The sequence below is a fragment of the Ovis aries genome, chromosome 15, assembly GCF_016772045.2.
Source record: "Ovis aries strain OAR_USU_Benz2616 breed Rambouillet chromosome 15, ARS-UI_Ramb_v3.0, whole genome shotgun sequence".
Taxonomy (NCBI): Eukaryota; Metazoa; Chordata; class Mammalia; order Artiodactyla; family Bovidae; genus Ovis; species Ovis aries.
Window position 1 is genome coordinate 53708668 of NC_056068.1, and position 68355 is coordinate 53777022.

Here is a 68355-nt window from a genome sequence, read left to right on the forward strand (position 1 = left end):
ATAGCTGGGAGGTGGCCAATACAGGACTGGTCTCAGCTCTCATCAGGGCTCTTCCAACCGGTCTTGAGGGAGGACCCTGGAAATGACTGTTAGATACACCTTCAAGAAGGAGGGGTGGTCCCAGCTGCAGAGTTGCCTGCACAGGGGCACTTGATCCTAAGAGAGACCCAGGTAGAATGTCAGCTTTAGCCCCTGTAGTACAATTCAGGACTTCTCTGAGGACCTGTTTTGGTTCAACTTCTCCATCTGCCTAATTTCACTGTCTTCTTTGCTCAAAATTTTCCAATAGGAGGAATGCAATGAATAAAGTCATGTTCACGATTCATGACAAGGAAATGGAAATCAATACCATGACCTGATATCACTCTCAGTTCAGTTCAGTTCAATTGCTCAGTAGTGTTCAACTCTTTCCAACCCCATGGACTACAGTACACCAGGCTTCCCTGTTCATCACCAGCTCCTGGAGTTGACTCAAACTCATGTGCATAGAGTTGGTGATGGCATTCAATATCTCATTCTCTGTTGTCTCCTTCTCCTCCTGTCTTCAATCTTTCCCAGCATCAGAGTCTTTTCCAATAAGTCAGTTCTTCGCATTAGGTGGCCAGAGTATTGGAGTTTCAGTTTCAGCATCAGTCTTTCCAATGAATATTCAGGATTGATTACCTTTAGGATGGAATGATTTGTATCTCCTTCAGTCCAAGGGACTTTCAAAAGTCTTCTCCAACACCACAGTTCAAAAGCATCCATTCTTTGGTGCTCAGCTCTCTTAACAGTCCAACTCTCACATCCATGCATGACTACTGGAAAAACTATAGCTTTGACTAGACAGACTCTTGTTGGCAAAGTAATGTCTCTTCTTTATAATATACTGTCTAGGTAGGTCATAGCTTTTCTTCCATGGAGCAAGTGTCTTTTAATTTCATGGCTACAGTCTCATTCTTCAGTGATTTTGGAGCCCACCAAAATAAAGCCTGTCACTATTTCCATTTTTTTTTCCCCATGTATTTGCCAAGAAGTGATTGGACCAGATGCCATGATCTCAGTTTTCTGAATGTTGAGTTTTAGGCCAACTTTTTCATTCTCTTTCACTTTCATCAAGAGGCTCTTTGGTTCTTCTTCACTTTCAGCCATAAGAGTGGTGTCATCTGCATATCTGAGATTATTACTATTTCCTTTGGCAAACTTGATTCCAGCTTGTGCTTCATCTAGCCTGGGAATTCTCATGATGTGCTCTTCCCTGGTGGCTCAGATGGTAAAGCGTCTGTCTACAGTGTGGGAGACCGGGGTTCGATCCCTGCGTCGGGAAGATCCTCTGGAGAAGGAAATGGCAACCCACTCCGGTACTCTTGCCTGGAAAATCCCATGGACGGAGGAGCCTGGTAGGCTACAGTCTATGGGGTCACAAAGGGTCCGACACAACTGAGTGACTTCGCTTTCTTTCTTTCACTCTGCATATAAGTTAAATAAGCAGGGTAACAATACACAGCCTTGCTGTACTCCTTTCCTGATTTGGAAGTAGTCTGTTGTCCCATGTCCAGTTCTAACTGTTGCTTCTTGACCTGCATACAGATATCTCGGAAGGCAGGTCAGGTGTTCTGATATTCCCATATCTTGAAGATATTTCCACAGTTTGATGTGATCCACACAGTCAAAGGTTTTTGCATAGTCAATAAAGCAGAAGTAGATATTTTTCTGAAACTGGCTTTCTTTTTCGATGATCCAATGGATGGCAATTTGATCTCTGTTTCCTCTGCCATTGCTAAATTCAGCTTGAACATCTGGAATTTCACAGGTCACGTACTGTTGAAGCCTGGCTTGGAGAATTTTGAGTATTACTTTGAAAGCATGTGAGATGAGTGCAATTGTGTGGTGGTTTGAACATTCTTTAGCATTGCCTTTCCTTGGGATGGAATGAAAAGTGACTTTTCCAGTCCTGTGGCCACTGCTGAGTTTTCCACATAGCTGGTGTATTGAGTGCAACACTTTCATAGCATCACATTTAAGATTTGTAACAGCTCAGCTGGAATTCCATCACCTCCACGAGCTTTGTTTGTAGGGATGCATCCTAAGGCCCAGGATGTTTGGCTCTAGGTAACTGATCACACCATCATGATTATCTGAGACATGAAGATCTTTTTTGTACAGTTCACCTGTGTTTTCTTGCCACTTCTTAATATCTTCTGCTTCTGTTAGGTCCATACCATTTTTTGTACTTTGTACTGCCCAACTTTGATGTAATGATATCACTCTAACCTCCAGCAAATAAGATGTCTGACTACACGGAGAGCCAGAGAAGATATGTATCTGGACATTGCATATATTCTGCTCAAAGTCTACGTTGGTGCTACAGTTTTGTGCAAAGCCTGGCACTACTGCTCTTTAGCTTGTGCAATCACATACCCAGCAGTCCCTCTGGCTTACGAGTCTGTGGGAGGAATAAGGGCACAGGGACAGGGACCAGTGAGAATGTTGTCATCACAGTCCATCCAAGTGGCTGGCTGTGGTGGTGGAAAGCAGCTTTCCATCGCAAGAGATATTTAAATCAACAAAAGAAATGAGCATGAACTTGATGAAATGATATTTAATGACTTGTAAACATTTTCAAATATACTCACTACCATTAGGAAAGCACTGTAACCACAATGAAATTCCCAAGGCATCTAGGCCATCAGCCATGAAAGGCAGAGGCATAAGCACTGGATGACCAGGATAGCCCCTGTGTGACCACTTTGCAAAGCTCTGTGGCTATGTGAAGACCATAGCCTGGGAAGGTGAGGGGAAGTCAAGTTCAGTTTTAGACAGGCTGTGATGGAGGTGCCAAGCAGACTGTGAGTGAGGATGTCAAGTACCCACCTACATAGTCAAATCTGGAGCTTGTGGGGAAATCCAGGCTAGAGATACAGTTTGGAAGTGTTCGTCCTGTAGACAGACTCCATGGCCATGAGCCTGGAGGAGGTCTCTGAGGCGGGGAGGATGGAAAGAAGAGAGAAGGTCCAAGGACTGAGGGAACAGAAGGGCCCCGAAACACTTAGCCCGGCAGAGGATAAGACACTTTATGGAGACCCAGAGGCAGATGGAGGGGCAGGAGGGAAACCAGGAGAATGTGGTGTCCACAGACCAACTGGTTTCAAGGTGGAGGGAAGAAACAGTTGTGTCTGAGGCTGCTGAGAGGTCAAATGAGAGCTGAGAATTGATCACTGGATTCAGCAGCGTGGAGGCCAGTGGTGAACTTGTCAAGGGCAGTTCCAAGGATCAGTGGCATCTGAAGTCTGGAAGAGGGAGGACAGAATGGAGGAGAGGCATGGAAATCAGAGAGCTCTTCCATGAGTTTTGCTGTCCAGGCAAGCTGAGGAAAAGGCAGCCAGAGAGGAGATAGATAATGGGGCCTGGAGATATTTATATGGTAGCTCATAGCTCTTATTTGTAAAGGGGAACCATGGATCTGACAGGTGAAAGGAGACAATTACTGCAGCCAAATAGTTGTGTAAGTGTAAAGAGTGCAGGATTGCCCTATACTTGCTGCTTCAATTGCCCAGTAGTGGGCAAGATTTGAGCAAAGGTGATCTGGCAGATAATGTATTGCCTGGAGTCCACTGCACGTCTCTTTCTCTGTAGTAAGTTTCATCCAGGCCAGGTGGTTTTGAATATTTCACCTAGGATACTGTTCCCTGCCAGGGTAGGTGCAATGGGACTCTATGGCTGGCTGGAAATCCACCCTCAACCCCCCACACTCCCACAGATGCTTAACAAGCTCTGGCAGCAACAAAACCCAGCAGGTGTCTCAGACCACAGCAGAGCTCAGAGAAGCCTCCAGAGGAAGCAGAGGAATCAGCATGGTGGAGTTTGCACCTTTGTTTGTGCCACTGGAACGCAGGCTGCAGACCTTCGCGGTCCTGCAGTTGATCTTCTCTTACTTGGCCCTGCGTAAGGAAAGCTGAGATGGATTTGGGAGGCCATGGACACCTGCCGTTTCAGGTGCACATGGTGCATTGATGGGGAAAGATACAGGTCCTAAGGTGGATGCTGAGCTCAGTGCCTGGGGATCACCTGGGATGAGGGACATCTTGCTCACAGGGCCTTGGGGGAGATTTGCCAACAGAAGTGTGTGTCTGACTGTCTGTGTCCACCTCAGCTTAGCCTGGGACCTGGGAGTGTCCAGAGGAGGACAGAGATTCAAGGAATCTTGGGCCTGGAGCTAGAAGGAGGGGGCTGAGAAAAGGCATCCAGACCTTCTGATGCCAGGAACAGTAGCTTGTACCTTGACTCTTATCTCAAGGGCAAAGGGGATCCCCAGAGGACTTTAGGTACAGGAGTGACAAGGTCCAATCTGTGGGAGACAAGCTGTAATTTAGGGATCTTCTTGGTTGGGGTGTTGGGGCAGAGAGATGACAGGGAGCAGTTGTTAGCAAGTCAGATTTGGGTCTGCTTGTGGGAACACAGTAAAGCTCCTATACTGACACTGGGTTGTGGTCAGAGAAAGTGCAGGCTTTATTACAGGAGCCAATCAAGGAGTCCAGAGTTAAGGCTCAAAAATGCCTGAAACCTCTTTGATTACCAGGGAACGGTGTCTAGAGACTGGGTGAACTAGAGATGGTGGGTGCATGATCAACTCCTAGAGAATCGTCTGATTGATGGTGGTGAGGTAACTTAGAGTCACCATCATCAGCCTTCTGGTTTCCCCTGGTCTGAGGTCTATGTGCTGGTGAGCAACCTCTTCCACCTGCTGGGAGTTCAATATCTGCAAAACTGCTCAATGATGAGTCTCAATATTATCTATGGTTCTTGGGAACAAACTAAAAAGTTTTGAATTTGTGGAATGGTTAAACTGTTATTTTCTTGATTGGGACTGTTTTCTTTCATGTTTATGATTTCTCTTTATAATTTTATTTTTGGAATTTGGTGAAGGCTTAGGAAGCTGAGGATTTTCTACAAATAAGAGGCAGGCAGAGGACACGAGAGATCTTTCCCAGGAAGGCTGCATAGGTCTTGCTCAATTACAAGGTCAAAATCTATATCAGCTGTCACCTCATAGAGCCATGATTGAAAGCTAGTCCCCTGATTATTTTTGTGTTTGTACAGCCCATGAGCGAAGTATGGCCTTTGCATTTTAAATGATTTTGCGCCTATACAATATCCTGCACGTTGCCTCTTGAGCCCCATTGTCTGAAATGCTTGCAATCTGGGTCTTTAAAAGATTACTTACCCTGGTCTAGGGAGGCTGGCAGTGGGTGGAGAGAAGGGGCTCTTTTCCAAAGATATTAGGAGATAAATGTACAAGACAGAATGTACAGGCCATCAGGAAAGTAAGTTTTCCCGGGAGGCCAGTAAATGTTGCACATATGCGCATATGAGCAGATGGTTCATGCTGGCCTAGTGCAGCTCTTTGGGGAGGGGCAAAGATGTGGCCAGAAATGTCAACCGGGACCTGTTACTAAGGACTCAGGCCCCAGCAACAAGTACTTTCCAGTGGGTTACTTGTTTAATCTGTTTCTTTCCTCTTCTCTAGAATTCACACACTCACACAGAAAGGTAAGCTCCTTTCAGATAGTTGGTCTTGTTCTCATCTGCATCTCCATCTCCTAGAAGAGTTAATGTTGATAAATGCTTGTTGAATGAATGAATGTTGGGAGCATGATATGGACATAATAGAATTGAAACTACCACTCATCCTGCTAGTTTTCTGTATGAGGTTAGCCAACCTGAACACCCTCTCTGGGTCTCAGTAAAGTGGGATTTTACATCTTTCCTTCTTGTCGTTATGAGGGGAAAGAAGGTGTTTTCTTTCTTCAGGGGCTGAAAATGCACCCAAGTTAGGATTTTGCCTGCTGACAGTACTTAAAGGAGAGGCCAGAGTGAGGGAGATGTTTAGATGGGGGAGGTTTTTCTGATCAAGTAGAAATGCCCACATTTTAAAATTATTTTTTCTGCCTGAAAAGCAAATACATGCTATTTTAACACATCGAAACGAAATGTCTATTCTAAAAGTCAAGGATTTCCCCCAAATCCTACCCTACAACGAACTGCTGTTAACAAGTTGGTTTTATTCTCTCGACCTGGATGGAAGTTCTAATTTCGTGGGTACATAGGTTCAGTTTAGGAAGATGAAAAGAGTTCTGAGATGAAGGTTGATATAGTTACACAACAATGTGAATTAATTTAATTACACCAAATTGACTCTCAAAAATTATTTCACATATATTTCCAGGAGGGAGATTTCTGGGTCCTATTGTATTCTAATTGTTTTATAAGAAATCTCTATACTGTTCTCCATAAGGCTTCTGTCATAAGCCCATAATTTGGAAGATAGAATCTCCCCAGTGTTCACAATAGCACATTTACAATAGCTAGGATGTGGAAGACACCCAAGAATCCATTTGAGTACTGCATAAAGAAGATGCCATAATACAAGCAATGGAATATTACTCAGTCATAAAAAGGAACATATGAACGTCATTCTTAGTAACATGTATGGACCTAGAGACTGTCAAACTGAGCAAAGATAGCCAAGAAAAGACAAATCTCACATGATATCACTTATATGCAGAATCAAAAAGAGGTACAGAGTAGTTATTTACAAAACAGAAGTAGAAAGAAACCTGTGGTTACCAGGGGATGGGGGGAGGATAAATTGGGAGATTTGGATTCACAACACTACTGTATATATAATAGATAACAATAGAATCTGCTGCAAGCATAGGGATCTCTCCTCAGTGCTCTGTAATGATCTGTATAGGAAAGGAATAATAAAAAAAAAAAAGCCAGAGTCAATATGTGTATGAGTTTAACAGGTTTACTTTCCTATATGACTGAAACTAATAGAACATGTAAATAAACCATACTCAAAGCAGAGACATTGCTTTGCCAACAAAGGTCCATCTAGTCAAGGCTATGGTTTTTCCAGTGGTCATGTATGGATGTGAGAGTTGGACTGTGAAGAAAGCTGAGCACCAGGGAAATGATGCTTTTGAACTGTGGTGTTTGAGAAGACTCTTGAGAGTCCTTGGACTGCAAGGAGATCCAACCAGTCCATTCTGAAGGAGATCAATCCTGGAATTTCTTTGGAAGGAATGATGCTAAAGCTGAAACTCCAGTACTTTGGCTACCTCATGCGAAGAGTTGACTCATTGGAAAAGACCCTGATGCTGGGAGGAGTTGAAGGTACGAGGAGAAGGGACGACAGAGGATGAGATGGCTGGATGCCATCACCAACTCGATGGACATGAGTTTGAGTGATCTCCAGGAATTGGTGATGAACAGGGAGGCCTGACATGCTGTGATTCATGGGGTCTCAAAGAGTCGGACACAACTGAGAGATTGAACTGAACTGAACTGAATGAAAACTTAAAAAAATAATAAACTACCAAAGAGTCATATCGATGACTAGAATATGGTGAACATATTTTACCATCATTAATATTGAAGGGACAAAATAAAGCACTCCAAACACAACCCTGAAGTTAGCACCAGGAGGGCAGGGATTCCTGTCCGTTGTTCACGGCTTAACCACCAGCACCTGACAGGCTGAAGGTGCTCTGAAGAAAGGGAGCCTTTGTGAGCCCCAAACTACTTTGATTTATGCATTTTGCTACTACTCAGACTGGGCTTCCCCAGTGCCTCAGCAGTAAAGAAACTGCCTGCAATGCAGCAGCCATAGGAGATGCTGGTTTGATCTCAGGGTCTGGAAGATCCTCTAGAGGAGAGCATAGCAACTAACTCCAGTATTCTTACCTGAAGAAACCCATGGATGGTGGAGCCTGGAGGGCTACAGTCCACAGGGTTGCAAAGAGTCAGACAAAACTGGAGCAACTTAGCGCCCACACAAGCACTATTCAGACTGGGTCAGAAGTCCCCTGCTGCATGAAGTTGGACATGAATGATAGTCCTGGTTTGCCCTACTTTCAAATGGACTACGGTTGGGGGATGAACTTCTTTATGAGTATGAGCAAAGGGTGTTCAGTGGAAGGAGTGGAATGGAGAGGACATAATATTCTCTAACATCGAGGCTCAATTAGCATCAGATTAAAGACAGTCCCAAAGACCACCTGACCCTGAGTCAAAACCAGGATTATCCTGTGAAGGGACTCAGAATCATAAGTCTGGGAGGAATTGCTCACTGGGGCTGTCTCTGGCCCTGCTGCAGTCCTGATGAACAGACCAGGCCTGAGTTGCCCTCTTCCTCCCTCCTTCCTTCAGCAGGACAGGGCCTGGCAGCAAAGGAAAGAGCTCAGCAAAAGCTAGAGCTCAGGGATTTTTATCAACTGAGCAACTTAGCGTAGCTGGAACATGAGGTGCATGTAACGAGTGAGACTGGAACAAGAGAGGGTTTGGGCCACCAGTGAGGAGCTTGAGTTCAGGCTGAGCTGCTTGAGCTGAGCGTCAAAGTTATAAGAAGTCATGAGGGGTCTTTAATTAAAGGGGGAATGTGGTGGGATTTATCTATGGAAAGATGGGCTGAGGGTAGACAGGAAGTGGGCTGGGGAGAAAGAATACCTTTTCTCTGGGGTTCTAAAGAATGGATACCAGAAAGAGTTCATCCAGTCACATCTCCATTAGGCCTCTTTTGAGCATCTGGTGTACAGACAGAGAGGGAGGTGGAGGGGGAAGACTCAAATGAGTAAGCGATCTGGTGCAGTGGGACAATGCGAGTAGGCCAACTGGTTTCAAATCCAGGCTCTCAATGTGACACTGGTGGTGTTTACAGCATTCCGTCCTCCTCAAAACCTTGGGAAGCTGGTCTCTTCCTCCTAGGAGGAGGGCTGGAATGGACAGTGCTGCTAGAGCTGGGTATATGGGGAGAGCTCATTCCTTCACACCACTGATCGCTAATGGTTCCTGCTTCCCTTCCCAGACTTGATCTGCTGTGTAGTCTTCATTGGCCTCCTGTTCACAAGATTCTGGATGATCAGTATCCTGTATGCGATCTGGTGGTACCTGGATCGAGACACGCCACGGCAGGCGGGCAGGCAGAGTGCTTTCGTAAGGAACTGGACCATATGGAAGTACACGAAGGACTATTTCCCCATCTCGGTGAGTAAGGGGCTGACTAGGGAGTGGTCAGGACCATAGTCCCCATGTGTCCATGTGGAAGTGTGACCCTGTGTGCAGGGAGCAGAATACCGGGCCGGGAGCAGGAGACAGGCTTCTACCACTATGTGGCTAGGGGAAGAATCAGCTTTTGTCTGACTAACTTCCGTGAGGTGAGGCCACTATGACAACTGATGAATGAATAGGATTTGAGGAACCCAGTAGGCCATGTAGTGCCACACACTTATGTATCCGACAGGTGTGAATCCCTCCACAGTCTAAGTTTGGTGTGAAGGAATCTGTAATGGAAACAAGCTTTCAGAGCATCTGGCTGACACTTTATCAGATGATGATACTGATACCCTGATAGGGAAGAAGGTGTGAGCAAGGATACAGAGCAGGTTCTTTGACTGCTTTTAAAGTGTGTGCATTGGCTCAGAGAATAGGAACAGAGCAGAGAGCCCTCAGGGTGTATCCTGCCCCTGCGTGTTTGATATGTTACGTGTCCTTGGACAGAGCTGTGCTCGTTCTGAATCTCAGTTTCCCCAGGGAGCCACTAAACAGTCCACTTCCTCCTCTTCTGCCTATCTCTTAATCCCTGATCTCTGGCTCATGGTACCTCAGGTCCATTTTGTACCCTGGAGCCTGGGCCCAAGGATCAGCTTGTAGGGATGCAGGCCATGAACTTCAGTGAACTGGCGTTTGCTCCATTCGTGAATCCCAGACAGGCTAAACCCTTGGATGTAGGCAGTTGTGATGGTTAATTATCTAGTGGGGGACAGGAGGAGGAAGGCAATGTGGACACAGAGAGGTGCCAGGCAGGGACAGGTGGCCTTCTCTGGACACAGGAGAGAAGAATGGATACTGTGTCACCTCTGGGAGTGGACATCATAGGTTGTAATCCGGGTCTGCAACATGCCAGTTGTGTGACCTTAGGCGAGTTACACATGCTCTCTGAGCTTCAGTTTCTTCATGTGTAAAGTAGAAATGCTGCCACATACATCATTGGGTTGTGTGGATTCCATGAGACATCAGGTGATCTGGGGCTTCTGAGGACAGCATCTGGTTCTCCTATCACCCCTGGAACTGCTGTCTTTTGCACATCTGGCAGAAAACTCTGCTGAGCGTCTCTGTGCCTGTCTTATCTGTGTCTGCTCTGTCCCTCCTGTAACCAGGTATCTCCTCCAGAGTATTTCTCGCATAAGACACTACTGACATTGTGGGAAACATCTTTGCAGAAATTTCATGAGCACAGGGTTCAGGATTGTAGGCCCCTGCAGTCCTGTGGCGAGAACAGCTGCAGATGGCGGGCAGTACCACCGAGTGGCCAGCAGAGGGAGAGATGACATGCACTTTCACCTCCCTGTCCTGGACTGTCCCTCAGTCCTGGACTGAGGCCTGCAGGAGGCGCTGTGGCTCACAGAGTCTGACTCTTGTCACCTCTCAGGACAACTTCCAAGTCATCCACACACCTCAACAGAGCAGGCCCTGCAGGGATCTTCAGTGGCCATGAATAGGGGGTTCAGGGAGGCTCTGCTGGATACAAGTGTACAACCTTAGAGTTGTCAGGTGTTTTGTTCCGATGCCTTACTGAGGATTGTGTTCAGAGACAGCCTCTCAGAAATCTCTGAGGAGCTGTTCTAAAAGGGACAGGAGAAGTCAGTACTTATGGGGCTTTGTTGGAAAAAACAAAGCCAAACCAGCCATGTAGCTAAACATCAAAAGATTACTGCCAGTCAAAACGCAGGCATCTCCAGTTAATGATTTTCATGTTTTTCTACATATGGGGAGAAACAAAATCTGGGCTCACTGCAATATTTCCTGCATGTGCATCCTCACTCTCTGACCAGTATCCTATTTTCTTCCATCCTGAATTCCTTTCAAGGCCCATTGTCAGTTGCAGCTACAGTGGTTGCTGGCTTGAAGGCAGGCAAGCAACATTCTTTGTGCTAACAATTCTGCTGGGGTACTCCACTCACAATCCTTTGTGCTGTGACTCTATAAGCTAGAGCCTAATGGTGGAGTTTCTAGAGAATTTAGGAGACTACTTCTGAGCACTGGAACTTTCTAAATGCATCTTATGGGCTTCCTAACATGGTAATGGTACAGATTCAGGCAGTGTTTCCCTGATGACAATTGATTCCCCTTCATCCTGATGATCAGTTCAGGAGCTCGGTTTCTGTGTAAGAGTTCATATCCAGGAACAGCAGTGTCTACAGAGGCTAAGGCCTGAGCAGGGGTGCAGTGCTGTGGGCAGGCTGTGACCTGGTGTCAGGAAGTGCTGCAGACTTGACAGGACACCTTCCTGACCCATCTCCACCCACACCTGCGGGCATCACTAGAGACTTCATGGCCTTCCTCCCAACCTCTACCTTCAGCATCCTGGGGTCTCTTACACCGAGTCACAGGAACTCAGCAGTCCAGCTCTTTACCCGGAACAGAACTCCAGATACCACAAAACTTGGTGAGAGGCTCACTCCCTGATGACTCCTTCATTCTGGTAGGGCTCTGCCTGGAACAAGGTCTGCCTTCACATGGGGCAATGGCCTGTCTCCAGTCTTCTTCCCAGGAGTCCTAGCTTTGCCTTGGGCACAGTTCTTCCTTCCCAAGCAGGCGGCATTGGCCTCATCCATTCGTGGTACTGTGTTCTCCCTTTCATTCCATAGTCTCCCTGAGCGTCTTCTCTGCTTCCTGCTTGCACCAGGGACAAGGATCCTCAGACAGGCCATCTCTCATCACAGGACACTCACATGGGGTGTGATAGCACTTGGGCACAGGGGACACATAGAAGAGGTCAGCACAGAAACTTCGCAGGGAGATTGGAGTGGGGTTTGGGGGGGAGTGGGTGCAGCCCCGATTCACCAGATTGCTGTCCCTGCAGCTGGTCAAGACTGCTGAACTGGACCCCTCCCGGAACTACCTTGCTGGCTTCCACCCTCATGGGATCCTCTGCCCTGGAGCTTTTACCAACCTGTGCACGGAGGGCACGGGCTTCTCCTCTGTTTTCCCAGGCATCCGCTCACATCTGATGATGATGCACTGGTGTTTCTGGGCCCCGGTCTACAGGGATTACCTCATGTCTTCAGGTGAATTTTTCCTCTCTTTCTATCCCAGGACTATGAGGGCTGGAGACAGAGGAGGGATTTTTAATGAGGACGCCTGATTGTTCCATACTTCTTCCAAGTGAATGTGTAGTAGACAAGGAGATGAGACCCAAAAGAAGCATTTCCCACAGCTCGGTACTCAGTGCTGGCCTTGGTGGGAGAATTGGGAAAAGGGGTAACACTCAGTGCCTGTCATCAGGGGACTCCCAGCTGGGGAGTAGGGGAGAGCCCAAGTCACATACTCCTGAACCGTGCTTGCTCCCTTCACACTGTACGTGACTGCTTTCCTCTCTCCCCAGGGCTGGTCTCATCAGACAAGGAGAGTGCTGCTCACATTCTGAACAGGAAAGGAGGTGGCAACCTGCTGTCCATTGTTGTTGGGGGCGTCCAGGAGTCACTGAATGCCAGGCCGGGAGCCTACAAGCTGGTGTTGCGGAACCGAAAGGGCTTCATCAGGCTGGCCCTGATGCATGGGTACTGGGGAGAGGGCTGGAGATTGGCAAGGATTGTAGTTTAGAGGGAAGACTGCAGAGGCAAATGCAGATCCTATTTTGGCAGGCAGCATCTCCATTCATTAACAATGAACATTGTATGTTGGTGATAGACGCACTGTCTCAGGCCCACATACCCAGAGAAGATTCTAGAAGGAAGATTTTGTAACTAAAGGGATTAAGTGTCAAAGGTCATATTGCTGAAAGGTTGCATTACAGCAGAGATCTAGGAACTCTGGGAGAATGGAGCTTAAGACATAACTTAGAGCTATTCTCCTATTTTAAATATCAGTGAAGAATACTAAGCTGGCTGGAAGAGATTTTCTCAGAATGACTGCAGATGTTTTATATCTGGGAGAACTCTCAGCAGTATTCTGTTTTGTCTTATGATCCTGTAACCAGAAACGGTTAATCCTGAACTTGTGCTGGACCTGCTTTTGTGACTTTAACCCTCATCTGCAGCTTTTGTTACTGTAGGAAGGCATAATGAGCCTAAGGAAGATAACCTGAGTTGCCCTCCTGTAAATGATGTAAGGAAGTGAAACTAACACATTCTCCTGCCTGAGGCTCCTCACTCTAGGGGACATTTGCAAGGATCACATAGTCTGTTTAGTTAGTTTCCTCACCTATATCCCAATCTATGATCCATAAAGAACTTGGCAATCAGCCCTTCAGGATTATTATTTGGAGGCACTAGCCTGCCATCTTCTTGGTCAGCCACTCCAAATAAGTCCCTTCTCATCCCAACACTTTGTCTCAGATTCACTAGCCTATCTTGTGACAAGCAGAGTGAGCATGGACTCAGTATCAATCTGAGTGCCAGTCACTGGCCCTGAGAAGAGCCATGACCTGCCTGAAATTCTAAAATAAGACTATGACAGGTCTGGGAGACACCCGAGGCCTCCTACTTTTGTCCCAGGGCTCTGTCCTCTGTTCCAGTTCCTGCTCACTAGGTCCCTTCAGGAAGCTAGATGACCAGCTTATGCCTTCTTGCCCCTCCATGCGCCCTCTCTCCTGTCTCCCTCTAGGGCAGATCTGGTGCCGATCTTCTCCTTTGGGGAGAATGACATCTATGAGCAGGTTGAGAACTCTCCTGGTTCCTGGTTGCGGTGGTTTCAAGACCAACTTCACAAGAGCATTAGAGGCTCCATCCCGCTCTTCTATGGCCGTGGAGTCTTCCAGTACAGCTTTGGTCTTATGCCCTACCGCCGACCCATCACCACTGTGGGTGAGCCTAGACCTGGGCTGGGAGGGGAAGGGCTATAGAGTAAGAGGCTTGGGCTTGTGCATCAAGGAGACCTGGACATAAAGCAGTACACCCTTGACATTGTGGAGCACACTTTTCAGTGTGTGAAACAGACACACCGTAAAGTAAGCCTATGAAAGGCAGTCTAGAATGAGAAGAGTAACAGGAGCACAACGGCCAGGAGCCTCTACCGATCACCGTGCCCCTGCCTGTGTCAGGCACTGCACTGGCTCCTTACATGCAGTGGCTTAGTTTTCCCAACAACTTGTGAGGTTCAGTTCAGTTCAGTCGCTCAGTCACGTCTGACACTTTGCAATGCCATTAATCTCAGCACGCTAGGCCTCCCTGTCCATCACCAACACCCAGAGTTCACCCAAATCTATGTCCATTGAGTGGTGATGCCATCCAACCATCTCATCCTCTGTCATCCTCTTCTCTTCCTGCCCTCTGTCTCTCCCAGCATCAGGGTCTTCTCAAATGATTTACTATTCACATCAGGTGGCCAAAGTATTGGAGTTTCAGCTTCAACATTAGTCCCACCAATGAACACCCACGACTGATCTCCTTTAGAATGGACTGATTGGATGTTCTTGCAGTCCAAGGGATTCTCAAGAGTCTTCTCCAACACCACAGTTCAAAAGCATCATTTCCCTGGGGCTCAGCTTTCTTCACAGTCCAACTCTCACATCCATACACGACCACTGGAAAAACCATAGCCTTGACTAGACAGACCTTTGTTGACAAAGTAACATCTCTGCTTTTCAATATGCTGTCTGGGTTGGTCATAACTTTCCTTCCAAGTAGTAAGCATCTTTTAATTTCATGGCTGCAATCACCATTTGCAGTGATTTTGGAGCCCCCCCCAAAATAAAGTCAGATACTGTTTCTGTTGCAAGAAGGGGACCCCTTCCAAGGCCTGAAACTAGGCTCTTGTCTAACATGTGGAAATGAATTGTTGGAGGAGACATATCTGCTGACAAAGCAAGAGATTTTATTGGGAAAGGGAACCCGGGTGGAGAGCAGTAGGGTAAGGGAACCCAGGAGAACAGCTTTGTCACATGGCTTGCAGTCTCAGGTTTTATGGTGATGGGATTAGTTTCTGGGTGGTCTTTGGCCAACCATTCTAATTCAGAGTCTTTCCTGGTGGTGCAGGCATCGCTCAGCCAAGATGGATGCTAGCAAGAGGGATTCTGGGAGGTGGACGGATACACGGTATCTCCTTTCGACCTTTCTAGAACTCTTCTGGTTGGTGCTGGCTTATTAGTTCCCTATTCCTTACCAGGACCTCCTTCATAAAACAACTCACGCAAATAGTTTCTACGATGCCTGACCAGGGTGGGTGGTTTTAATCAGTGTGTTTCCCCTAACAACTCCCCCATGAGAGACTTCATACTTAAGATACTTCTTGGGAATTGGGGTGGAGGTCTCTTTCTTCTTAATTTCTTCCTGCTGTGCATGGGCATAGGGCATAGGCCTGCCTAAGTGAAAGTGAAGTCGCTCAGTCGTGTCCAACTCTTTGCGACCCCATGGACCGTAGCTTACCAGGCTCCTCTGTCCATGGGATTTTCCAGGCAAGAGTACTGGAGTGGATTTTCCAGGCAAGAGTACTGGAGTGGATTGCCGTTTCCTTCTCCAGGAGATCTTCCCAACCCAGGGATTGAACCCAGGTCTCCCGCTTTGCAGGCAGATGCTTTACCTCTGAGCCACCAGGGAAGACTCATAGGCCTGCCTAGCAGAGCAGAAGTCTCTCTCTACTAGATCGAAGTCAAGGTATTTTTTTTTTTGCCTGAAACCAGCATTCACCCTTATAATAACAGCAATTTAGTTTGAAACTGTTGGCCCTTTTCAGAGATGAAATAGACAGGGGCCAAACAGGAGACTTAACAGGATGGTCATCTCTGGCCCCTGGAAACAGAAGGCAACATTTGGGGTGAGGGTTGCAGGGTTTGTGACCCTTTTTGATTGGTTGGTGGTGAGGCAACAGAGCTGTGCTCCAGGAATCTTGTGTTCAGTCTGAAGTTACCATCCTCCACCTGGGTGGCAGCTCAAAGACATTGTTATGCATATTTCTTTGAGTAGGAACCAGGACTCTGTCTGGAGGTTGTACCAATCTTTGATTGTTTCTCCTGTTTCTGTATCCCCTCCTTTCCCTGATTAGCAGTTGTTTGAATCCACCCTTTGGAACTCAGGGAAGGTCAATGAGGCTGAATGAAGCCTATATCCTACAGACAAGAAATGGAGAACACAGAACATATCTCTACTCCAGAGCCCCACAGAGTCCTGCTCAGTTTTCTTTTTTTTTTTAATTTTTATTTTTACTTTACTTTGCTTTATAATACTGTATTGGTTTTGCCATACATTGACATGAATCACGGTGTACATGAGTTCCCAATCCTGAACCCCCCTTCCACCTCCCACCACATATCATCTCTCTGGATCATCCCCATGCACCAGCCCCAAGCATCCTGTATCCTGTATCAAACATAGACTGGAGATTTGTTTGTAACATGATAGTATACATGTTTCAATGCCATTCTCCCAAATCATCCCACCCTCTCCCTCTCCCTCTCCCACAGAGTCCAAAAGTCCGTTCTATACATCTGTGTCTCTTTTGCTGTCTTGCATACAGGATTATCATTACCATCTTTCTAAATTCCATATATATGTGTTAGTATACTGTATTGGTGTTTTTCTTTCTGGCTTACTTTACTCTGTATAATAGGCTCCAGTTTCATCCACTTAGGGAACAGGGCAACTATGACTGTGATAACTTCCTGTCAAAATGGGGCATAGGACTGCCTCAGCTTGGAGTGTAGACACTGAATTGGAAGTATTTGAGTTCCAAGTTCTAGATCTGAGTCTTGTATAATTAAAATCTCAATCTCTTGGTCTGCCATTTTGGTGTAACAGACCCAGTTAGAAGTAGTTGGAGGAGTGATAACTGGAATTTAGTAGACAAAATAAATCTCATTTCTTTTTAGAAGAATAGGCCTGAAACTCAGTCTGGACCTGGCACTTTGGGGAGACTTGTAGCCAGGGAGTCAGTTACCTAGTTTTACAAAAAGTAAGGTTGCAGTTACTAGCTTCCAGCAGACATTGTTTTGAGAATGGTGGCATCTAAGCCTGACACAACTCAGAAAACTCGTGTTTAGCAATACAACGTCTAATCTGAAATTACACCCATAGTATCATAGTATCACCTAGTTATTTCCCAGGATGTCTGAACCATAGCTACTCTATTTTGACTTTTAATTGTAAAATTTTCCTTAATAGCCAAAGCAGATGTCACCGTTAATGACATCAGTGTTTTTCTAGGTATGAGACGATGAAAGAATTGGAACTCATAAAATCTTCTCCTGAAACGATCTAACTATCTGAAGGCCTGTTCTGCCAGTTTTTCCCAGAGCACAGAGTGCCTCATTCCTGATTTTCACCCTAAACTCCTTTCAGGGGCATTGAAAGTCAGCAGTTGCGGTGGCCATGTGTTAATCTTTGTAGATGTAGATGGTGAGTGTCAGTCTTCAGTTGGCAGAGCCCCTTTTGCTCATAAACTTGACCATGATTTTGAGGGGGGCATTTCATGACCATTTTATCCCATGGTGCTGAGAATGTCCATTCTCAGGTTTGGCAAAGATTTTGTTGACAGGCCACTCAATGTGCTGTTACTGGACTAGGCCATAAAACAGTATCCAAAATTCTCTGGACCACCTGTCTTGCTAGCCTCTTGGTCCAGGAAAATATTCCCTCTTGTTGCTTCTTCCCATATCTAGAGTTACACTGTTATCAACATTGATCTCATATGGGACTATATATTATTCTATTAGAGGCCTCAGACACACATTTGGCAGTGTAAGAAACAGCAATTTTGTAAAACAGGTGAAATACAAATAACATAGCCAGCAGTATTAGTAAAGTCACAAGTTAAGAGCTTCCATTAGATGTAGCCCAGTATATCTCAGGTCATCTGACTTAGTCTACTCTGTAGAATCTTTATCTTCCAGGGAAATTATATACTGGCACCACCGTCTATAAGGCACATAGCTCAGTTTTCTAGTGTTACTAGACTGATTATCCTTAGTATGATTTAATTGTTTCCAACACAGAGGAGACTTTAAACCTAAATTACCATAGCCTGGTGTTATCTATATAAATCCATCCCATAATAGTGGGAGACTTTTTTCCTCCTTTGCTGAAACTTTTCTTGTTGCTCTGATTCAGCTTGAATAATAGAAAAAAGTTCAAATTTATGACCAGAGTCAGAGAAGGCATTATTAATTGGCCCGGTGAGGGGATCCCATCTAGTAATATCACAGTGACCTGAATATGACTATAATTTTTTTTAAGTAAATTTTCTTGGGGCCAACCAGTTAGAGTCTTGTAGTAGAGAAACTTACCAAGGTAACCCAGAACTAGACACAGGTAATTGGCCGCAAACCCAACAAGTGGATTGATTTCTAAAACTACCATAGGATCAGGCCTATGATAGAAAAGCATTTGATTTATATGCAATGGTCTAAGAAATCAAGAAAACATTATAAATGATCATATGAGTCAGGTCCAGCATCTTGGGTAAGCTGTCTACCTCTGATGTCATCTTCTCATCCTGGTGTAGTGTAGTTTCTCCTGTTTGAGCATCACTTTAAGGTGCGATCAGGTTAGCTGTCTTTTCTATAGACCAATCCAGTGTAGGGGCTTTTGAAAGTGGGAATTAATCTAAGAGTTAATTTTCCTGCAGTTTCATTGTGCATGAGCTAGTTAAAAGTACCTGATAAAAAAGTCCTTCTGTTGCAGGAAGGGGACCCCTTCCAGGGTCCGAAACTGGGCTCTTGTCTAACACTCAGAAATGAACTGTCCAAGGATACACATCTGCTGACAAAGCAAGAGATTTTATTGGGAAAGGGCACCTGGGTGGAGAGCAGTAGGGTAAGGAAACCCAGGAGAACTGCTCTGCCACATGGCTCACAATGTCGGGTTTTATGGTGATGGGATTAGTTTCCAGGTGGTCTTTGGCCAATCATTCTAATTCAGAGTCTTTCCTGGTGGCGCACGCATTGCTCAGCCTAGATGGATGCTAGCGAGAGGGATTCTGGGAAGTGGACGGACACGCAGTGTCTCCTTTAGGCCTTTTCCGAACTCTTCTGGTTGGTGGTGGCTTATTAGTTCCGTATTCCTTACCAGGATCTCCTGTCATAACAACTCATGCAAATGGTTACTATGATGCCTGGCCAGGGTGGGCGGTTTCAGTCAGTGTGCTTCCCCTAACACTTCCATCCAGGTTGGAGACAGTCCCTTAAATTATGTCTTTTTCCAGTCTTGGTTGCCGGTCATGAGGCATCTGATCTTCATCCAAAGATAGATTACTGAGATAAGCTTCAGAAACAAACTTAGGGTGTTCTTTAAGACTTCAATTAAATTTTACATTAATACCACATAACAGCAAACAACTGTCCAATAAATGAGTCTTACTACCTCATTGTTAGATCTCCATTAACAAACTGGGATTTAACATTTATTAAAATATCTTTTTCTCCCTAAAATTACCCTCATTTTTACCAAATATAACCAAATTAAGGCTAGCTTGTTTCCAAAATAGGTCTCTTCTCACTAACTTTGGTCTGATGATTTATATGACCATAATTGATCATAGACATTTTATTTTGCTGAAACATTTATGGAATCAGTGAACTAAAATGGACTGCAATGGGTGAATTTAACTCAGATGACCATTATATCTACTACTGCGGGCAGGAATTGCTCAGAAGAAATGGAGTAGCCATCATGGTCAACAAAAGAGTCCAAAATGCAGTACTTGGATGCAATCTCAAAAATGACAGAATGATCTCTGTTCATCTCCATGGTAAACCATTCAATATCACGGTAATCCAAGTCAATGCCCCAACCAGTAATGCTGAAAAAGCTGAATTTGAATGGTTCTATGAAGACCTACAAGACCTTTTAGAACTAACACCCAAAAAAGATGTCCTTTTCATTATAGGGGACTGGAATGCAAAAGAAGAAAGTCAAGAAACACCTGGAGTAACAGGCAAATTTGGCCTTGGAATGCGGAGTGAGCAGGGCAAAGACTAATAGAGTTTTGCCAAGAAAATGCACTGGTCATAGCAAACACCCTCTTCCAACAACACAAGAGAAGACTCTACACATGGACATCACCAGATGGTCAACACCGAAATCAGATTGATTATATTCTATGCAGGCAAAGATGGAGAAGCTCTATACAGTCAACAAAAACAAGACCAGGAGCTGACTGTGGCTCAGATCATGAACTCCTTATTGCCAAATTCAGACTCAAATTGAAGAAAGTAGGGAAAACCGCTAGACCATTCAGGTATGATCTCAATCAAATCCCTTATGATTATACAGAGGAAGTGAGAAATAGATTTAAGGGCCTAGATCTGATAGATAGAGTGCCTGATGAACTATGGAATGAGGTTCATGACATTGTACAGGAGACAGGGATCAAGACCATCCCCATGGAAAAGAAATGCAAAAAAGCCAAATGGCTGTCTGGGGAGGCCTTACAAATAGCTGTGAAAAGAAGAGAAGCGAAAAATAAAGGAGAAAAGGAAAGATATAAGCATCTGAATGCAGAGTTCCAAAGAATACCAAGAAGAGATAAGAAAGCTTTCTTCAGCGACCAATGCAAAGAAATAGTGGAAAACAACAGAATGGGAAAGACTAGAGATCTCTTCAAGATAATTAGAGATACCAAGGGAATATTTCATGCAAAGATGGGCTCGATAAAGGACAAAAGTGGTATGGACCTAACAGAAGCAGAAGATATTAAGAAGAGGTGGCAAGAATACACAGAAGAACTGTACAAAAAAGATCTTCACGATCAAGATAATCATGATGGTGTGGTCACTCGTCTAGAGCCACACATCCTGGAATGTGAAGGCAAGTGGGCCTTAGAAAGCATCACTACAAACAAAGCTAGTGGAGGTGATGGAATTCCAGTTGAGCTGTTTCAAATCCTGAAAGATGATGCTGTGAAAGTGCTGCACTCAAAATGCCAGCAAATTTGGAAAACTCAGCAGTGGCCACAGGACTGGAAAAGGTCAGTTTTCATTCCAATCCCAAAGAAAGGCAATGCTAAAGAATGCTCACACTACTGCATAGTTGCACTCATCTCACATGCTAGTAAAGTAATGCTCAAAATTCTCCAAGCCAGGCTTCAGCAATATGTGAACCATGAACTTCCTGATGTTCAAGCTGGTTTTAGAAAAGGAGAGAAACCAGCGATCAAATTGCCAACTTCTGCTGGATCATGGAAAAAGCAAAAGAGTTCCAGAAAAACATCTATTTCTGCTTTATTGACTATGCCAAATCCTTTGACTGTGTGGATCACAATAAACTGTGGAAAATTCTGAAATGGATGGGAATACCAGACCACCTGATCTGCCTCTTGAGAAACCTGTATGCAGGTCAGGAAGCAACAGTTAGAAGTGGACATGGAACAACAGACTGGTTCCAAATAGAAAAAGGAGTACTTCAAGGCTGTATATTGTCACCCTGCTTATTTAACTTATATGCAGAGTACATCATGAGAAACGCTGGACTGGAAGAAACACAAGCTGGAATCAAGATTGCCAGGAGAAATATCAATCACCTCAGATATGCAGATGACACCACCCTTATGGCAGAAAGTGAAGAGGAACTCAAAAGCCTCTTGATGAAAGTGAAAGAGGAGAGTGAAAAAGTTGGCTTAAAGCTCAACATTCAGAAAACGAAGATCATGGCATCAGGTCCCATCACTTCATGGGAAATAAATGGGGAAACAATCGAAACAGTATCAGACTTTATTTTTTGGGGCTCCAAAATCACATCAGATGGTGACTGCAGCCATGAAATTAATAGACGCTTACTCCAAGGAGATCCAACCAGTCCATTCTGAAGGAGATCAACCCTGGGATTTCTTTGGAGGTAATGATGCTGAAGCTGAAACTCCAGTACTTTGGCCACCTCATGCGAAGAGTTGACTCATTGGAAAAGACTCTGATGCTGGGAGGGATTGGGGGCAGTAGGAGAAGGGAACGACAGAGGATGAGATGGCTGGATGGCATCACGGACTCGATGGACATGAGTCTGGGTGAACTCCGGGAGTTGGTGATGGACAGGGAGGCCTGGCGTGCTGCAATTCACGGGGTCACAAAGAGTCGGACACGACTGAGCGACTGAACTGAACTGATCTGAAACATATATAGAATCTCAGACTGAACTTTTAAAATAAAACAGGGCTGGGAAACTCACACCAAAGGCTTACCACAGATTTTGCCTAACAAATTTAGGTGAAGTCTTCCCTTTTTAAGGTCTCAAAAAATTTTTGAGACTTTTGTACCTGTTAATGAGATAACCTTCCTATCTCATTTGATAAACTTACTGGAAACCCAAGAGTTTCAAATTTCTAAAAGAGTCAAATAGAGAGAAAATATAATTGTTTTGTTTATAACGTATAATTTTACCAAATTATTTTCATAGTTAGTTTGAGAGGAAGGTTTTCCTTACTCCCAGAAAACACAAGATTGAAACCTGTAATTTTTCAGATGAAACCATAAAAGTAATAAGCATATTCGCTGGTTCATTCAGTCCTTTGTTATCTTTTGTGGAGTCATCAGGTTTTCCATTAAAATACCAGCACATATCAAAATGTTAAGAACTCCATGTAATTTCTAGGATATCTGTATTAGTAGTTTTACCATGGACTCTGATGCTGGGAGGGATTGGGGGCAGGAGGAGAAGGGGACGATGGAGGATGAGATGGCTGGATGGCATCACTGACTCGATGGACCTGAGTCGGAGTGAACTCTGGGAGTTGGTGATGGACAGGGAGGCCTGGCGTGCTGCAATTCATGGGGTTGCAAAGAGTCGGACACGACTGAGCGACTGAACTGAACTGAACTGAATTTTACCATACATTATAACATGAGAGGATTTATTATTCATTTGATAATCTTTTTCATGTAATTTAACCAACCAAATCAGAGAAGGCGATGGCACCCCACTCCAGTACTCTTGCCTGGAAAATCCCATGGACAGAGGAGCCTGGTAGGTTGCAGTCCATGGGGGCGCGAAGAGTCGGACATGACTGAAGCGACTTCACTTTCACGCCTTGGAGAAGGAAATGGCAACCCACTCCAGTGTTCCTGCCTGGAGAATCCCAGGGACTGGGGAGCCTGGTGGGCTGCTGTCTATGGGGTCACACAGAGTCGGACACGACTGAAGTGACTTAGCAGCAGTAGCAGCAACCAACCAAATAAACACAGTTTAATATCTCTCTTTGGGATGTTTCAGGGGCCCTCTGAAGCACCCCAAAGTTAGCTAGAGGTCAAAGGAACTTCAAAATAATTCGATTTAGGAAGTTTTATCAAAAAGATCAATTGAAAGCATTTAGAACATTTGGTCAGATTTAGTCAGTGTCGATGGGTGTGCCATTTAGCTTGTTGATATGTCACAATGGGCGTAAATACCAAGGCTCAAGGTCTAGTGAAAATCAGCTCCTCCATCTTGGACCTAGTTGACTCTAACCATTTTTCTTATGGTTGTGTCATTCTTAACAAAAGCCTTTTATCTAACTAATTGTAATCCAATTTTAGAAAATCCTGATCATTTATAACTCTTTTTAGTATTTTTTATACCTTTTATTTTTTAACTGAAAACACACTTCCTACTGTCCTTTAGCAACCAAGAACTAACTTTTATATTAGCATTTTATAGATTGGTGAGCATAAATACCAGTGATAATTTCTAAAACCCTTGCTTTCTTAGAACATTTTAGGATGGCACCAAACATTATTCATTTATAGTCCCAAATCTCTTTAGTTTCTCTGTAAAAGGAAATTAGTGTTTAGTAGTAAATGTTTCAAAATCTTATTTTATTTGGAAATGACCTAACTATTCAATAGACTTTCAACACTTAGCACACTTAGCACAACCCTTAGAAATTCAAGTTATGCCAGTCTGGAGAGACTATTTTAGACAGATATTCCTAAAGAATAATTATTCTTAAGAGAGTTTATATAAAAGCTCATATCTCGTTTACATTTTTTTAGAAGTTTCTTCACTCGAGGTAATTTCCTTGTTGACAAACTTGTAACAGATATAATAGTTAACTTATATTAAACGTAGGTACAATGAAAATATTCTACTTAATATTAATTACTCCAAGACATGTCTATATTAGATAGGTCAACAAACAAACATTAATATCAGGTATTTAACTGAATATTTCCCAGTTCACATGAACCTGGAATTTATTCTTTGACTTAGAATTATTTGATTTATAAGCCCTTACCTTTCTTTAAGCCAATTAAATAGAACTCATTTACAAATTAACCTCAAAAATGTTACACAGAGACAAAGACATACCAAGACATATTTAGACAGACACAATGTAAGATCTAGCTTCATTTTCTAAGTTTAGTCACTAATTAGATATTACAATATAAAATTTACTAGTTTATAAAAAAACAGTTGAAATAAATAAACAATTTAAAGGCTTTTTCCCCCTTTCCCTCAGTCTCAGGAGTTAGAGATGGTCTAGATAAGTGTTCTTGAGAGCCCTGGTCTCAAGGAACAGGGAAAGAAAATCAAATTCTAACAAAATGGTGACAGGTCTAAACCAAATGGTGGCCAGATAAAGCAAAACGGTCATCAAAAATCACAACACAGAATACAGAGTTAAAACACGCACATATAAACCTGGCAGTCCTCATCAGACACTCCCTTAAATACAAGAATACAGTCCCTCAGAAAACCTATAGAGACACATAACTTCAGATCCAAGTACTAACAGAGTAAAGGGAAATATCTCAGGTCTTCAAAGATTTCAAAGGGAGGAAAGGAAGCCAGGTTGAAAGAAGAAGGGGAAGGAGGCGGGAGAGGGGGACAAAAGGGGTGGCCTTACGGACGTCTCCTGCCACCTGCAGATTCCCAGGCATTATGGGACTTTACCCTGGGCCTCCAGAGAAGGGAGGACTGGAACTCAGCCCTATCAGAAATCAGACCAGACCAGAATCAGAATTCGAGTTCTCTGCCAAGAGGAGGTGATCAGTCTCCAATCCTCAGCTCAGGCTGAGGCCCTTCGACCAGATTCCTGCATCCAGGACTGGGGGACTAGAAAAACGGGGAAGGATAGGAAGGTTAAGGAGAGGAAAGAGAGAGGGAAGGGGTGAGAGGTCAATAAAGTCTCTTGTTCCTTACCGGTCGGGGCACTCTGCCCAGTTGTTCTGCGTCAGGAAGAGACCAGGGACAAAAATGTCCCAGTTGTGGTTGCTGTGTCTGGTCCATTGGCAGGCAAGCTGGCCCCTGAGTATCCCAAATGGTCAGGATGTCAGTCTCAGCAAAGAAGAGTCCCTGCCAGAGTCACCATTTGTTGCTGGAAGGGGGACCCCTTCCAGGGCCTGAAATTGGGCTCTTGTCTAACAGTTGGGAATGAATTGTCTGAGGAGACACATCTGCTGACAAAGCAAGAGATTTTATTGGGAAAGGGCACCCGGGTGGAGAGCAGTAGGGTAAGGGAACCCAGGAGAACAGCTTTGTCAGATGGCTTGCAGACTCGGGTTTTATGGTGATGGGATTAGTTTCCGGGTTGTCCTTAGCCAATCATTCTGACTCAGAGTCCTTCCTGGTGGTGCACAACTTGTTCAGCCAAGATGGATGCCAGAGAGAAGGATTCTGGGAGGTGGCCAGACAGGTGGTGTCTCCTTTTGACCTCTCCTGAACTCTTCTGGTTGATGGAGGCTTATTAGTTCCCTGTTCCTTACCAGGACATCCTGTCACAAAACAACTCATGCAAATGGTTACTATGGTGACTGGTCAGGGTAGGCGGTTTCAATCAGTGTGTTTCCCCTAACATTTCCACTGTTTCCGCATCTATTTGCCATGAAGTGATGGGACCGGATGCCATGATCTTAGTTTTCTGAATGTTGAGCTATAAGCCAACTATGCTCTGACCAGTGCATTTTCTTGGCAAAACTCTATTAGTCTTTGCCCTGCTTCATTCTGCATTCCAAGGCCAAATTTGCCTGTTACTCCAGGTGTTTCTTGACTTCCTACTTTTGCATTCCAGTCCCCTATAATAAAAAAAGACATTTTGGGGGGAGTTAGTTCTAAAAAGTCTCATAGGTCTTCACAGAAACGTTCAACTTCAGCTTCTTCAGCATTACTGGTTGGGGCATAGACTTGGATTACTGCGATATTGAATGGTTTGCCTTGAAAACTAACAGAGATCATTCTGTCATTTTTGAGATTGCATCCAAGTACTGCATTTCAGACTCTTTTGTTGACCATGATGGCTGCTCCATTTCTTCTAAGGGATTCCTGCCCTCAGTAGTAGATATAATGGTCATCTGAGTTAAATTCACCTATTCCAGTCCATTTTAGTTTGCTGATTCCTAGAATGTCGACGTTCACCCTTGCTATCTCCTGTTTGACCACTTCCAATTTGCCTTGATTCATGGGCCTAACATTCCAGGTTCCTATGCAATATTGCTCTTTATAGCATTGGACCTTGCTTCTATCACCAGTCACATCCACAGCTGGGTATTGTTTTTGCTTTGGCTCCATCCCTTCATTCTTTCTGGAGTTATTTCTCCACTGATCTCCAGTAGCATATTGGGCACCTACTGACCTGGGGAGTTCCTCTTTCAGTATCCTATCATTTTGCCTTTTCATACTGTTCTTGGAGTTCTCAAGGCAAGAATACTGAAGTGGTTTGCCATTCCCTGCTCCACTGGACCACATTCTGTCAGACCTCTCCACCATGACCTGCCTGTCTTGGGTGGCCCCACACGGCATGGCTTAGTTTCACTGAGCTAGACAAGGCTGTCGTCCTAGGGTGATTAGATTGAATAGTTTTCTGTGATTATGGTTTCGGTGTGTCTGCCCCCTGATGCCCTCTGGCGACACCTACCATATTACTTGGGTTTCTCTTACCCTAGATGTGGGATATCTCTTCACTGCTGCTCCAGCAAAGCTCAGCTGCTGTGCCTTACCTTGGACGAGGGGTATCTGCTAAATGCCGCCCCTCCTGACCTTGAACGTGGAATAGCTCCTTTCGGCACTTCTGCGCCCATGCAACCACTGCTCCTTGGATGTGGGATTGCTCCTCCCGGCCACCACCCTGGCCTTGGGTGTGGGGTAGCTCCTCCCAGCTGCCGCTCCTCTTCCAACAACACAAGAAACAGCTCTACACATGGACATCACCAGATAGTCATCACCAAAATCAGATTGATTATATTCTTTGCAGCCAAAGATGGAGAAGCTCTATACAATCAACAAAAATAAGACCAGGAGCTGACTGTGGCTCAGATCATGAACTCCTTATTGCCAAATTCAGACTTAAATTGAAGAAAGTAGGGAAAACCACTAGACCATTCAGGTATGACTTAAGTCAAATCCCTTATGATGATACAGTGGAAGTGAGAAATAGATTTAAGGGCCTAGATCTGATAGATAGAGTGCCTGATGAACTATGGACAGAGGTTCGTGACATTGTACAGGAGACAGGGATCAAGACCATCCCCATGGAAAAGAAATGCAAAAAAGCCAAATGGCTGTCTGAGGAGGCCTTACAAATAGCTGTGAAAGAGAAGTGAAAAGCCAAGGAGAAAAGGAAAGATATTAGCATCTGAATGCAGAGTTTCAAAGACTAGCAAGAAGAAAGCCTTCCTTAGCGATCAGTGCAAAGAAACAGAGGAAAACAACAGAATGGGAAGGACTAGAGATCTCTTCAAGAAAATTAGAGATACCAAGAGAGTATTTCATGCAAAGATGGGCTTGATAAAGGACAGAAATGGTATGGACCTAACAGAAGCAGAAGATATCAAGAAGAGGTGGCAAGAATACACAGAAGAACTGTACAAAAAAGATCTTCAAGACCAAGATAATCACGATGGTGTGATCACTCACCTAGAGCTAGACATCTTGGAATGTGAAGTCAAGTGGACCTTAGAAAGCACCACTACGAACAAAGCTAGTGGAGGTGATGGAATTCAAGTTGAGCTGTTTCAAATCCTGAAAGATGATGCTGTGAAAGTGCTGCACTAAATATGTCAGCAAATTTGGAACACTGAGCAGTGGCCACAGGACTGGAAAAGGTCAGTTTTCATTCCAATCCCAAAGAAAGGCAATGCCAAAGAATGCTCAAACTACCACACAATTGCACTCATCTCACTCGCTAGTAAAGTCATGTTAAAAATTCTCCAAACCAGGCTTCAGCACTACGTGAACTGTGAACTTCCAGATGTTTAGGCTGGTTTTCAAAAAGGCAGAGGATCAGAGATCAAATTTCCAACATCTGGATCATGGAAAAAGCAAGAGAGTTCCAGAAAAACATCTATTTCTGCTTTATTGACTGTGCCAAAGCCTTTGACTGTGTGGATCACAATAAACTGTGGAAAATTCTGAAAGAGATGGGAATACCACACTCCCTGACCTGCCTCTTGGAAACCTATATGCAGGTCAGGAAGCAACAGTTCAAACTGGACATGGAACAACAGACTGGTTCCAAATAGGAAAAGGAGTACGTCAAGGCTGTATATGGCCACCTTGCTTATTTAACTTATATGCAGAGTACATCATGAGAAACGCTGGGCTGGAAGAAGCACAAGCTGGAATCAAGATTGCCAGGAGAAATATCAATCACCTCAGATATGCAGATGACGCCACCCTTATGGCAGAAAGTGAAGAGGAACTAAAAGCCTCTTGATGAAAGTGAAAGAGGAGAGTGAAAAAATTGGCTTAAAGCTCAACATTCAGAAAATGAAGATCATGGCATCTGGTCCCATCACTTCATGGGAAATAGATGGGGAAACAGTGTCAGACTTTATTTTTTGGGCTCCAAAATCACTGCAGATGGTGACTGCAGCCATGAAATTAAAAGATGCTTACTCCTTGGAAGGAAAGTTACGACCAACCTAGATAGCATATTCAAAAGCAGAGACATTACTTTGCCAACAAAGGTCCATCTAGTCTAGGCTATGATTTTTCCAGTAGTCATGTATGGATGTGAGAGTTGGATTGTGAAGAAAGCTGAGCGCCGAAGAATTGATGCTTTTGAACTGTGGTGTTGGAGAAGACTCTTGAGAGTCCCTTGGACTGCAAGGAGATCCAACCAGTCCATTCTGAAGGAGATCAGCCCTGGGATTTCTTTGGAAGGAATGATGCTAAAGCTGAAACTCCAGTACTTTGGTGACCTCTTGTGAAGAGTTGACCCATTGGAAGAGACTCTGATGCTGGGATGATTGGGAGCAGGAGGATAAGGGGACGACCGAGGATGAGATGGCTGAATGGCATCACTGACTCGATGGATGTGAGTCTGAGTGAACTCCGGGAGTTGGTGATGGACATGGGAGGCCTGGTGTGCTGCGATTCATGGGGTCGCAAAGAGTCGGACACGACTGAGCAACTGAACTGAACTGAACTGAAGCCAACTTTTTCACTCTCCTCTTTCACTTTCAACCAGAGGCCCTTTAGTTCTTCACTTTCTGCCATAAGGGTGGTGTCATTTGCATATCTCAGGTTATTGATATTTCTCCCAGCAATCTAGATTCCAGCTTGTACTTCTTCCAGTCCAGCGTTTCTCGTAATGTACTCTGCATAAAGTTAAATAAGCAGGGTGACAATATACAGCTTTGACGTACTTCTTTTCCTATTTCGAACCAGTCTGTTGTTCCATGTCCAGTTCTAACTGTTGCTTTCTGACCTGCACACAGGTTTCTCAAGAGGCATGTCAGGGAGTGTGGTATTCCATCTGTTTCAGAATTTTCCACAATTTATTGTGATCCACACAGTCAAAGGCTTTGGCATAGTCAATAAAGCAGAAATAGATGTTTTTCTGGAACTCTCTTGCTTTTTCGATGATCCAGCAGTTGTTGGCAATTTGATCTCTGGTTCCTCTGCCTTTTCTGAAACATCTAAAGCATCTGGAAGTTTAAAGTTCACGTATTGCTGAAGCCTGGCTTGGAGAATTTCAAGCACCACTTTACCATTGTGTGAAATGAGTGCAGTTGTGCTGTAGTTTGAGCATTCTTTGACATTGCCTTTCTTTGGGATTGGAATGAAAACTGACCTTTTCCAGTCCTGTGGCCCCTGCTGAGTTTTCCAAATTTGCTGGCATATTTAGTGCAGCACTTTCACAGCATCCTCTTTCAGAATTTGAAATAGCTCAACTGGAGGGCCTCTCATCCCCATTTTATTGATTGCAAACATAGACGCACAGAAGGTAAATCACTTCCAAGAGATCACCCTGCCATTGGTAACAAAGTTGAAGTTTGATAAGGGTATTTGACCTTTTATTATGCAAGACAAAGAGGGTTTAATTCTGACCACAGTGTCTAATGACAGTAATTGGAGAAGATAGATACAATACCATTGCAGGTCTGTTAGAATTGTGTGTAAAGTAGCAATCAGCAGTCTGAAGGAGAGCCAGAGGGATTTCCTTGTAAATAATGGGCATGAGTTTTAGTCCATAGACTTGGCACCATCTTTCAGCTATTTAGTTTCTTACTGAATTCCAACTAGGTTCCAATGGTAGTGCTAATGGAGCTGTTCATCTCTACTCACCCAGTCATTTCGTAATTGAGTTCAGACAACCTCCTCTATCAAAATTTTGTTGCATTGTGTGGTGTTATACTTAGGAATGTTTATAGAACTGCTACCTCCAGACCATTTCCAAGAGAAGACATGGCAGCTGCTTTCTGATCCACCTTCTCCCATAGACATAAGCTCTTCCAATCATGGCATCTGAGAATCCCAGATTCACCTTTCCCAGAGGCTAAGTGCATATCCCCAACGCTTATACTCTGGTACTGATTTTTCCTGGCTATGTGACCTTGAACAAGCTATTTAACTGCCATGGGCCTCATTTCCTCAAGAGTCAAACAGGAATAATATCAGGTGATTTCCCTATAAGATTGTTAGCATAACAGAAGAGATAATGCATGCAAATGCCTGCTGACTGTATTGTTGATATATCAGAAGCTTGAAATTGACCTAACATCTTAGAATCTGTAATGCAAAATAGAATTGAAAGGGAGGGAGAAAGAGTGCTTACCTGCTCAGATGACCATTCTAGTAGGAACACCAAGGTCCTTGCGCCTTCAGTGGTTCCTACTCTGGACCACCACTCACCTCTGTGTCTTGCAGTGGGGAAGCCCATCGAGGTGCAGAAGAAACCACATCCCTCCCAGGAGGAGGTGGACAGGCTTCACCAGCGCTACATGAAGGAGCTGGAAAATCTCTTCGAAGCCCACAAGCTCAAGTACAACGTCCCCAGAGACCAACACTTGGAGATCTGCTGAGCACCTCCCCAGAGGAAGGGCTCCTCCACAAGGCAGGGCTACAATTAGGAAGGATGGAGGGAGTTGCTGTGATCCCAGAAGGCTTCCTGGATGCGTCTGTTGAACACAACTCCAGAGCCTTCACTGGCCTCTGAAGCTCCACCCCATACCAGGCCTTGGGTCACCGCTGGCTCCTGGGAGAGGAGACCAGACTCTGGCATCAGTGATTTGCTCTCCTGCTGTGATTCCTCTGTAATGAGTCCTCTTCATGTCTGCCCACCTGAGAAATGGGAGAGATGCTGGGAGAGAATGATGTCTGTGTCTCTGTCCTTTGTGATCCTGTCACTCACTGAGCAGGACAAAGAGCAGCTCCAGTGAGCAGGTTTCTCTTCCTCTGCCTTGAGTGATAGCATAGACAGACAGCAAGTGCAGGGCTTTCTCCTAGAAGGTCCTGCATCCTGCATCCTTTCTGTCCCAGCTCCTCCCTCCCAGAGCTGAAGAGGAAGGCCAGGCTACAATGTCTTGTTTCATCCAGGCACCTTTGAGTTTCTGATTGTCTGAGCCCTGGGCTGGCAGCCAGAGGGGCCCACGAGGTGGGGAAGGAGACTTCAGCTCTGTCACTGGCCAAATGACCATGGGCAGACCTCTTCACCATTCTTCTGAGTCTCTGTTTCCTGAGTGACTAAGGTGACCTCAGACTTCAGCTCTGATGTCGCATGAGTTGAGAGCTCCATGAGATAGTCCCTACATGCTTTGTAATTTCATCCTCGAGCTTGACACAGAAGGGAGCTCCATAATGTTAGTTTATCAGTGAAAGTATTCTGTTCTAGCCTTCTTCTTTTCTTCTACCCTACTCCCCAACTGGGAACACTGATTAAAGTCTCTCATTTAATCTCAGCCTGGCTCTGCAGCCTTGCTGCCATGATTCCCCTTCCCACATAGTGGATCCAATGATCCACAGAATGGCCTTATCCTCCCTGACCAGTTAGCTCCAACTTACCATCTCTGCCCTGTTCTATGGGAGACAAGGGGGAGGCTATGTGCAGACACAGGGCAGACCAGGGAGAGAAGGAACATGAGGAGTGAATGGTCAGTGTCTCCAAGCAGGGATGATGAAGACATGCCTCTGATGAAAGATACTCTGGGCCACTGGTCATTGACACAGATAATAAGAGAGGGGACAAGATGGGAGCATAGGGCCAGTACTGTGAGCCCTAACACCTATGTGGGAAAATAGCTTTTCTTCCAACAGAAGCTAATAACACCAATAACTATGTATGTGGGCCATCTCAAGAATGTAAATATGCATCCAAGCCTGACCTAATCCTTATCAGTGACCATGCGCAAGTCACATCCCCTCCAAATCTCACTTTTGTTATCAGAGAAACAAGCATTACATTGTGCACCCTGAATCTTAGGAGTGGAATAGATTTAATAAAATAATTAACCATTCTACATCCTGTGAGGAATGGTGGGAAAGTGAAAGTCACTAAGTCTTGTCCAACTCCTTGAGACCCCATGGACTGCAGCCTGTCAGATTCCTCTATCCATGGACTTCTCCAGGCCAGAATACTTGAGTGAGTAGCTGTTCCTTCCAAAAGGGATCTTACCAACCTAGGCACTGAACTCGGGTCTCCTCACTGAAGGTGGACTCTTTACCATCTGAGCCACAAGGGATGTTGGGGAGCAGGTGTAATTAGAAGTCAGGTCATACATGTACCCAGCATCTGATGATGGCCTGTTCTGACCTGACCACGTGGGTGCTGTATGTTCCCAAGAGAAGTGGGAATCAAGAGCAATAGGTTTGAGGAGGAGTGATGGTTTCCAACAGAGAAGACTGAAGAAGTGGCAGGTGGGCATGACCTTGAAGACAAGGCAAGATTTTCCAAGGAGATAAATTCCTGCCCACTGCAATTTTCCATTCTTGAGTAATAAACCACTGCAGACCTCAGTGTCTGAATGCAACAAGGAATTATTATGGCTTCACTGTTGTGGGTGGCTGGGTGGTTCTATGAGTTCCTACTCTCTTACCTACTGTGTTCTGGGACCTGCTGACCTCTTTCCTTAGATACCTCATCTCCTCCAACTGGTCAAAGAATGTCACCTCTTTGTCACATCAGCTCCACACCGCCCTCAATCCCAATCTGCTGCCCTCCCAACGCACTCTCCTGATCACAGTCAGTTACTCCTGTTGTGGGCTTGCTTGGGGTGAAAGGCCATGAATACTAATAGAGGAATGGATAATTATGTGCCCTTCGCACTGGGAGCAACTGAGGCTTCCTACTCAGTTCATTCATGAGGAGGCAGCCAACCTGTTCTAGTGTGAGGGGACAAGAGCCTTGATTTGGGCTGGAGGACCCACTCTCAAGCTCACTCACAAAGCTGCTGGCAGAAGGCTTCAGAGCCCTGCTTGTGGGCTTGTCAATTACCTGGTAGTTGCCGCTCACCAGACTTCTCCAGAGCAAGCCTGTCAGGAAGGAGAGACAGAGGGTGAGAGAAAGAGAGCTAGACAGCACCACACACCTTCTACTACCTAACTTCTGAGTCACTTGGCAACAATTCTACCTTATTTGCTCAGTTGGATTCAAATCCCCAAGTCCAATTCACACTCAGTAGGAGAATGTGACACCTGGAGGTGATGTCACTGGAGGCATCTTGGTGGCATTATCACAGTGATAGCCCATGAGCCTTCAGAGACTAGACTAGGCGACTCCAACGCTGTGGGTGCTGCTGGAGGCAGTCTGCCCGGAGGATACGGCTTAGACGTCCACACAGCAGAGCCCCACGCAGGGCAAAGGTCAGAGGTAAGAATCATGGGAATTGTAAGACCCTGGGAATTCTGATCCCAGGCCTGGATGGGACACAGTACAAGGTGACGATCAGACTTAGGGCACCAGGATGGGGGTTGGGGGATGGGGAGAGACTGGCAGGGCCGAGGGAAGGAGAGGCCCTCATTCACCACAACCTTGAGCCGCACGAGGAGGGAGCAGAGAACCTGAACTTGGAGGAGTGCTCCCCAGTGTGGAACCCGAATAGTTATATCCGCACTGGACTTTATATGAATGAAAATGTGCTTTAATGTGTTAAACATTGATACTAGGTTGTTTGTTAAGAGTAGGCATCCCCATGGATACAGAGAGCCAGGAGTTACACAGCAACACCAGTGACATCCCCTCAAGGTGTCACATCCTCCTACTGCGTCCAAAACTACACAGCACCTGCTACCTGACATCCCTCTGTGTCCCCAATCTGCCCTAAGGGACTTTCCCTCATAGGAAGACTTCCCACCAACACACAGGCTGACTCGGACAGTCCAAGGAGCACAGGAGCTCTCAGGTATGGAAGAGAGGCTCAGAGATCCTCAGGGTTGGGCAGAGCTGGAGTCTCCTCCTGAAATCAGGCAGCTGTTGACTTGGAACAAGTTCTCAGACATCATTACCCACAGGGAACAAAGGACCTGCTGGGGTCTAACCTAGTGACACTCTTGGATGGTAATGAAGTGATAGTTGACAAGGGGTCAGTCAGCACAGATCTGTCAGCAACCACCTGGGCTGGCCAAGCCTCACCCTCTCATGTGGAATGGACTTGGCTAGGGTCAGAAGATGGGAGAGGTGGGAATGTGGGAGCTGTGAGAGAACAAAGGTAGAGAGGAGGGAGCGGTCAGAGCACACGTGGGTGAGATTTCGTGGTGAGAGTCAGGGTCAAAGCGAGGTTTAAGAAATAGGAGGCTAAGGTTTAGGCCTTTGTGCAGCAAATGTCTATGGAGATGGGATTGGGCAGTGCAGACAGGGTCCCTGAGAATTACTGTCTTCTGTCTGGGGAGCTACTGTCCAGTCCAAGGGGTAGGAATTCATCCCCAGGTAGGGAGGGAGGAAGCCTCGCAGGTGCTTCAGCTGAAGCAAGTTATGGACCAGATAGAAGGGCAGTGGATGCCTCAGGCTGGACTGAGCCTCTGTCTTAGTGACCCCACAGCAGGGCAGAGTCAGCTGCCTGAGCAGCTTGCTAGTGAGCACCTACTCTGTGCTGGCTCTGGGTGGATGCTGAGCAGGATCTCAGTGTAACAGTGACCTCCTCATACAGATGCGTTTCACAACAGAGGTTAAAGACCTTTCTAGAATCCTGTTCCCATTATGAAACCTGTCTGCCCAAGTGTCCTGCTTTCACCTTGCCTTCTGTGTCCTCTGTGGTGTCCACAGACCAAGTGGTTTCAAAGTGGAGGGAAGAAACAGTTGTGTCTGAGGCTGCTGAGAGGTCAAAATGAGAGCTGAGAATTGATCACTGGATTCAGCAGCGTGGAGGCCAGTGGTGAACTTGTCAAGGGCAGTTCCATGGAACAGTGGCATCTGAAGTCTGGAAGAGGGAGGACAGAATGGAGGAGAGGGCATGGAAATCAGACAGCTCTTCCATGAGTTTTGCTGTCCAGGCAAGCTGAGGAAAAGGCAGCCAGAGAGGAGATAGATAATGGGGCCTGGAGATATTTATATGGTATCTCATAGCTCTTATTTGTAAAGGGGAACCATGGACCCGACAGGTGAAAGGAGACAATTACTGCAGCCAAATAGTTGTGTAAGTGTAAAGAGTGCAGGATTGCCCTATACTTGCTGCTTCAATTGCCCAGTAATGGGCAAGATTTGAGCAAAGGTGATCTGGCAGAAAATGTATTGCCTGAAGAGTCCACTGCACTTCTCTTTCTCTGTAGTAAGTTTCGTCCAGGCCAGGTGGTTTTGAATATTTTACCTAGGATACTGTTCCCTGCCAGGGTAGGTGCAATGGGACTCTATGGCTGGCTGGACAACTCCCTCCACCCCCACAAATGCTTAGCAACCTCTGGCAGCAACAAAACCCAGCAGGTGTCTCAGACCACAGCAGAGCTCAGAGAAGCCTCCAGAGGAAGCAGAGGAATCAGCATGGTGGAGTTTGCACCTTTGTTTGTGCCACTGGAACGCAGGCTGCAGACCTTCGCGGTCCTGCAGTTGATCTTCTCTTACTTGGCCCTGCGTAAGGAAAGCTGAGATGGATTTGGGAGGCCATGGACACCTGCCGTTTCAGGTGCACATGGTGCATTGATGGGGAAAGATACAGGTCCTAAGGTGGATGCTGAGCTCAGTGCCTGGGGATCACCTGGGATGAGGGACATCTTTCTCACAGGGCCTTGGGCGAGCTTTACCAACAGGAGTGTGTGTCTGACTGTCTGTGTCCACCTCAGCTTAGCCTGGGACCTGGGAGTGTCCAGAGGAGGACAGAGAGTCAAGCAACCTTGGGCCTGGAGCTAGAAGGAGGGGGCTGAGAAAAGGCATCCAGACCCTCTGATGCCAGGAACAGTAGCTTGTACCTTGACTCTTATCTCGAGGGCAAAGGGGATCCCCCAGAGGACTTTAGGTACAGGAGTGACAAGGTCCAATCTGTGGGAGACAAGCTGTAATTTAGGGATCTTCTTGGTTGGGGTGTTGGGGGAGACAGATAACAGGGAGGAGTTGTTAGCAAGTCAGATTTGGGTCTGCTTGTGGGAGCACAGTAAATCTCCTATACTGACACTGGGTTGTGATGAAAATAGTGTAGGCTTTATTACAGGGGACAAACAAGGGGTCCAGAGACTTAAGGCTGAAAATGCCTGAAACCTCTTTGATTACCAGGGAACGGTTTCTAGAGAAGTGATGCTGGGTGCATGATCAACTCCTAGAGAACTGTCTGATTGCTTGGTGGTGAGGTAACTTGGAGTCACCATCATCAGCCTTCAGGTTTCCCCTGGTCTGAATCTATGGGCTGGTTAGCAATTTCTTCCACCTGCTGGGAGTTCAGTATCTGCAAACTGCTCAGTGATGAGTCTCAATATTAACTATGGCTTTTGGGAACAAACCAAAAATCTTTGAATTTGTGGAATTTTTGAGCTGTTATTTATTTTCTTGTTTGGGACTCTTTTCTTTCATGTTTATGATTTCTCTTTATAATTTTATTTTTGAATTTTGGTGAAGACTTAGGAAGCTCAGGATTTTCTACAAATAAGAGGCAGGTAGAGGACATGAGGGATCTTTCCCAGGAAGGCTGCATGTGAAGTTGTTTAGTCATGTCTGACTCTGTGTGACCCCATTGGCTGTAACCTATCAGGCTCCTCCAACCATGGGATTTTCCAGGCAAGAATACTGGAGTGGGTTGTGTTTTGCATAGGTCCTGCTCAATTACAAGGTCACAATCTATATCAGATGTCACCTCATAGACCCATGATTGAAAACTAGCCCCCTGATTGTCTTTGTGTTTGTACAGTGCCAGCCCATGAGTGAAGTATGGCTTTTACATTTTAAATGCTTGTATTTTAAATGATTATGTGCCTATGCAAAATCCCCCATGTTGCCTCTTGAGCCCCACTGTCTGAAATGCTTACAATTTGGCTCTTTAAAAGATTACTTACCCTGGTCTAGGGAGGCTGGCAGTGGGTAGAGAAAAGGGGCTGTTTTCCAAAGATATTAGGAGATGAATCTACAAGGCAGAATGTACAGGCCTTCAGTAAAGTAAGTTTTCCCAGGAGGCCAGTAAATGTTGCACATATGCGCATATGAGCAGATGGTTCATGCTGGCCTAGTGCAGCTCTTTGGGGAGGGGCAACGATGTGGCCAGAAATGTCAACCGGGACATGTTACTCAGGACTCAGGCCCCAGCAACAAGTACTTTCCAGTGGGTTACTTGTTATTCTGTTTCTTTCCTCTTCTCTAGAATTCACACACTCACGCGGGAAGGTAAGCTCCTTTCAGATAGTTGGTCTTGCTCTCATCCGCGTCTCCATCTCTTAGAAGAGTTAATGTTGACAAATGCTTGTTGAATGAATGAATGTTGGGAGCATGATATGGACATAATAGAATTGAAACTACCACTCATCCTGCTAGTTTTCTGTATGAGGTTAGCCAACCTGAACACCCTCTCTGGGTCTCAGTAAAGTGGGATTTTACATCTTTCCTTCTTGTCGTTATGAGGGGAAAGAAGGTGTTTTCTTTCTTCAGGGGCTGAAAATGCACCCAAGTTAGGATTTTGCCTGCTGACAGTACTTAAAGAAGAGGCCAGAGTGAGGGAGATGTTTAGATGGGGGAGTTCCTTCTGATCAAGCAGAAGTGCCCACATTTTAAAATTCTTTTTTCTCACTAAAAAGCAAATACATGCTATTTTAACACATCGAAACAAAATGTGCGTTCTAAAAGTTAAGGATTTCCCCCAAATCCTACCCTACAATGAACCACTATTAACAAGTTAGTTTTATTCTCTTGACCTTGATGGAAGTTCTAATTTCTTGGGTACATAGGTTCAGTTTAGGAAGATGAAAAGAGTTCTGAGATGAAGGTTGATATAGTTGCACAACAATGTGAATTAATTTAATTACACCAAATTGACTCTCAAAAATCATTTCAAGTATATGTCCAAGAGAGGGGTTACTGGGTCCTATTGTATTCTAATAGTTTCATAAGAAATCTCTATACTGTTCTCCATAAGGCCTCTGTCATTAGCCCATTATTTGAAAAGATGCAATCTCCCCAGTGTTCATAACAGCACATTTACAATAGCTGGGATGTGGAAGCCGCCTAAGTATCCATTTGAGTAATGCATAAAGAAGATGCCATAATACAAGCAATGGAATATTACTCAGTCATAAAAAGGAACATATGAACGTCATTCTCAGTAACATGTATGGACCTAGAGACTGTCAAACGGAGCGAAGATAGCCAAAAAAAGACAAATCTCACATGATATCACTTATATGCAGAATCAAAAAGAGGTACAGAGTAGTTATTTACAAAACAGAAGTAGAAAGAAACCTGTGGTTACCAGGGGTTGGGGGGAAGGATAAATTGGGAGATTTGGATTCACAACACTACTGTATATATAATAGATAACAATAGAATCTGCTGCAAGCATAGGGATCTCTCCTCAGTGCTCTGTAATGATCTGTACAGGAAAGGAATAAATTTAAAAAACACACACACACACAAAAACAGAGTCAATATGTGTATGAGTTAACAGGTTTATTTTTCTATACAACTGAAACTAATACAACATGTAAATGAACTATAATGAAAACTGAAAACCAATAATAAAATACCAAAGAGTCATTTTGATGACTAGTATATGGTAAACATATTTTACCATCATTATAATTGAAAGGACAAAACAGAGTGCTCCAAAGACAACCCTGAAGCCAGCAACAGGAGGGCAAGAATTCCTGTCCGTTGTTCAGGGCTTAACCACCAGCGCCTGACAGGTTGCAGGTGCTCTGAAGAAAACGAGCCTCTGTGAGCCCCAAACTACTTTGATTTATGCATTTTGCTACTACTCAGACTGGGCTTCCCCAGTGCCTCAGCAGTAAAGAAACTGCCTGCAATGCAGGAGCCACAGGAGATGCTGGTTTGATCTCAGGGTCTGGAAGATCCTCTAGAGGAGAGCATAGCAACTAACTCCAGTATTCTTACCTGAAGAATCCCATGGACGGTGGAGCCTGGAGGGCTACAGTCCACAGTGTTGCAGAGTCAGACATAACTGGAGCAACTTAGCGCCCACACAAGCACTATTCAGACTGGGTCAGAAGTCCCCTGCTGCATGAAGTTGGACATGAATGATAGTCCTGGTTTGCCCTACTTTAAAATGGACTACAGTTGGGGGATGAACTTCTTTATGAGTATGAGCAAAGGGTGTTCAGTGGAAGGAGTGGAATGGAGAGGACATAATATTCTCTAACATCGAGGCTCAATTAGCATCAGATTAAAGACAGTCCCAAAGATCACCTGACCCTGAGTCAAAACCAGGATTATCCTGTGAAGGGACTCAGAATAGTAAGTCTGGGAGGAATTGCTCACTGGGGCTGTTTCTGGCCCTGCTGCAGTCCTGATGAACAGACCAGGCCTGAGTTGCCCTCTTCCTCCCTCCTTCCTTCAGCAGGACAGGGCCTGGCAGCAAAGGAAAGAGCTCAGCAAAAGCTAGAGCTCAGGGATTTTTATCAACTGAGCAACTTAGCGTAGCTGGAACATGAGGTGCATGTAATGAGTGAGACTGGAACAAGAGAGGGTATGGGCCACCAGTGAGGAGCTTGAGTTCAGGCTGAGCTGCTTGAGCTGAGCATCAAAGTTATAAGAAGTCATGAGGGGTCTTTAACTAAAGGGGGAATGTGGTGGGATTTATCTATGGAAAGATGGGCTGAGGGTAGACAGGAAGTGGGCTGGGGAGAAAGAATACCTTTTCTCTGGGGTTCTAAAGAATGGATACCAGAAAGAGTTCATCCAGTCACATCTCCATTAGGCCTCTTTTGAGCATCTGGTGTACAGACAGAGAGGGAGGTGGAGGGGGAAGACTCAAATGAGTAAGCGATCTGGTGCAATGGGACAATGAGAGTTTGAAATTAGGCCAACTGGTTTCAAATCTAGGCTCTCAATGTTTACAGCATTCTGTCCTCCTCAAAACCTTGGGAAGCTGGTCTCTTCCTCCTAGGAGGAGGGCTGGAATGGACAGTGCTGCTAGAGCTGGGTATATGCGGAGAGCTCGATCCTTCATACCTCTGACCACTAATGGTTCCTGCTTCCCTTCCCAGACTTGATCTTCTGCATAGTCTTCATTGGCCTCCTGTTCACAAGATTCTGGATGATCAGTATCCTGTATGCGATCTGGTGGTACCTGGATCGAGACACGCCACGGCAGGCGGGCAGGCAGATTGCTTTCATAAAGCACTGGACCATATGGAAGTACATGAAGGACTATTTCCCCATCTCGGTGAGTAAGGGGCTGACTAGGGAGTGGTCAGGACCATAGTCCCCATGTGTCCATGTGGAAGTGTGACCCTGTGTGCAGGGAGCAGAATACCGGGCCGGGAGCAGGAGACAGGCTTCTACCACTATGTGGCTAGGGGAAGAATCAGCTTTTGTCTGACTAACTTCCGTGAGGTGAGGCCACTATGACAACTGATGAATGAACAGGATTTGAGGAACCCAGTAGGCCATGTAGTGCCGCACACTTATGTATCCGACAGGTGTGAATCCCTCCACAGTCTAAGTTTGGTGTGAAGGAATCTGTAATGGAAACAAGCTTTCAGAGCATCTGGCTGACACTTTATCAGATGATGATACTGATACCCTGATAGGGAAGAAGGTGTGAGCAAGGATACAGAGCAGGTTCTTTGCTTTTAAAGTGTGTGCATTGGCTCAGAGAATAGGAACAGAGCAGAGAGCCCTCAGGGTGTATCCTGCCCCTGCGTGTTTGATATGTTACGTGTCCTTGGACAGAGCTGTGCTCATTCTGAATCTCAGTTTCCCCAGGGAGCCACTAAACAGTCCACTTCCTCCTCTTCTGCCTATCTCTTAATCCCTGATCTCTGGCTCATGGTATCTCAGGTCCATTTTGTACCCTGGAGCCTGGGCCCAAGGATCAGTTTGTAGGGATGCAGGCCCCTGATCTTTAGTGAACTGGCGTTTGCTCCATTCGTGAATCCCAGACAGGTTAAACCCTTGGATGTAGGCAGTTGTGATGGTTAATTATCTAGTGGGGACAGGAGGAGGAAGGCAATGTGGACACAGAGAGGTGCCAGGCAGGGACAGGTGGCCTTCTCTGGACACAGGAGAGAAGAATGGATACTGTGTCACCTCTGGGAGTAGACATTATAGGTTGTAATCCGGGTCTGCAACATGCCAGTTGTATGACCTTAGGTGAGTTACACATGCTCTCTGAGCTTCAGTTTCTTCATGTGTAAAGTGGAAATGCTGCCACATACATCATTGGGTTGTGTGGATTCCATGAGACATCAGGTGATCTGGGGCTTCTGAGGACAGCATCTGGCTCTCCTATCACCTGGAACTGCTGTCTTTTGCACATCTGGCAGAAAACTCTGCTGAGTGTCTCTGTGCCGGTCTTATCTGTGTCTGCTCTGTCCCTCCTGTAACCAGGTATCTCCTCCAGAGTATTTCTCGCATAAGACACTACTGACATTGTGGGAAACATCTTTGCAGAAATTTCATGAGCACAGGGTTCAGGATTGTAGGCCCCTGCAGTCCTGTGGCGAGAACAGCTGCAGACGGCGGGCAGTACCACCGAGCGGCCAGCAGAGGGAGAGATGACATGCACTTTCACCTCCCTGTCCTGGACTGTCCCTCAGTCCTGGACTGAGGCCTGCAGGAGGCGCTGTGGCTCACAGAGTCTGACTCTTGTCACCTCCCAGGACAACTTCCAAGTCATCCACACACCTCAACAGAGCAGGCCCTGCAGGGATCTTCGGTGGCCATGGATAGGGGGGTTCCGGGAGGCTCTGCTGTCTACTGGAAACAAGTGTACAACCTTAGAGTTGTCAGGTGTTTTGTTCCGATGCCTTACTGAGGATTGTATTCAGAGACAGCCTCTCAGAAATCTCTGAGGAGCTGTTCTAAACGGGACAGAAGTCAGTACTTATGGGGCTTTGTTGAAAAAAACAAAGCCAAACCAGCCATGTAGCTAAACATCAAAAGATTACTGCCAGTCAAAACGCAGACATCTCCAGTTAATGATTTTCATGTTTTTCTACATATGGGGAGAACAAAATCTGGGCTCACTGCAATATTTCCTGCATGTGCATCTTCACTCTCTGACCAGTATCCTATTTTCTTTCATCCTGAATTCCTTTCAAGGCCCATTGTCAGTTGCAGCTACAGTTGTTGCTGACTTGAAGGCAGGCAAGCAACATTCTCTGTGCTAACAATTCTGCTGGGGTACTCCACTCACAGTCCTTTGTGCTGTGACTCTATGAGCTAGAGCCTAATGGGAGAGTTTCTAGAGAATTTAGGAGACTACTTCTGAGCACTGGAGCTTTCTAAATGCATCTTACGGGCTTCCTAAAGAGGTACTGGTGGTGAATCAGGCAGTGTTCCCGGAGGACAATTGATTCCCTCTCATCCTTAAGATAATTTCAGGAGCAGTGTTTCTGTGTAATATATCATTATCCAGGAACAGCAGTGTCTACACAGGCCAAGGTCTGAGCAGGGGTGCAGTGCTGTGGGCAGGCTGTGACCTGGTGTCAGGAAGTGCTGCAGACTTGACAGGACACCTCCCTGACCCCTCTCCACCCACACCTGCGGGCATCACTAGAGACTTCATGGCCCTCCTCCCAACTTCTACCTTCAGCATCCTGGGATCTGTTACATTGAATCACAGGGTCTCAGGGGTCCAGCTTTTTACCTGAGACATGACTCCAGATTCCACAAAACTTGGTGAGAGGGTCACTCCCTCTTGTGCTGGCTCCTTCATTCTGGTAGGGTTCTGCCTGGAACAAGGTCTGCCTTCACATGGGACAATGGCCTGTCTCCAGTCCTCTTTCCAGGATTCCTTCCAACCTTGGACAGGGGTCTTTCTCCCAGGCAGAGGGTATTGGCCTCATCCATTTGTGAGTCTGTTCTTTCCCTTTCATTCCATAGTCTTCCTGAGCATCTTCTCTGCTTCATGCTTGCACCAGGGACAAGGATCCTCAGACAGGACATCTCTCACCACAGGACACTCACATGGGGTGTGATAGCACTTGGGCACAGCGGACACATAGACGAGGTCAGCACAGAAACTTCGCAGGGAGATTGGAGTGGGGTTTGGGGGGGAGTGGGTGCAGCCCCGATTCACCAGATTGCTGTCCCTGCAGCTGGTCAAGACTGCCGAGCTGGACCCCTCCAGGAACTACCTTGCTGGCTTCCACCCTCATGGTGTCCTCGCCACCGGAGCTTTTATCAACCTGTGCACAGAGGGCACGGGCTTCTCCTCTGTTTTCCCAGGCATCCGCTCATATCTGATGATGATGCACTGGTGTTTCTGGGTCCCTATCTACAGGGATTACATCATGTTTTCAGGTGAATTTTTCCTCTCTTTCTATCCCAGGACTATGGGGGTTGAAGACAGAGGAGGGATTTTTAATGAGGATGCCCAATTGTTCTATACTTCTTCCAAGTGAATGTGTAGTAGACAAGGAGATGAGACCCAAAAGCATTTCCCACAGCTCTGTGCTCAGTGATGACCTTGGTGGGAGTATTGGGTAAAGGGGTACTGCTCAGTGCCTGTCATCAGGGGACTCCCCCTGGGGAGTAGGGGAGAGCCCAAGTCACATACTCCTGAACCGTGCTTGCCCCTTCACACTGTACGTGACCGTTTTCCTCTCTCCCCAGGGCTGGTCTCATCAGACAAGGAAAGTGCTGATCACATTCTGAGCAGGAAAGGAGGCGGCAACCTGCTATCCATCGTTGTTGGGGGCGTCCAGGAGTCACTGACTGCCAGGCCGGGAGCCTACAAGCTGGTGCTGCGGAACCGCAAGGGCTTCATCAGGCTCGCCCTGATGCACGGGTATTGGGGAGAGGGCTGGAGATTGGCAAGGATTGTAGTTTAGAAGGAAGACTGCAGAGGCAAATGCAGATCCTATTTTGGCAGGCAGCGTCTGAAGATTTTATGTTGGTGATAGATGCACTGTCTCAGGCCCACATACCCAGAGAAGACTCTAGAAGGAAGATTTTGTAACTAAAGGGATTACGTCTTAAATGTCCCATTGCTAAAAGCTTGCATTACATCTGAGACCTAGAGAATCTGGGTGAATGGAGTTTGGGGCATAGTAAAGAGCTATTCTCCTATCTTTAAATATCAGTGAAGTATACAAACCTAGCTGGAAGAGATTTTCCCAGAAAGTCTGCAGACTTTTTTTTTTATCTTGGAGGATTCTCAGCAATATTCTGGTTTGTCTCTCATGATCCTGTAACCGGAAAGGTTTAATTTTGAATTGGTGCTGGACCTGCTTCTGTGAGTTTAACCCTCATCTTGCAGCTTTTCTTACTGTAGGAACACACAATGGGCTGCCAAAGGAAAATAACCTGAGTTGCCCACCTGTAGAGAACAGTACAAAAAAGATCTTCACCACCCAGATAATCACGATGGTGTGATCACTCACCTAGAGCCAGACATCCTGGAATGTGAAGTGAAGTGGGCCTTAGAAAGCATCACTTATGAACAAAGGTAGTAGAGGTGATGGAATTCCAGTTGAGCTGTTTCAAATCCTAAAAGATGATGCTGTGAAAGTGCTGCACTCAATATGCCAGCAAATGTGGAAAACTCAGCAGTGGCCATAAGACTGGAAAAGGTCAGTTTTCATCCCAATCCCAAAGAAAAGCAATGCCAAAGAATGCTCAGACTACCGCACAATTGCACTAATCTCTCAACGCTAGTAAAGTAATGCTCAGAATTCTCCAAGCCAGGCTTCAGCAGTATGTGAACTGTGAACTTCCAGATGTTCAAGCTGGGTTTAGAAAAGGCAGAGAAAACACAGATCAAATTGCCAGCATCTGCTGGGTCATTGAAAAAGCAAGAGAGTTCCAGGAAAACATCTATTTCTGCTTTATTGACTATGCCAAAGCCTTTGACTGTGTGGATCACAATAAACTGTGGAAAATATTTAAAGAGATGAGAATACCAGGCCACCTGACTTGCTTCTTGAGAAATCTGTATGGTCAGAAGCAACAATTAGAACTGGACATGGAATAACAGACTGCTTCCAAATAGGAAAAGGAGGACATCAAGGCTGTATATTGCCACCCTGCCTATCTAACTTATATGCAGAGTACATCATGAGAAGTGCTGGGCTGGAAGAAGCACAAGCTGGAATCAAGATTGCCAGGAGAAATATCAATCACCTCAGATATGCACATGACACCACCCTTATGGCAGAAAGTAAAGAGGAACTAAAAAGCCTCTTAATGCAAGTGAAAGAGGAGAGTGAAAAAGTTGGCTTAAAGCTCAATATTCAGAAAATTAAGATCATGGCATCCTGTCCCATCACTTCATGGGAAATAGATGGGGAAACAGTGTCAGACTTTATTTTTTTGGGCTCTAAAATCACTGCAGTTGGTGATTGCAGCCATGAAATTAAAAGACACTTACTCCTTGGAAGGAAATTTATAACCAACCTAGATAGCATATTCAAAAGCAGAGACATTACTTTGCCAACAAAGATATGTCTAGTCAAGGCTATTATTTTCCCAGTAGTCATGTATTGATATGAGAGTTGAACTATAAAGAAAGCTGAGTGCTGAAGAATTGATGCTTTTGAACTGTGGTGTTGGAGAAGACTCTTGAGAGTCCCTTGGGCTGCAAAAAGATCCAACCAGTCCATCCTAAAGGAGACCAGTCCTGGGTGTGCATTGGAAGTACTGATGTTGAAGCGGAAACTCCAATACTTTGGCCACCTGATGCGAAGAGCTGACTCATTTGAAAAGACCCTGATGCTGGGAAAGATTGAGGGCAGGAGAAGGGGACGACCGAGGATGAGATGGTTGGATGGCATGACTGACTAAATGGACATGAATTTGTGTAAACTCCTGGAGCTGGTGATGGACAGGGAGGCCTGGTGTGTTGCAGTCAGTGGGTCGCAAAGAGCTGAGCACAACTGAGCAACTGAACTGAAAGGACTGTAAGGATATACTAACACATTCCCATGCCTGAGGCTTGCCATTCTGGGACATTTGCAAGGATCAAATAGTCTGTTTAGTTTGTGTTCTCACCTATATCCCAATCTATGATCCATAAAGAACTTGGCAACCTGGCCCTTTAGCATGGTTATTTGGAAGCACTAGCCTGCCATCTTCTTGGTCAGCCACTCCGAATAAAGTCCCTTCCTTGTCCCAACACTTTGTCTCAGATTCACTGGCCTATCTTGTGACAAGCAAAGAGAGCATGGACTCAGTAACAATCCAAGTGCCAGTCATTGACCCTGAAAAGAGCCATGACCTGCTTGAAGTTATAAAAGAAGCCCTGGCAGGTCTGGGAGACACCCGAGGCCTCTTACTTTTGTCCCAGGGCTCTGTCCTCTGTTCCGTTCCTGCTCACTAGGTCCCTTCAGGAAGCTAGGTGACCAGCTTATGCCTTCTTGTCCATCCAGATGCCCTCTCTCCTCTCTCCCTCTAGGGCAGATCTGGTGCCGATCTTCTCCTTTGGGGAGAATGACATCTATGAGCAGGTTGAGAACTCTCCTGGTTCCTGGTTGCGGTGGTTTCAAGACCAACTTCACAAGAGCATTAGAGGTTCCATCCCTGCCTTCTATGGCCGTGGAATCTTCCAGTACAGCTTTGGTCTTATGCCCTACCGCCGACCCATCACCACTGTGGGTGAGCCTAGACCTGGGCTGGGAGGGGAAGGGCTATAGAGTAAGAGGCTTGGGCTTGTGCATCAAGGAGATCTGGACATAAAGCAGTACACCCTTGACTTTGAGGAGCATGCTTTCTGGTGTGTGAAACAGACACACCGTCAAGTAAGCCTATGAAAGGCAGTCTAGAATGAGAAGAGTAACAGGAGCACAACGGCCAGTAGCCTCTACTGATCACTGTGCCCCTGCTTGTGTCAGGCACTACGCTGGCTCCTTACATGCAGCGGCTTAGTTTTCCCAACAAATTGTGAGGAGGGCCTCTCCTCCCCATTTTATTGATTGCAAACATAGGCTCACAGAAGCTAAATCACTTCCAAGAGATCACCCTGCCCTTGGTAACAAAGTTGAGGTTTGATAAGGGTATTTGACTTTTTATTATGCAGGAGAAGGAGGGTATAATTCTGATCACAGAGTCTAACGACAATAATTGGAAAAGGTGGGTACAAGGCCTTTGCACGTCTGTTAGAATTGTGTGTAAAGTAGCAATCAGCAGGCTCCAAAGGAGAGCCAGAGGGATTTCCTTGTAAATAATGGGCATGGGCTTTATTCCATAGACTTAGCACCATTTTTCAACTATTTGCTTTCTTCTTGAATTCCAACTAGTTTCCAATGGCAGTACTAATAGAGCTGTTCATCTCTACTCACCCAGCCGTTTCTTTGTTGAGTACAGGCAACCCACTCTATCAGACTTTCTTTGCATTGTGTGGTGCATATTCATGAATGTTTATAGTGCTGCTACCACCAGACCATTCCCAAAACAAGACATGGCAGCTGCTTTCTGATCCACCTTCTTCCATAGATACGAGCTTTTCCAATCATGGCATCTGAGAATCCCAGATTCAACTTTCCCTGAGGCTAAGCGCACATCTCCAGGGCTTACAACCTGGTACTGATTTTTCCTGGCTATGTGACCTTGAACGAGTTATTTAACCTCCCTGAGCCTCATTTTCTCAGAAGTCAAACAGGAATAATACCAGGTTATATCCCCATAGGATTGTTAGGATAACGTAAGAGATAATGCATGCAAATACCAGCTGGCTGTATTGTTGATATATCAGAATCTTGAAGTTGACCCAACATCTTAGAATCTATGAGGCAAAATAGAATTGAAAGGGAGGGAGTTGGAGTGCTTACCTGCTCAGATGGCCATTTTAGTGGGAACATCAAGATCCCTGCGCCTTCAGTGGTTCCTACTCTGTATCACCACTCACCTCTGTGTCTTGCAGTGGGGAAACCCATCGAGGTGCAGAAGACACTGCATCCCTCCCAGGAGGAGGTGGACAGGCTTCACCAGCGCTACATGAAGGAGCTGGAAAATCTCTTCGAAGCCCACAAGCTCAAGTACAATGTTCCCAGAGACCAACACTTGGAGATCTGCTGAGCACCTCCCCAGAGGAGGGGTTCCTCCAAAAGGCAGGGCTGGCATTAGGGAGGGTGGAGGGAGGTGCTGGAGTTTATTTGAACAAAAATATGGTTTAATGTGTTAAGCGCTGATACTGGAGTGTTTGTTAAGCAGTCAGCATCCCCATGAATACAGAGAGCCAGGAGCTGCACAGCAAGGGTCCAGCACTACACAGCACCTGCTACCTGACATCCCTCTGTGTCCCCAGTCTGCCCAAAGGGACTTGCCCTTGTGAGAAGATCTCCCACCAACACCCAGGCTGACTCAGACCTCCTGAGGAGCACAGGTGTTGTCAGGTATAGTAGAGAGACTCAGAGGCCCTCAGGGTTGGGCAGAGCTGGAGTCTCCTCCTAAAAGCAGGCTTCTGTTGACCTGGAACAAGTTCTCAGACATCATTACCCACAGGGTACAAAGGACCTGCTGGGGCCTAACCTGGTGACACTCCTAGATGATAATGAAGTGATAGTTGACAAGGGGTCAGTCAGCACAGATCTGTCAGCAACCACCTGGGCTGGCCAAGCCTCACCCTCTTATGTGGAATGGACTTGGCTAGGGTCAGAAGATGGGAGAGGTGGGAATGTGGGAGCTGTGAGAGAGCAAAGGCAGAGAGGAGGGAGTGGTCAGAGCACATGTGGGTTAGACTTCGTCTAAGAGTCAGGGTCAAGGTGAGGTTTAGGGAACATGAGGCTAAGGTTTAGGCCTTTGCACAGCAAACTTCTATGGAGATGGGAACGGGCAGTGCAGACAGGGTCCCTGAGAATTACTGCCTGCTATCTGGGGGACTACTGTCCTGTCCAAGGGTTAGGAATTCATCCCCAGGAGGCCTTGGTAGTACTTGAGCTGGAGCGATCATGGACAAGCTAGAAGGGCAGTGGATGCCTCAGGCTGGACTGAGCCTCTGTCTTAGTGACCCCACAGCAGGGCAGAGTCAGCTGCCTCCGCAACTTGCTAGTGAGCACCTACTGTGTGCTGGGCTCTGGGTGGATGCTACACTGAGTATCTCAGTGTAACTAACAGTGACCTTCTCTTATAGATGAGGTTCATATCAGAGGTTAAAGACCTTTCTAGAATCCTGTTCCCCTTATGAAACCTGTCTGCCCAGGTGTTCTGCTCTCACCTTGCCTACTGTCTTCCCAATCTTGGCAAACTGTACATTGAAAACACCAGTGGTATCAGCTGGGTACACACTTCCACCTACATGACACTATCTGCTGGCTGTATGTCCCCTCACAATACTTATTCCCTCCCATCTTCACCTATAAATGATTCATCCATAACTGAGGGTCCAATCAATGCCAGCTCTTCCTCATCCTTTCTATTTGTAATTGCTTGGAAATGGTTTTAAAAGATCTGAGACGGTTTGTGTCAAGCACCAACTGTGTATGGAGTTTTGTTAGATTCCATGTCTTTCTCTCACACTCTACCAGAGAGGTGACCTGAGTGTTTCCTTCTTCTACAAGTTGAACTGATGCCATGTCTGTCAAGTTACATCCTTAGTGAGAGAATGAATAGAAACAGATGGGCAAGAAGTTTCCTTCTCTCAGCTATTTTATGAGGGGCCCTGAATCGAACAAGAACAGCATCAAACCCTGGTCTTATCATTAAATATCAATGTTCAATTCAGTTCAGTTCAGTAGCTCAGTCCTGTCCGACTCTTTGCAACCCCATGAATTGCAGCACACCAGGCCTCCCTGTCCATCACCAACTCCTGGAGTCCACCCAAACCCATGTCCATCAAGTCAGTGATGCCATCCAACCATTTCATACTCTGTCGTCCCCTTCTCCTCCTTCTCTCAATCTATCCCAGCATCAGGGTCTTTTCAAATGAGTCAGCTCTTCACACAATGTGGCCAAAGTATTGGAGTTTCAGCTTCAACATCAGTCCTTCCAATGAACACCCAGGACTGATCTCCTTTAGGATGGACTGGTTGGATCTCCTTGCAGTCCAAGGGACTCTCAAGAGTCTTCCTCAACACCACAGTTCAAAAGCATCAATTATTCTGCACTCAGCTTTCTTTATGTCCAACTCTCACATCCATACATGACTGGAAAATCCATAGCCTTGACTAGACGGAACTTTGTTGACAAAGTAATGTCTCTGTTTTTCAATATGCTGTCTAGGTTGGTCATAACTTTCCTTCCAAGGAGTAAATGTCTTTTAATTTCATGGCTGCAATCACCATCTGCAGTGATTTTGGAACCCAGAAAAATAAAGTCAGCCTCTGTTTCCCTATCTATTTGCCATGCAGTGATGGAACCAGATGCCATGATCTTCGTTTTCTGAATGTTGAGATTTAAGCCAACTTTTTCGCTCTCTTTCACTGTCATCAAGAGGCTCTTTAGTTCTTCTTCACTTTCTACCATAAGGGTGGTGTCATCTGCATATCTGAGGTTATTGATATTTCTCCAAGCAATCTTGATTCCAGCTTGTGCTTCCTCTAGCCCAGCATTTCTCATGATGTACTCTATGATGAAGAATTAAAAGGGCCATATTCCTCAAAAAGTGTTAGAGGGGGTGGTCCTAAGATGGCAGAGGAATAGGACAGGGAGACCAATTTCTCCCCCACAAATTCATCAAAAGAACATTTAAACGCTGAGTAAATTCCACAAAACAACTTCTGAATGCCAGCAGAGGACATCAGGCACCCAGAAAGGCAGCTTATTGTCTTCGAAAAGAGGTAGAAAAAAATATAAAAGACAAAAAAAGAAACAAAAGAGGTAAGGAGGGAGCTCCATCCTGGGAAGGGAGTTTTAAAAAGAGAGGTTTCCAAACACCAGGAAACACTCTCGTGGCTGAGTCTGTGGCGAGTCTTGGAAGCACAGAGGGCAACATAACAGGGAAGAAAAATAAATAAATAATTAAACCCACAGATTACAAGCCCAACGGTAACTCCCCCAGCGGAGAAGCAGCGCAGATGCCTGCATCAGCCACTAGCAAGCAGGGGCTGGGCAGGGAGGTGCAAGCTACATTGCTTTTTAAGGATCAGGCCTGAATGCCCTGAGGGTAACCAGAGCGAACTAACTTGGGCTAGCAAACCAAACTGTGGGATAGCTACCACGTGTAAAGCTCTAACATAAGACACCACTAGGACCGCGCACAGAACAAAGGATGGAACAGAATTAGCTAGCTGCAGACCATCCCCCTCTGGTGACAGGCAGCCAGAGCCGGAAGGGCTGGAAGGGGGCAATCGCAGCCCCAGAGAGACATTATTTACCAAACTGCAAGCAGGCTTCCTTGCTAACTAAGACTTCTTGGGGTTCTGGACAGTCATCATCCACCTGAGAAGGTGTGCCAATTGTACACCCAGAAAACTGAGCAGCAGGAACGGGAGAGGTGATAAGCCACAGTGACCGCGCTCGCCAGACACCTGAGCTACTTGGACCTGGGAAGGGCACAAAACGCAGGCCCAATCGAGTCTGCGCCTCTGAGGACTACCTGAGTGCCTGAACCTGAGTGGCTTAGACCTGGGAGGTGCATGCAGCCCAGGGCCAGCCTCAGACAGTTCCTGGCAGAGCAACCTAGAGCCTGAGCCATGTGCGCCACGAGCAGGGGCAGGCCCAGCGGGGCTGAAACACTGCGAGCACACACCAGTGTTATTTGTTTGCAGCGTCCCTCCCTCCCCACAGTGCAACTGAACAAGTGAGCCTAAAAAGTGTCCACCACCGTCCCCCTTGTGTCAGGGCGGAAATCAGTCACTGAAGAGACCAGCAAACAGAAGAAGCTAAAACAGAGGGAACCGCTTGGGAAGGGAAGTGACAAGTGCAATAGATTAAAACCCTGTCATTAGTACTGACTACATAGGAAGGGGCCTATAGATCTTGAGAAATATAAGCCGGACCAATGAACTATCCGAAAATGAACTGACCCACACTGCCCACAACAACACCTGAGTAAGTCCTAGATATATCTTTACTATTTTTACGGTCATTCTTTTTTTCTTTTTCTTCTTCTTTTTTTTTTAACTTTTTAAAATTTTTAAGTCCTCTATTACTCCTTTAATTTTCATTTTTATAACCTACTATTACTTTTCAAAAAAGACCCTATTTTTAAAGCAAACTCCATATATATATTTTTAATAATTCTTGTGACTTTGTTTTTCTTCTTCTTCTTCTTCTTTTCTTTAATATTGTATTTTTGAAAATCCAACCTCTACTCGAGTTTTAATCTTTGCTTTTTGGTATTTGTTATCAATTTTGTACCTTCAAAAACCCAGTCTTCAGTACCCATTTTTACTTGAGAGCGAGATTACTGGCTTGATTGCTCTCTCCTCCTTTGGACTCTCCTTTTTCTCCACGAGGTCGCCTCTGTCTCCTCCTTCCCCTTCTCTTCTCTACCCAACTCTATGAATCTTTGTGTGTTCCAGACGGTGGAGAACACTTAGGGAACTGATTACTGGCTGGATCTCTCTCTCTCCTTTTCGTTCCCCCCTTTTATCCTCTTAGCCACCTTTGTCTCCTTCCTCCCTCTTCTCTTATCTGTATAACTATGTGAACATCTCTGAGTGGTCCAGACTGTGGAGCGCACATAAGGAAGTGATTACTGGCTAGCTTGCTCTCCCCTCTTTTGATTCCACCTCATCTCATTCGGGTCACCTCTAACTCCCTCCTCCCTCTTCTCTTCTCCATGTAACTCTGTGAACCTCTCTGGGTGTCCATCAATGTGGAGAAACTTTTCATCTTTAACCTAGATGTTTTATCAATGGTGCTGTATAGAAGGAGAAGTCTTGAGACTACTGTAAAAATAAAACTGAAAACCAGAAGCAGGAGGCTTAAGTTCAAATCCTGAGATTATCAGAGAACCCCTGACTCCAGGGAACATTAATCGATAGGAGCTCATCAAACGCCTCCATACCTACACTGAAACCAAGCACCATCCAAGGGCCAACAAGCTCCAGAGGAAGACATACCACGCAAATTCTCCAGCAAACACAGGAGTTCTCCAGCTCAGGAACACACCCCTGAGCTTCAATATACAGGCTGCCCAAAGTTACTCCAAAACCACTGACATCTCATAACTCACTACTGGACACTTCATTGCACTCCAGAGAGAAGAAATCCAGCTCCACCCACCAGAACACCGACACAAGCCTCCCTAACCGAGAAACCTTGACAAGCCTCTGATACAACCTCATCCACAGTGAGGAAACTCCACAATAAAGAAAACTCCACAAACTGCCAGAATACAGAAAGGCCACCCCAAACTCAGCTATATAAACAAGATGAAGAGACAAGGGAATACCCAGCAGGTAAAGGAACAGGATAAATGCCCACCAAACCAAACAAAAGAGGAAGAGATAGGGAATCTACCTGATAAAGAATTCCAAATAATGATAGTAAAAATGATCCAAAATCTTGAAGTAAAAATGGAATCACAGATAAATAGCCTGGAGACAAGGATTGAGAAGATGCAAGAAAGGTTTAACAAGGACCTAGAAGAAATAAAAAAAGAGTCAATACATAACTAATAATGCAATAAATGAGATCAAAAACACTCTGGAGGCAACAAATAGTAGAAAAAGTAGAGGCAGAAGATAGGATTAGTAAAGTAGAAGATAGAATGGTAGAACTAAATGAACCAGACAGGAAAAAAGAAAAACGAATTAAAAGAAATGAGGACCATCTCAGAGACCTCCAGGACAATATGAAATGCTCCAATATTTGAATTGTAGGAGTCCCAAAAGAAGAAGACTAAAAGAAAGACCACTTCTGTCCTTTATCAAGCCCATCTTGGCATGAAACGTTCCCTTGGTATCTCTAATTTCCTTAAAGAGATCTCTAGTCTTTCCCATTCTGTTCTTTTCCTCTATGTCTTTGCATGGATTGCTGAGGAAGGCTTTCTTATCTCTTCTTGCTATTCTTTGGAACACTGCATTCAGATGCTTATATCTTACCTTTTCTCCTTTGCTTTTCATCTCTCTTCTTTTCACAGCTATTTGTAAGGCCTCCCCAGACAGCCATTTGGCTTTATTGCATTTCTTTTCCATGGGGATGGTCGTCATCCCTGTCTCCTGTACAATGTCATGAACCTCATTCCATAGTTCATCAGGCACTCTATCTATCAGATCTAGGCCCTTAAATCTATTTCTCACTTCCACTGTATAATCATAAGGGATTTGATTGAGGTCATACCTGAATGGTCTAGTGGTTTTCCCTACATTCTTCAATTTGAGTCTGAATTTGGCAATAAGGAACTCATGATCTGAGCCACAGTCAGCTCCTGGTCTTGTTTTTGTTGACTGTATGGAGCTTCTCCATCTTTGGCTGCATAGAATATAATCAGTCTGATTTCGGTGTTGACCACCTGGTGATGTCCATGTGTAGAGTCTTCTCTTGTGTGGTTGGAAGAGGGTATTTGCTATGACCAGTGCATTTTCTTGGCAAAACTCTATTAGTCTTTGCCCTGCTTCATTCCACATTCCAAGGCCAAATTTGCCTGTTACTCCACGTGTTTCTTGACTTCCTACTTTTGCATTCCACTCCCCTATAATGAAAAGGACATCTTTTTTGGGTGTTAGTTCTGTTAGTTCTAAAAGGTCTTGTAGGCCTTCATAAAACCGTTCAACTTCAGTTTCTTCAGCGTTACTGGTTGGGGCATAGACTTGGATTACTGTGATGTTGAATGGTTTGCCGTGGAGACGAACAGAGATCATTTTGTCATTTTTGAGACTGCATCCAAGCACTGCATTTTGGACTCTTTTGTTGACCATGATGGTTACTCCCTTTCTTCCGAGGGATTCCTGCCTGCAGTAGTAGATATAATGGTCATCTGAGTTAAATTCACCCATTCCAGTCCATTTTAGTTTGCTGATTCCTAGAATGTTGACATTCACCCTTGCCATCTCTTGTTTGACCACTTCCAATTTGCCTTGATTCATGGACCTAACATTCCAGGTTCCTATGCAATATTGGTCTTTACAGCATCAGATCCTGCTTCTATCATCAGTAACATCCACAACTGGGTATTGTTTTTGCTTTGGCCCCATGCCTTCATTCTTTTTGGAGTTATTTCTCCACTGATTCAAGGCTATGGTTTTTCCTGTGGTCATGTATGGATGTGAGAGTTGGACTGTAAAGAAGGCTGAGCGCCGAAGAATTGATGCTTTTGAACTGTGGTGTTGGAGAAGACTCTTGAGAGTCCCTTGGACTTCAAGGAGATCCAGTCCATTCTGAAGGAGATCAGCCCTGGGATTTCTTTGGAAGGAATGATGCTAAAGCTGAAGCTCCAGTACTTTGGCCACCTCATGTGAAGAGTTGACTCATTGGAAAAAACTCTGATGCTGGGAGGGATTGGGGGCAGGAGGAGAAGGGGACGATCAAGGATGAGATGGCTGGATGGCATCACAGACTCGATGAACGTGAGTCTGAGTGAACTCCGGGAGTTGGTGATGGACAGGGAGGCCTGGCATGCTGCGATACATGGGGTCGCAAAGAGTCAGACATGACCTAGTGACTGAACTGAACTGAAAAGAAAGACCATGAGAAAATACTTGAGGAGATAATAGTTGAAAACTTCCCTAAAATTATTGTTGGGAAATAATCACCCAAGTCCAAGAAACCCAGAGAGTCCCAAACAGGATAAACCCAAGGTGAAACACCCCAAGACACATATTAATCAAATTAACAAAGATCAAACACAAAGAACAATATTAAAAGCAGCAAGGGAAAAACAATAAATAACACGCAAGGGGTTTCCCATAAGGATAACAGCTGATCTTTCAATAGAAACTCTTCAGGCCAGGAGGGAATGGCAAGACATACTTAAAGGGATGAAAGATAATGACCTACAGCCCAGATTACTGTACCCAGGAAGGATCTCATTCAAATATGAAGGAGAAATCAAAAGCTGAGAAAATTCAGCACCACCAAACCAGTTCTCCAACAAATGCTAAAGGATATTCTCTAGAAAGGAAACACGAAAAGGGTGTATAAACCAGAACCCAAAACAATAAAGTAAATGGCAACAGGATCATACTTATCAATAATTACCTTAAATGTAAATGGGTTGAATGCCCCAACCAAAAGACAAAGACTGGCTGAATGGATACAAAAATAAGACCCCTATATATGTTGTCTACAAGAGACCCACCTCAAACAAGGGACACATACAGACTGAAAGTGAAGGGCTGGAAAAAGATATTCCACACAAATAGAGACCAAAAGAAAGCAGGAGTAGCTATACTCATATCAGATAAAATAGACTTTAAAACAAAGGCTGTGAAAAGAGACAACGAAGGCCACTACACATAATGATCAAAGGATCAATCCAAGAAGAAGATATAACAACTAAAATATATATGCACTCAACATAGGAGCACCACAATATGTAAGACAAATGCTAACAAGTATGAAAGGGGAAATTAAAAATAACACAATAATAGTGGGAGACTTCAGTACCCCACTCACACCTATGGATAGATCAACTAAACAGAAAATTAACAAAGAAACACATACTTTAATGATACAATAGACCAGTTAGACCTAATTGATATCTATAGGACATTTCACCCCAAAATAATGAATTTCACCTTTTTCTCAAGTGCTCAAGGAACCTTCTCCAGGATAGATCACATCCTGGGCCATAAATCTAGCCTTGGTAACTTCAAAAAAACTGAAATCATTCCAAGCATCTTTTCTGACCATAATGCAGTAAGATTAGGTCTCAATTACAGGAGAAAAACTATTAAAAATTCCAGCATATGGAGGCTTAAAAACATGCTTCTGAATAACCAACAAATCACAGAAAAAATCAAAAAGAAATCAAAATATGCATAGAAACAAATGAAAATGAAAACACAACAACCCAAAACCTGTGGGACACTGTAAAAGCAATGCTAAGGGGAAAGTTCATAGCAATACAGGCATACCTCAAGAAACAAGAAAAAAATCAAATAAATAACCTAACTCTCCACCTAAAGCAACTAGCAAAGAAAGAAATGGAGAACCCCAGGGTTAGTAGAAGGAAAGAAATCTTAAAAATTAGAGCAGAAATAAATGTAAAAAGAAAAAACCCACAAAAGAGACCATAACAAAAATCAACAAAGCCAAAAGCTGGTTCTTTGACAGGATAAATAAAATTGACAAACCATTAGCCAGACTCATCAAGAAACAAAGGGAGAAAAATCAAATCAATAAAATTAGAAATGAAAATGGAGAGATCACAACAGACAACACAGAAATACAAAGGATCATAAGAGACTACTATAAGCGATTATATGCCAATAAAATGGACAACGTGGAAGAAACAGACAAATTCTTTTTTTTTTTTTTTTTTAGTTTTTTTATTTTTTAAATTTTAAAATCTTTAATTCTTACATGCATTCCCAAACATGAACCCCCTCCCACCTCCCTCCCCATAACATCTTTCTGGGTCATCCCCATGCACCAGCCCCAAGCATGCTGCATCCTGCTTCAGACATAGACTGGCGATTCAATTCACATGATAGTATACATGTTAGAATGTCATTCTCCCAAATCATCCCACCCTCTCCCTCTCCCTCTGTGTCCAAAAGTCCGTTATACACATCTGTGTCTCTTTCCCTGTCTTGCATACAGGGTCGTCATTGCCATCTTCCTAAATTCCATATATATGTGTTAGTATACTGTATTGGTGTTTTTCTTTCTGGCTTACTTCACTCTGTATAATCGGCTCCAGTTTCATCCATCTCATCAGAACTGATTCAAATGAATTCTTTTTAACGGCTGAGTAATACTCCATTGTGTATATGTACCACAGCTTTCTTATCCATTCGTCTGCTGATGGACATCTAGGTTGTTTCCATGTCCTGGCTATTATAAACAGTGCTGCAATGAACATTGGGGTACATGTGTCTCTTTCAATTCTGGAGAAACAGACAAATTCTTAGAAAATTACAACTTTCCAAAACTTAACCAGGAAGAAATAGAAAATCTTAACAGACTCACCACAAGCACGGAAATTGAAACTGTAATCAGAAATCTTCCAGCAAACAAAAGCCCAGGTTCAGATAGCTTCACAGCTGAATTCTACCAAAAATTTCGACAAGAGCTAACACCTATCCTACTCAAACTCTTCCAGAAATTGCAGAGGAAGGTAAACTTCCAAACTCATTCTATGAGGCCACCATCACCCTAATACCAAAACCTGACAAAGATGCCACAAGGAAAGAAAACTACAGGCCGATATCACTGATGAACATAGATGCAAAAATCCTTAACAAAATTCTAGCAATCAGAATCCAGCAACACATTAAAAAGATCATACACCATGACCAAGTGGGCTTTATCCCAGGGATACAAGGATTCTTCAATATCCGCAAATCAATCAATGTAATTCACCACATTAACAAATTGAAAAATAAAAGCCATATGATTATCTCAATAGATGCAGAGAAAGCCTTTCACAAAATTCAACATCCATTTATGATAAAAACTCTCCAGAAAGCAGGAATAGAAGGAACATACCTCAACATAATAAAAGCTATATATGACAAACCCACAGCAAACATTATCCTCAATGGTGAAAAATTGAAAGCATTTCCCCTAAAGTCAGGAACAAGACAAGGGTGCCCACTTTCACTGCTACTATTCAACATAGTTCTGGAAGTTTTGGTCACAGCAATCAGAACAGAAAAAGAAATAAAAGGAATCCAAATTGGAAAAGAAGAAGTAAAACTCTCACTCTTTGCAGATGACATGATCCTCTACATAGAAAACCCTAAAGATTCCAGAAAATTACAGAAAATTACTAGAGCTAATCAATGAATATAGTAAAGTTGCAGAATATGAAATCAACACACAGAAATCCCTTGCATTCCTATACACTAATAATGAGAAAGTAGAAAAAGAAGTTAAGGAAGCAATTCCATTCACCATTGCAACGAAAAGAATAAAATACTTAGGAATATATCTACCTAGAGAAACTAAAGACCTATATATAGAAAACTATAAAACACTGATGAAAGAAATCAAAGAGGACACTCATAGATGGAGAAATATACCATGTTCATGGATCGGAAGAATCAATATAGTGAAAATGAGTATACTACCCAAAGCAATCTACAGATTCAATGCAATCCCTGTCAAGCTACCAGCAGTATTTTTCACAGAGATAGAACGAATAATTTCACAATTTGTATGGAAATACAAAAAACCTCTAATAGCCAAAGCAATCTTGAGAAAGAAGAATGGAACTGGAGGAATCAACCTGCCTGACTTCAGCCTCTACTACAAAGCCACAGTCATCAAGACAGTATGGTACTGGCACAAAGACAGACATATAGATCACTGGAAGAAAATAGAAAGCCCAGAGATAAATCCACACACCTATGGACACCTTATCTTCGACAAAGGAGGCAAGACTATACAATGGAGTAAAGACAATCTCTTTAATAAGTGGTGCTGGGAAAACTGGTCAGTCACTTGTAAAAGAATGAAACTAGAACACTTTCTAACAACATGCACAAAAATAAACTCAAAATGGATTAAAGATCTAAATATAAGATCAGAAACTATAAAACTCCTAGAGGAGAACATAGGCAAAACACTCTCCGACATAAATCACAGCAGGATCCTCTATGACCCACCTCCCAGAATACTGAAAATAACAGCAAAAATAAACAATGGGATCTAATTAAAATTAAAAGCTTCTGCACAACAAAGGAAACTATAAGGAAGGTGAAAAGGCCTTCAGAATGGGAGAAAATAATAGCAAATGAAGCAACTGACAAACAACTAATCTCAAAAATATACAAGCAACTTATGCAGCTTAATTCGAGAAAAATAAACGACTCAATCAAAAAATGGGTCAGAGAACTAAATACACATTTCTCCAAAGAAGACATACAGATGGCTAACAAACACATGAAAAGATGCTCAGCATCACTCATTATCAGTTCAGTTCAGTCGCTCAGTCGTGTCCAACTCTTTGCGACCCCATGAATCCCAGCACGTCAGGCCTCCCTGTCCATCACCAACTCCCGGAGTTCACTCAGACTCACGTCCATCAAGTCAGTGATGCCATCTAGCCATCTCATCCTTGGTCGTCCCCTTCTCCTCCTGCCCCCAATCCCTCCCAGCATCAGAGTCTTTTCCAATGAGTCAATTCTTCGCATGAGGTGGCCAAAGTACTGGAGCTTCAGCTTTAGCATCATTCCTTCCAAAGAAATCCCAGGGCTAATCTCCTTCAGAATGGACTGGTTGGATCTCCTTGCAGTCCAAGGGACTCTCAAGAGTCTTCTCCAACACCACAGTTCAAAAGCATCAATTCTTCGGCGCTCAGCTTTCTTCACAGTCCAACTCTCACATCCATACATGACCACAGGAAAAAACATAGCCTTGACTAGATGGACCTTAGTCAGCAAAGTAATGTCTCTGCTTTTGAATATGCTATCTAGGTTGGTCATAACTTTTCTTCCAAGGAGTAAGCGTCTTTTAATTTCATGGCTGCAATCACCATCTGCAGTGATTTTGGAGCCCCCCAAAAATAAAGTCTGACACTGTTTCCCCATCTATTTCCCAAAGTGATGGGACTGGATGCCATGATCTTTGTTTTTTGAATGTTGAGCTTTAAGCCAACTTTTTCACTCTCCTCTTTCACTTTCATCAAGAGGCTTTTGAGTTCCTCTTCACTTTCTTCCATCAGGGTGGTGTCATCTGCATATCTGAGGTTATTGATATTTCTCCCGGCAATCTTGATGCCAGCTTGTGTTTCTTCCAGTCCAGCATTTCTCATGATGTACTCTGCATAGAAGTTAAATAAGCAGGGTGACAATATACAGCCTTGACATATTCCTTTTCTTATTTGGAACCAGTCTGTTGTTCCATGTCCAGTTCTAACTGTTGCTTCCTGACCTGCATACTGATTTCTCAAGAGGCAGGTCAGGTGGTCTGGTATTCCCAACTCTTTCAGAATTTTCCACAGTTTATTGTGATCCACACAGTCAAAGGCTTTGGCATAGTCAATAAAGCAGAAATAGATGTGTTTCTGGAACTCTCTTGGTTTTTTGATGATCCGGCGGATGTTGGCAATTTGACCTCTGGTTCCTCTGCCTTTTCTATGCAAATAAAAGCCACAATGAGGTACCATTTCACACTAGTCAGAATGGCTGTGATCGAAAAGTCTACAATCAATAAATGCTGGAGAGGGTGTGGAGAAAAGTGAACCCTCTTACACTGTTGCTGGGAATGCAAACTAGTACAGCCACTGTGGAGAACAGTGTGGAGATTCTTTTAAAAACTACAAATAGAACTGGCCTTATGACCCAGCAATCCCACTGCTGGGCATACACACCGAGGAAACCAGAATTGAAAGAGACAGGTGTACCCCAATGTTCATTGCAGCACTGTTTATAATAGCCAGCACATGGAAGCAACCTAGATGTCCATCAGCAGATGAATGGATAAGAAGCTGTGGTACATATACACAATGGAGTATTCAGTTCAGTTCAGTCCCTCAGTCGTGTCCGACCCTTTGCGACCCCAAGAATCGCAGCATGCCAGGCTTCCCTGTCCATCACCATCTCCTGGAAATCACTCAGACATCCATCGAGTCCGTGATGCCATCCAGCCATCTCATCCTCTGTTGTCCCCTTCTCCTCCTGCCCCCAATCCCTCCCAGCATCAGAGTCTTTTCCAATGAGTCAACTGTTCACATGAGGTGGCCAAAGTACTGGAGTTTCAGCTTTAGCATCATTCCTTCCAAAGAAATCCCAGGGCTGATCTCCTTCAGAATGGATCTCCTTCAGTTGGATTTCCTTGCAGCCCAAGGGACTCTCAAGAGTCATCTCCAACACCACAGTTCAAAAGCATCAGTTCTTCAGCGCTCAACCTTCTTCACAGTCCAACTCTCACATCTATACATGACCACTGGAAAACCATAGCCTTGACTAGACAGACCTTAGTCAGCAAAGTAATGTCTCCGTTTTTGAATATGCTATCTAAGTTGGTCATAACTTTTCTTCCAAGGAGTAAGCGTCTTTTAATTTCATGGCGGCAGTCACCATCTGCAGTGATTTTTGGAGCCGCAAAAATAAAGTCTGACACTGTTTCCACTGTTTCCCCGTACTCAGCCATTAAAAAGAATACATTTGAATCAGTTCTAATGAGGTGGATGAAATGTGCCAGTTATACAGAGTGAAGTAAGCCAGAAAGTAAAACACCAGATCAGTATACTAACACATATATATGGATTTAAAAAGATGGTAACAATAACCCTTTATGCGAGACAACAAAAGAGACACAGAAGTATAGAACAGTCTTTTGGACTCCGTGGGAGAGGGAGAGGGTGGGATAATTTTGGAGAATGGCATTGAAATATATACAATATCATATAAGAAACGAATTGCCAGTCTAGGTTTGATGCAGGATACAAGATGCTTGGGGCTGGTTCACTGGGATGACCCAGAGAGATGGTATGGGGTGGGAGGTGGGAGGGGTGTTCAGGATTGGGAACACGTGTACACCCGTGGCAAATTCATGTTGATGTATGGCAAAACCAAGACAGTATTGTAAAGTAAAATAAAGTTAAAAAAAAAAAAGGTCTTAGAAATTCTTGTTAGAATTACCCTAGATTAGTGGGAAATATTACCTCAATATGTTATGTTAAATGTCCAGATTTTTGTACTATTTCTTTTTTCTAATCTACCACGGACTAAACTTTTTTAATTTTTGTTTTTGATGTTGTTTTAGTGCTAACTTGTGTCTAACTCTTTGTGATCCCATGAATTGTAGCCTATCATCCTTATCTGTCTATGGGATTTCCCAGGCGAAAATACTGAACTCGGTTGCCATATCCTTATCCAGCGGATCTTCCTGACCTAGCGTCAATCCCATGTGTCCTGTATTGGCAGGCAGATTCTTTACCACAGAGCCACCAGGGAAGCCCACCCAGTTGAAAATACAATATAATTTACCCGAGAAATGAAGAAAACAAAGGCAAGCTGTTTAAATCCAGTTTTAAATTATTAGTTTCAATACGCATAGAACTACTGTGCCACATTTCTCTATGGTTTCTAAGCAGTTACTCTTCACCTCTATACTTACCTTGTCAGGAACCAGTAACAGGCAGCTCGTGGGCAAGGCAAGTCCTCAGCCCACACACAAGCCGCACTGCCCCAGGAAGTATGGTGCTGCCTGGTTGTTGGCCTGTAAAGGGGTTTGTGAGGTGAGGGTCACAGAATCCCTGGTGGACTGCTAAGCGCTGTACACTGGTCACTCAGGGCCATTTCTTAGTCCCTGATACCTGGTAGGATGAAGAGCTCTGGGAAGGGAACTGTCTGAAGTCACAGACACTATGTGTCTGAAGTCACATAGCTGGAAAGCAACCAATGCAGGACTGGCCTTATCTCTCATCAGGGCTCTTCCAATCTGCCTTGAGGGAGGACCCTGGAAAATGCCTCTCAGATGCACCTTCAAGAAAGAGGGGTGGTTCCAGTTGCAGAGCTTCATGCACAGGGTCAACTGATCCTAAGACAGATCCAGGTGGGAAGTCAGCTTCGGTCACTTTACCCCAAATCAGGACCACTCTGATGGGCCATTTTGGTTTAATTTTGCCCTCTGCACAATTCCACTCTCTTCCTTACTCATAAATTTTCCTATAGGAGAAATGCAATGAATGTTCACCATTTGTATGATCATTGCATGGTCACCATTTGTGATGAGGAAATAGAAATCAGTACCTCAACCTGATATCATCCTCAGTTCAGTTCAGTTCAGTTCACTCAGTTGTGTCCGATTCTTTGCGACCCCATGAATTGGAGAACACCAGTCCTCCCTGTCCATCACCAACTCCCGGAGTTCACTCAGACTCAAGTCCGTCGAGTCAGTGATGCCATACAGCCATTTCATCTTCAGTCGTCCCCTTCTCCTCCTGCCCCCAATCACTCCCAGCATGAGAGTCTTTTCCAATGAGTCAACTCTTCGCATGAGGTGGCCAAAGTACTGGAGTTTCAGCTTTAGCATCATTTCCTCCAAAGCAATCCCAGGGCTGAACTCCTTCAGAATGGACTGTTTGGATCTCCTTGCAGTCCAAGGGACTCTCAAGAGTCTTCTCCAACACCACAGTTCAAAGGCATCAATTCTTTGGTGCTCAGCCTTCTTCACAGTCCAACTCTCACATCCATACATGACCACAGGAAAAACCATAGCCTTGACTAGACGGACCTTAGTCGGCAAAGTAATGTCTCTGCTTTTGAATATGCTATCTAGGTTGGTCATAACTTTTTTTCCAAGGAGGTAAGCGTCTTTTAATTTCATGGCTGCAGTCACCATCTGCAGTGATTTTGGAGCCCAGAAAACTAAAGTCTGACACTGTTTCCACTGTTTCCCCGTCTATTTCCCATGAAGTGAAGGGACCAGATGCCATGATCTTCGTTTTCTGAATGTTGAGCTTTAAGCCAACTTTTTCACTCTCCTCTTTCACTTTCATCAAGAGGCTTTTGAGTTCCTCTTCACTTTCTGCCATAAGGGTGGTGTCATCTGCATATCTGAGGTGATTGATATTTCTCCTGGCAATCTTGATTCCAGCTTGTGTTTCTTCCAGTCCAGCGTTTCTCATGATGTACTCTGCATAGAAGTTAAATAAGCAGGGTGACAATACACAGCCTTGATGTATTCCTTTCCCTATTTGGAACCAGTCTGTTGTTCTAAGTCCAGTTCTAACTACTGCTTCCTGATCTGCATATAGGTTTCTCAAGAGGCAGGTCAGGTGGTCTGGTTTTCCCATCTCTTTCTGAATTTTCCACAGTTTATTGTGATCCACACAGTCAGAGGCTTTGGCATAGTCAATAAAGCAGAAATAGATGTTTTTCTGGAACTCCCGTGCTTTTTTGATGATCCAGTGGATGTTGGCAATTTGATCTTTGGTTCCCCTGCATTTTCTAAAACCAGCATGAACATCTGGAAGTTCATATTTCACGTATTGCTGAAGCTTGGCTTGGAGAATTTTGAGCATTACTTTACTAGCATGTGAGATGAGTGCAATTGTGCGGTAGTTTGAGCATTCTTTGGCATTGCCTTTCTTTGGGATTGGAATGAAACTGACCTTTTCCAGGCCTGTGGCCACTGCTGAGTTTTCCAAATTTGCTGGCATATTGAGTGTAGCACTTTCACAGCATCATCTTTCAGGATATGAAACAGCTCCACTGGAATTCCATCACCTCCACTAGGTTTGTTCATAGTGATGCTTTCTAAGGCCCACTTGACTTCACATTCCAGGATGTGTGGCTCTAGGTGAGTGGTCACACCATCGTGATTATCTTGGTCATGAAGCTCTTTTTTGTACAGTTCTTCTGTGTAATCTTGCCACCTCTTCTTAATTTCTTCTGCTTCTGTAGGTCCATATTCTGTCCTTTATTGAGCCCATCTTTGCATGAAATGTTCCCTTGGTATGTCTAATTTTCTTGAAGAGATCTCCAGTCTTTCCCATTCTGTTCTTTTCCTCTATCTCTTTGCTTTGATCCCTGAGGAAGGCTTTCTTATCTCTTCTTGCTATTCTTTGGAACTCTGCATTCAGATGGGTACCTCTTTCTTTTTCTCCTTTGCTTTTCGCTTCTCTTCTTTTCACAGCTATTTGTAAGGCCTCCCCAGACAGCCATTTGGCTTTCTTGCATTTCTTTTTCATGGGGATGGTCTTGATCCCTGTCTCCTGTACAATGTCACGAACCTCCGGCCATAGTTCATTAGGCACTCTATCAGATCTAGTCCCTTAAATCTACTTCTCACTTCCACTGTATAATCATAAGGGATTTGATTTAGGTCATATCTAAATGGTCTAGTGGTTTTCCCTATTTTCTTCAATTTAGGTCTGAATTTGGCAATAAGGAACTCATGATCTGAGCCACAGTCAGCTCCCGGTCTTGTTTTTGCTGACTGTATAGAGCTTCTCCATCTTTGGCTGCAAAGAATATAATCAATCTGATTTCGGTGTTGACCATCTGGTGATGTCCATGTGTAGAGTCTTCTCTTGTGTTGTTGGAAGAGGGTGTTTGCTATGACCAGTGCGTTCTCTTGGCAAAACTCTATTAGCCTTTGCCCTGCTCATTCCACATTCCAAGGCCAGATTTGCCTGTTACCCCAGGTGTTTCTTGACTTCCTATATTTGCATTCCAGTCCCCTATAATGAAAAGGACATCTTTTTTTGGATGTTAGTTCTAAAAGGTCTTGTAGGTCTTCATAGAACCATTCAACTTCAGCTTCTTCAGCATTACTGGTTGGGGCATAGACTTGGATTACTGCGATATTGAATGGTTTGCCTTGAAAACTAACAGAGATCATTCTGTCATTTTTGAGATTGCATCCAAGTATTGCATTTCAGACTCTTTTGTTGACCACGATGGCTACTCCATTTCTTCTGAGGGATTCCTGCCCACAGTAGTAGATATAATGATCATCTGAGTTATATTCACCCATTCCAGTCCATTTTAGTTTGCTGATTCCTAGAATGTCGACGTTCACCCTTGCCATCTCTTGTTTGACCACTTCCAATTTGCCTTGATTCATGGACCTAACATTCCAGGTTCCTATGCAATATTGCTCTTTACAGCATCGGACTTTGCTTCTATCACCAGTCACATCCACAACTGGGTATTGTTTTTGCTTTGGCTCCATCCCTTCATTCTTTCTGGAGTTATTTCTCCACTGATCTCCAGTAGCATATTGGGCACCTACTGACCTGGGGAGTACCTCTTTCAGTATCCTACCATTATGCTTTTTCCTACTGTTCATGGGGTTCTCAAGGCAAGAATACTGAAGTGGCTTGCCATTCCCTTCTCCAGTGGACCACATTCTGTCAGATCTCTCCACCATGACCTGCCCGTCTTGGGTGGCCTCATAAGGCGTGGCTTAGTTTTATTGAGTTAGTCCAGGCTGTAGTCCGTGTCATTAGATTGGCTAGTTTTCTGTGATTACGGTTTCAGTGTGTCTGCCCCCTGATGCCCTCTGGCAACCCTTACCCTCTTACTTGGGTTTCTCTTACCTTGGACGTGGGGTATCTCTTCACAGCTGCTCCAGCAAAGTGCAGCTGCTGCTCCTTATCTGGGACGATGGGCATCTCCTCACCGCCACCCCTCCTGACCTTAAATGTGGAGTAGCCTCTCTTAGCCCTCCTGCATCCTTGCAGCCACCACTCCTTGGATGTGGGGTTGCTCCTCTTGGCCACCAACCCTGACATCAGGTGTTTGGTAGCTCCTCCCAGCCGCTGCCCCTCGCCTCGGGCGTGGGGTAGCTCCTCTCTGCTATGCTTCTGCGAGGTCCATCACAGCCTGTGCACTTCTACCACGCTGTCCATTGTTGATAAGGGATAAGTCTAAGGAGAGTTCTTCTTTAAGTCCAATTTTCACTTCAGTGGCTGCAGCTCCATTGCCTGGTACAGGTTCTCAGTGGAGAATGCAGCACAGGTGAGATCAATCAAACCTTGCTCTGACATGCTGAATGCCACAGGAAGAAATTTTCTTAAACACCTGCTACATCGATTGGGCTTCCCAACTGGGCTTCCCTGGTGGCTCAACTGGTAAAGAATCTGCCTGCAATGCGGGAGACCTGGGTTTGATCCCTGGGTTGGGAAGATTCTCCGGAGAAGGGAAAGGCTACCCACTCCAGTGTTCTGGCCTGGAGAATTCCATGAACTATACAGTCCATGGGGTTACAAAAAGTCAGACAGGACTG

General features: G+C 44.7%; 2 protein-coding genes across 3 annotated transcripts; both read left to right on the plus strand.

Annotated features, from left to right (window-relative positions):
• Nucleotides 1-3790: 3790 nt before the first annotated feature.
• Nucleotides 3791-31197, plus strand: LOC101120816 (2-acylglycerol O-acyltransferase 2-like). The gene is made up of 6 exons (XM_042233264.2): nucleotides 3791-3924; nucleotides 8849-9027; nucleotides 11906-12110; nucleotides 12428-12602; nucleotides 13648-13847; nucleotides 31029-31197. Exons 1-6 carry the CDS (start codon nucleotides 3834-3836, stop codon nucleotides 31181-31183), a joined length of 1005 nt encoding a protein of 334 aa, XP_042089198.1. The 5' UTR covers nucleotides 3791-3833; the 3' UTR covers nucleotides 31184-31197.
• A 4829-nt stretch (nucleotides 31198-36026) lies between these two features.
• Nucleotides 36027-57232, plus strand: LOC101122934 (2-acylglycerol O-acyltransferase 2-like). 2 transcript variants are annotated; one of them, XM_027979548.3, is made up of 6 exons: nucleotides 36027-36160; nucleotides 40725-40903; nucleotides 43782-43986; nucleotides 44299-44473; nucleotides 47078-47277; nucleotides 48542-57232. In XM_027979548.3, the coding sequence occupies exons 1-6, from the start codon at nucleotides 36070-36072 to the stop codon at nucleotides 48694-48696; spliced, it is 1005 nt and encodes a 334-aa protein (XP_027835349.1). In that variant the 5' UTR covers nucleotides 36027-36069; the 3' UTR covers nucleotides 48697-57232. The 2 variants fall into 2 exon arrangements, with proteins under 2 accessions (XP_027835349.1, XP_027835350.1); XM_027979549.2 differs by having other exon boundaries at nucleotides 36027-36211; nucleotides 48542-48802.
• The last annotated feature ends 11123 nt before the right edge of the window (nucleotides 57233-68355 follow it).

What these genes read in the sequence shown, in the direction of transcription:
- LOC101120816 (XM_042233264.2), top strand. Translation starts at nt 3,834, where the DNA reads ATGGTGGAGTTTGCACCTTTGTTTGTGCCACTGGAACGCAGGCTGCAG. An exon ending in CTTCTCTTACTTGGCCCTGC is followed by an intron (nt 3,925 to 8,848) that starts GTAAGGAAAGCT and finishes TTCCCTTCCCAG; the next exon opens with ACTTGATCTGCTGTGTAGTC. An exon ending in AGGCTGGCCCTGATGCATGG is followed by an intron (nt 12,603 to 13,647) that starts GTACTGGGGAGA and finishes GTCTCCCTCTAG; the next exon opens with GGCAGATCTGGTGCCGATCT.
- LOC101122934 (XM_027979548.3), top strand. Translation starts at nt 36,070, where the DNA reads ATGGTGGAGTTTGCACCTTTGTTTGTGCCACTGGAACGCAGGCTGCAG. An exon ending in CTTCTCTTACTTGGCCCTGC is followed by an intron (nt 36,161 to 40,724) that starts GTAAGGAAAGCT and finishes TTCCCTTCCCAG; the next exon opens with ACTTGATCTTCTGCATAGTC. An exon ending in CCGACCCATCACCACTGTGG is followed by an intron (nt 47,278 to 48,541) that starts GTGAGCCTAGAC and finishes TGTGTCTTGCAG; the next exon opens with TGGGGAAACCCATCGAGGTG.